At 39.5% G+C, this 72,089-nt stretch overlaps 2 protein-coding genes across 2 annotated transcripts; one reads left to right on the plus strand and one right to left on the minus strand.

Moving 5' to 3' along the window:
* Nucleotides 1-313: 313 nt before the first annotated feature.
* LOC308648152 (sperm motility kinase 2B-like) lies at nucleotides 314-1,708 on the minus strand (the record flags this gene model as incomplete). Its single annotated transcript, XM_081292842.1, has 1 exon — nucleotides 314-1,708. The coding sequence occupies one exon, from the start codon at nucleotides 1,706-1,708 to the stop codon at nucleotides 314-316; it is 1,395 nt and encodes a 464-aa protein (XP_081148968.1).
* Nucleotides 1,709-9,687: 7,979 nt separating this feature from the next.
* LOC308648153 (sperm motility kinase 2B-like) lies at nucleotides 9,688-11,082 on the plus strand (the record flags this gene model as incomplete). Its single annotated transcript, XM_081292843.1, has 1 exon — nucleotides 9,688-11,082. The coding sequence occupies one exon, from the start codon at nucleotides 9,688-9,690 to the stop codon at nucleotides 11,080-11,082; it is 1,395 nt and encodes a 464-aa protein (XP_081148969.1).
* Nucleotides 11,083-72,089: the final 61,007 nt, after the last annotated feature.

A 72,089-nucleotide genomic window follows, 5' to 3' on the forward strand; every position in this document is an offset into this window, starting at 1 on the left:
AGGCTCACTCTGATACTCCCTCCCCCCGAAATTCTAGGAGAGATTTTATGCAAAATCCCCCTATGTATGGGGGCTGAGCTGAGTGACACACACCTGTTTTGTTGTTGCAATCTGTCGGAGAGTGGCGGTGGATACTTCAGCTCTCCAAGATGGTGGCCGCTGATTGCCTTAGTGGAGTGCCCCTTGTGGGGGGATGGGACTGTACCGCTTCCTTCCCCGTCTGAAATCCCAAACTCTATCCCCTGGTTTTGCCTGGGTCATCTCTTCCCTTCACTGGAGCCACACTTAATGAACCTGCCACCTTTCTGCCCTCTTACATGGGAGCCAACTTATTGCTGACCCCTGGTGTGCAACAGCACAGTTCTCGGACACAGGTAGCAATCCTCCTGCCAACCCACCTCAAGAGCCTTCTGTGGGCCTGGGGTTGCCCAGAGTCCAGCTGAGGGCCTGCATCAGGTGTGGAGGCCCCTGCTGGCTGCAAGTGGAGATGGAGAGCAGGCTCACTGGCACTCCTGATGTGCTTCTGCCCTGCCTGTGCGGAGCCCTCAGGCAGCTGAGGCTCACAGGGCAAGGGGAAGGTGCTCAGGGCAGGCTCGCTGGGGCTCCTCTTTGGGAGCACAGGGGAATGGGAAAGATCCACAGGGCGTGGGCGAGGCTTCACCCTCGGAAGCACAGGCTTCCCCTGGAACATGCAGCCTGCCCCCTGGCTTCTCTGGTGCTGGAGCAGGAGGTAGGTAGCCATGGCCGCATTGAACTTTCTCTTGACCAGGGACACCCAGGTCTTACGCGGATCATAACCCATATCAAACATGGTGGTCAGTATTTCAGGGTCTGGGCGTATGGGGATTGGTTCACTATAATCCTGGGGTAAATCCTGCTTACCCTGTGTCAGCCATGGGTGCTGAAGGATCTGCTTGGCTGTGGGTCGCTTTTGGGGGTCCAGGGTCAGCATTTGGCGGATGAGCATTCTTGCTGCCAGGGAAACACAAGGAGGGTCGCGGTAGGTTGCCAGCATGATCTGACTCAGCATCTCCTTAGAGGTGTTGCCACCAAATGGGCACCTCCCTGTCAACATAAAATGCAGAATGACACCCAGGCTCCAGATGTCCACTGGGGGCCCCTCATACTCTTGCCTCAGGATAATTTCGGGGGCAAAGTATGAGAGAGTGCCCCAGAACTGGCACAGCCTCTGCCCAGGCGTGAACCTGGCACTGAAGCCAAAGTCGATAAGTTTAGCATGGCTTCTGGCATCCACCATGATGTTCTCTGGCTTCAGGTCTCGGTGCACGATGCCCTTGTCGTGGCAGTAGCTCACGGCACTCACTACCTGCCGGAAAAGTCTGCGGGCCTCTTCCTCCTGCATGCCACCCTGTGGGACGTGATCCAGTAGCTGACCCCCAGCTGCGTGTTCCATCACCATGTAGATATTTCTGTGGGTCTCAGCAACCTGCAATAACTGGATCACATTGGGATGCTCCAGGCTCCTCATCATCTCTGGTTCGGAGAGGAGCAAGAGGTTCTGCCCTTTCTTCCGCAGGACTTTGATGGCCACTTCTACCCCAGTCAGGCGATGGCGGGCTAGTTTGATCTTGCCAAACCCGCCAAACGCAATGTCCCTCAGGACCTCATACTGGTCCCTCAGGCCTGTCTTCTGCCAGGAGCTGGGCCCCTGCAACACAACACTACTCTCACTACTCTGGCTATGCATCCTAAGCAGGAACACCCACCAAGAACGCTACCAATAAATAAATAAATAAATAAAAAACAACAGACCAAAACAATGAATCAAAATCAAAAACAGAAACAAGACAAACAACAAACCCAAATCAAAGAACTAATAGCCAAGGACCACCAGCAACAACTGCCAACCACCAACCACCAAAAGTACTAACTATCATGGAGTCCAACAAGTCACCTCCAAGGGCTTCCTGTACTTGTGGACAAAATCCCAGCTGTGGCCACTCTCTCATATACCTTTGAAACTTACTCACAATGGCTCCTTGTGACATCAGAGCAAGTAATCGCTCTGCCATGCCTGGCCATAACTCCCAGGGGTCATCTCCCTTTGGGGCCTCCAGAACTTCTTCCATTTTCAGAATAGGAATAAAGAAGGACTACAGACATTTTTTGCTTTAGTGGGTCACAGAGACTGATGTGTACTTGCTTAGGAATTAATATTCTGTGGAACTTCAATGTAATTTTCACTTTCCATCTAAAAACCTGTAACAACTTTTGGTCATTTCCTTAAACACAGCACACAAAAATAGCATTTATCCTGGTTCCTAAATTTTGGGTGTCTTCTCACATTTTACACATCTACCTCATCCTTGTCCCTTGTCCCTTGTCCATGCAGTGGCAGCAGTTTCAGGAAGTCTGGGAAGAGTTTGGGAAATGACGGATCTGGAGAGGCAGGCAGAGTGGACTGCCAGATGACAAGCCAGGAGATACAGACCATCTAGAAAGATGGGCCAGAAGCTTAACTAAGGTACTAGAAGCTAATGATGTGGTCAGAATGCTTTTAAAAATGGATGCTTAAGGACATAGTGGGAGGAAAGCAGTAGTGAACATGGTGGACTAGGTGGAATTTTTGGGCAGGGGGCTTGGGTGTGGCATCAGCAAGGGAATCACCACACATGGCCATCCACATGGGGAAGACATGTGGAGAACAGGACGTTTGAGAGGAATTACAAGGACTAACAGAATCTACTCATCATTTCAGTAAGGGGCATAGGAAGAGGGATAGGTGCAACAAAGACCAGGGGAATCCAAAAACCACTGAATGGATCAATGGATGAACCTGGAGGACTCTGTGCTAAGTGAAAGAAGCCTGACACAGGGAGAGGATACTGTATGATCTCTCCAGTGGAATTTGAAAGACATGTACTTGTAGATGCAAGGTGTAGAATGGTCTATGGGCAACAAAGAGGTGATGGTTAAGGAGTTGTAGCATTTCAACTATGCAAGTTGATTCAGTTCTGGAAATCTACTATGTGGTATCATGTCTAGAGCTGACAGTACTGTATTGTATACTTAAAATTTCTAAGAGGGCAGAATGTATGTTAAATTTTCTTACTAACAAAGCCCCCGGCCCCAGCCATAATAATAAAGAGAATGGGAAGAACCTTGGGGAGGTCTATTTGTCATCTTGGTGCTGGTGATGAATTCATGGGTGTATACTTTACCCAAACTCATTGAGATGCATACACAAAATATTGAAGGCTTTTTTTTTTTGGGTCAACCACTTCTCAGTAAGTGATTTTAAATAAATGAATAGATATTTTTCATAAATGGTTTTAATGACTCCAATTATGGGCTATTCTTTGAACGTATACCTAAGCCAAGGCAAGAGAACATCATCATTCACCAAGTCTGATTGGCTCTATCAGTTGCAGCAGTAGTTTTTCAAGTGTGATCTCCAGACCAGCAGCATCTGCAATATCTGGAGGATGGCAGAAATGCAAATTCTCCAGCTCCAGCCAGTCTTGCTGGATCCGAAGCTCAGGAGGTGGAGGTGGGGCCCAGGAATCTGTCATCACAAGCCCTCCAGGTGATTGTTGCATGTTCAAATGTAGAATCCTCTGAGCATGGTAAGAGGAAGGCTGTAGACATCGGGGCAGCAGGGATGTGAAGAACAGCTGTGATTTCAGGTGCACATTGTATGAGCAGGTGGAGCTCAGACAGTTCTTGGAGAAAGGAGATTGGGAAGGGAAAAATCCTTAAAAGACAAGTACTATTCCCCCCACTCCTTTGAATTTAGCCCACTGAGATTTCAACAATTCCATTGATGAGGAGTGTATCAAATAGCTACTATTTTATTACTGGTATTATGAATCCACTGTATTTTCAGGCTAGTCTGGAATAGCACAACATAGATGACAAAAAATACTTGATATGGTTACAGAAATAGTTTAGTAACTATGGTGTCCTTGACAAGTGTTGCTCTACTCTGGTTCTTTTTGATCTTTATCTGCATATCAGAACCACCTGGGGAGCTTTAACAAAACCCTCACATCTGGGTGCACCACAAAGTTCTGACTCCATTGCCCCTGTGTGTAATATGAACATTGGGATTTTAGAAAACTCCCCAGATAATTCTAGTGTGCAGCTAAGTTTGAGACCTATGAGGATATAAATTTATCATCAAGCCTGAGCTTAGGTACTTTTTTGCCAGTGGTGAGGAAGATGATTTGCTCCAGGTGAATTTTCCAAACAGAGGAAATAACAGGTGGGATTTAGCTTTGAGTCAGTACACGGTTCACCTTGATAAAGCAAGTGAAGCTGTGTGTTATTATTGTAGGGGATGGAGTTCTGTTCAATTTGACAAACATTTATTGAACTCTCTGGGTAAAGTAATCTGCTAGTTGATAGGGATTCGGTGAAACACAAGTCCCTGTGTTCAGCTCCTTTTTTAGAGCAGGGATCAGACAGAGTGTGATCTAGAATTTTGTGTTGTCTACACATTGATGGTTCTCAGTATTGGTGAAAGTGCATATTTGTGCATTGGAGTAATCAGGTATTACCATGCTATTTGTATTATGAACCAGAGCTAAATCACTGGTCTGCAAATAATTTACTATAAATAAATAAATTACGGTGCACTTGCAGATATGCAAAAATAGCATCACTCACTTAAGTTACAGCATTGAATGAGAATTAGAGATAGCATTATAGATGGAAATTGTTCATGTGAGGCACAAAAGATGATCTAAACAATCCTAAAATCACATATGAAAGATTGTCATATCTGTATTTTGATCAATGATATCAGTAAGTTCCACTTATTCAGCAGCAAATGGATCAATTTGTCTCATCTGTAACTATAGTGTATGTGGAAGAATCGCTACATTTGAAGATAGGGTAGGGAGAATTATGTGCAGACAGAGTTGAAATCAGAAATTCCATGTGGTTTAGTAACACCTAAGAGTTCTATGAAAGTAAGGATCTCAACTCTATGTTTCCAGTGAAGTCCAGCCCAGGAGGCCTTGTTCAGGTACTGAATTGAAGACTGTTTTGCTGCTAACTCTGTGACCTAGTGTTGTCATCACATCATACATCATAGTGTATCCAGGCACCAGTGATTGAAAACAACAGAGACCTTCTCAAATTGATGTGAGCACAGCTCAAATGTGCCATTAAGCGATAATCCCTGTCTTAGAATCTGCAATCCTGAGTGGGCTTCAAACTCTACCACCTGCTCTAGGCTTAAATTCTAATTAGCTTAGTACCTTTGTACAAAAAGAATTCCTGTTAGTTCAGCAAATTTCTGGGAGGTAGGTCCATATTGACCTGGCTTGTGTTATATGTCCCATGGGATTCAGTTATTTTCTGAGTCAAATAATTTAATTAACCCATGTAGTGCAAGGTGAGCTTTGACATATTGGCTGAGAGTAGGGGGTGATTCGCTTAGAAAGATAGGATGGTCATTTCCAGTTCTACAGTAGGTATTTGAAGAAATGGATGTGTGGGAAAATGAAGAGCTTATCCCAAGTCATATAGGCAGTAAATGAAAGACACTAACTTGTACATAGTCTGCTGGACTCTGTAAACTGGCCTAAAAAATGAGGATTTGTGCTAGCCACAGTGGTGCATGCTTATAATCCCAGCTACTTGGGAGGCTGAGGCAGGAGGATCTCAATTCTGAGGCCAGCCTCAGCAACTTAGCAAGGTAAGCATCCCTAAGTTCAATCCCCAGCACCAAAATAAATTTTTTTTGAGAGAATTTTAATATTTATTTTTTAGTTTTCAGCGGACACAACATCTTTGTTTGTATGTTGTGCTAAGGATCCAACCCGGGCCACACCCATGCCAGGCGGGCGCGATACCGCTTGAGCCACATCCCCAGCCCAATAAAAAGTTTTAAAAAGGAGAGCACCTGGGAGTCTATGGGAATGTAAGCTTCAGGGCCACTCACAGCCAGGGAAAGCCCCTCTCCATTAAAAACAACAACAACAAATGGTTTGATTTTCCTTTCAGAGTGCTGTAATAACCATATCAACTTTAGATCTCCCCAAACCTGTCTTTGATTCCTGCATATCTTGTTTCCCCTGCCTGGATGTCCCTTCCTGCCTGCAGTTCTAACAGCCTGTTTCAGGACACATCGCCCTCCAAATTCAGATACTCCAACTGATTTTGATTTGGCACTTTCTCTGGCTTCCCCAGTGAAACATGATTACTTCCTATTCATGGCACCTTCTTTGAAGATCTCCTGGGATATCTGTCACAGTCTCCCTTGTGTTATTTTAGCTGTTCATGTGCATATCTTATCTTTCTACTGAAATGTCAGTCACTCTCAGGTGACTTAGTTTTTCTGAGTCCCCATGGGACTCACTGTATGGTTGCCTAGGGGTTATGTACCCAATGCATGAATGTTGGGGGATGAGCACAGAATCCACAACTGCCAAGAGTGTCTTTGTTGATGATCCTGGAACTACTGACTTTTTTGTTTGTTTCATTTCTTTGTTTTTTTTTTTTCTCTTTTGTATTTTTGGACAACTCTTTATCTTGGTTTTCCCAAAACCAGGAAATTACTTGCTCTGTGCCAATGAATCTGGAAGATTTTTTAAGTAGAGGCTTTGAAAGACAAAGGTGTAAAAAATATTGCAGGCCAGATGTATTCATTTAATATTCCAGAGGTCATAAAAAATGCATTAAGGGGAGTCACTAGAAATGTTGTCTCATAATTTCCCTGTTTCTTCTCCTCTGGGACATTTTTGTCACTTATTTGGATGCTTAAGAGGTGGTTGGGTTGTTGTCAAGGCTTTACTAATAAATTTTTAATCAGTAAAAACCTTCTTCAAGTCTTTCTAATGGTGTCCATACCAAATACTTTCAGAAATAACAGACTTCTCTCAAATGTACCCCGGAATACCTACACATAGAAAATGCACATCTCTGCAGAACTAACAAGGCTATTTTCTACACCTAATACTCTTACTATTCCATTTAATGTTAGATAAATCTTTAAGCACTGTATGTTTTTCTAATTACTTTTATTTTTTTTAATTTTTTATTTTTTTAAAGAGAGAGTGAGAGAGGAGAGAGAGAGAGAGAATTTTTTAATATTTATTTTTTAGTTCTCGGCGGACACAACATCTTTGTTGGTATGTGGTGCTGAGGATCGAACCCGGGCCTCACGCATGCCAGGCGAGCACGCTACCGCTTGAGCCACATCCCCAGCCCCTCTAATTACTTTTAAAAGCAATTTATTTCTAGCTACTGAAAATGCAGTGCAAGTTCATGGTGAAAAACACAAAAAAAATATATACCAGGGAAAATGCCTGAGTTATTTTCTTTTGCAGACTTCTGAAATGCTTCAACTAAGGTTTTTAGTGCATTGGTAGAGTCGTTAAGAGTCTTTAATTTGTTTCTCACAGTATGTGTTTGCGTGTGCTCCCACTGAGACCTGAAGATGCTATTTTAGAACAATTGAAGAGGAACATCATTTTGCCAAACCATATAAAGAGCCTTACCAACCTGTTAATGAATATGATTAAGATGAAACGAGCAGGTTAGAGAAGTAGAAAAGCAGGTGTACCTTTGTCAAGGAAGATGAATCCAAGACCCTATGGGCCAGGACTGCAGGCGACATAATTTGCATACAGGATGCTGTTACATTTCAATTTCAGTGAGCACATTGAGTCAGAAAATATCTATTGTTCAGCTTCTGGAAATTTCATTATTATTCTGAATTTCCTTAAGTAAAAGTTGCTTTAGAAGCCTCCTAAATTCTTTTAGGCGAAACATGAAGAAAAGGAAGATTTCATATGAGGTACAAGTACAAGAAGCAATCAGGAACACTTATAGGCCAAGTGTGGTGTTTATGAGGCACAGACCTGCCCCTGAAGGCTGAAGAGCTGATATTGAGGTCTTCAAAAGGAATAATTTCTAACTGAGCACTCCCCTCAGCAGCTCTGCCTTGGCCCTCAGAGATCTTGCCCACCTCCAGTGTCCTTCACTAGCTTTGTGAAGATGCCACTCACACCTCCAGCCTCAACCTGGACAGGCACAGATCCTAGACTATGAAAACCACTTCCACATAGCCACTTCCTTCAAATTCAATGTGATTGGTAGTCTCTTACTAATCTTTTTTATCTGCCAGTCTCCTAATGTCTTAGCCGATAAATTGAAGTCATTTTTATGAAAAAATATTCATTTATTTAAAATCATTTTATTAAGAAATGGTTGACAAATAAAAAACCTTGAATATTTTGTGTATGCATCTCAATGAGTTTGGGGAAATTATACACCCATGAATTCATCACCAGCACCAAGATGACAAATAGACCTCCCCAAGGATCTTCCCATTCTCTTTATTATTATGGCTGGGGCCGGGGGCTTTGTTAGTAAGAAAATTTAACATACATTCTGCCCTCTTAGAAATTTTAAGTATACAATACAGTACTTTCAGCTCTAGACATGATACCAAATAGTAGATCTCCAGAACTGAATCAACTTGCATAGTTAAAATGTTACAATTCCTTAACCATCACCTCTTCATAGACCATTCTACTCCTTGCATCTACAAGTACATGTCTTTCAAATTCCACTGGAGAGATCATACAGTATCCTCTCCCTGTGTCAGGCTTCTTTCACTTAGCACAGGGTCCTCCAGGTTAATCCATTGATCCATTCAGTGGTTTTTGGATTCCCCTGGTCTTTGTTGCACCTATCCCTCTTCCTATGCCGCTTACTGAAATAGGGAGTAGAGCCTGTTAGTCCTTGTAATTCCTCTCAAATGTCCTGTTCTCCAACAATATTCACTGCTATGTCTTCCCCATGTGGATGGCCATGTGTGGTGATTCCCTTGTTGATGCCACACCTGCACCCCCTGCCCCAAAATTCCACCAAGTCCACCATGTTCACTACTGCTTTCCTCCCACTATGTCCTTAAGCATCCATTTTTAAAAGCATTCTGACCACATCATTAGCTTCTAGTACCTTAGTTAAGCATCTTTCTAGATGGTCTGTATCTCCTGGCTTGTCATCTGGCAGTCCACTCTGCCCGCCTCTCCAGATCCGTCATTTCCCAAACTCTTCCCAGACTTCCTGAAACTGCTGCCACTGCATGGACAAGGGACAAGGGACAAGGATGAGGTAGATGTGTAAAATGTGAGAAGACACCCAAAATTTAGGAACCAGGATAAATGCTATTTTTGTGTGCTGTGTTTAAGGAAATGACCAAAAGTTGTTACAGGTTTTTAGATGGAAAATGAAAATTACATTGAAGTTCCACAGAATATTAATTCCTAAGCAAGTACACATCAGTCTCTGTGACCCACTAAAGCAAAAAATGTCTGTAGTCCTTCTTTATTCCTATTCTGAAAATGGAAGAAGTTCTGGAGGCCCCAAAGGGAGATGACCCCTGGGAGTTATGGCCAGGCATGGCAGAGCGATTACTTGCTCTGATGTCACAAGGAGCCATTGTGAGTAAGTTTCAAAGGTATATGAGAGAGTGGCCACAGCTGGGATTTTGTCCACAAGTACAGGAAGCCCTTGGAGGTGACTTGTTGGACTCCGTGATAGTTAGTACTTTTGGTGGTTGGTGGTTGGCAGTTGTTGCTGGTGGTCCTTGGCTATTAGTTCTTTGATTTGGGTTTGTTGTTTTGTCTTGTTTCTGTTATTGATTTTGATTCGTTGTTCTGTTATTTTTATTTTTGCTAGCATCCTTGGTTGGTGTTCTTACTTAGGATGCATAGCCAGAGGAGTGAGAATAGTGTCGTGTTGCAGGGGCCCAGGTCCTGCCAGAAGGCAGTATTGAGGGACCAGTATGAAGTCCTGAGGGACATTGCGTTTGGCGGGTTTGGCAAGATCAAACTAGCCCGCCATCGCCTGACTGGGTCAGAGGTGATCATCAAAGTCCTGCGGAAGAAAGGGCAGAACCTCCTGGTCCTCTCCGAACCAGAGATTATGAGGAGCCTGGAGCATCCCAATGTGATCCAGTTATTGCAGGTTGCTGAGACCCACAGAAATATCTACATGGTGATGGAACACGCAGGTGGGGGTCGGCTACTGGATCACGTCCCACAGGGTGGCATGCAGGAGGAAGAGGCCCGCAGACTTTTCCGGCAGGTAGTGAGTGCCGTGAGCTACTGCCACGACAAGGGCATCGTGCACCGATACCTGAAGCCAGAGAACATCATGGTGGATGCCAGAAGCCATGCTAGACTTATCAACTTTGGCTTCAGTGCCAGGTTCACACCTGGGCAGAAGCTGCGCCAGTTCTGGGGCACTCTGTCACACTTTGCCCCCGAGATTATCCTGAGGCAAGAGTATGAGGGGCCCCCAGTGGACATCTGGAGCCTGGGTGTCATTCTGCATTATATCTTGACAGGGAGGTACCCATTTGGTGGCAACACCTCTAAGGAGATGCTGAGTCAGATCATGCTGGCAACCTACCGCGACCCTCCCTGTGTTTCCTTGGCAGCAGGAATGCTCATCCGCCAAATGCTGACCCTGGACCCCCAAAAGCGACCCACAGCCAAGCAGATCCTTCAGCACCCATGGCTGACACAGGGTAAGCAGGATTTACCCCAGGATTATAGTGAACCAATCCCCATACGCCCAGACCCTGAAATACTGACCACCATGTTTGATATGGGTTATGATCCGCGTAAGACCTGGGTGTCCCTGGTCAAGAGAAAGTTCAATGCGGCCATGGCTACCTACCTCCTGCTCCAGCACCAGAGAAGCCAGGGGGCAGGCTGCATGTTCCAGGGGAAGCCTGTGCTTCCGAGGGTGAAGCCTCGCCCACGCCCTGTGGATCTTTCCCATTCCCCTGTGCTCCCAAAGAGGAGCCCCAGCGAGCCTGCCCTGAGCACCTTCCCCTTGCCCTGTGAGCCTCAGCTGCCTGAGGGCTCCGCACAGGCAGGGCAGAAGCACATCAGGAGTGCCAGTGAGCCTGCTCTCCATCTCCACTTGCAGCCAGCAGGGGCCTCCACACCTGATGCAGGCCCTCAGCTGGACTCTGGGCAACCCCAGGCCCACAGAAGGCTCTTGAGGTGGGTTGGCAGGAGGATTGCTACCTGTGTCCGAGAACTGTGCTGTTGCACACCAGGGGTCAGCAATAAGTTGGCTCCCATGTAAGAGGGCAGAAAGGTGGCAGGTTCATTAAGTGTGGCTCCAGTGAAGGGAAGAGATAACCCAGGCAAAACCAGGGGATAGCCAGAGGACCCTGTGCTCCGTGGATCCTGACACCTTGTATGGGCATTGGATGTGTGGACTCCGAATCACTGCAGGAGCAAGATGTGCCAAGACCTCAGGTTTCTCTGCCCAAGCACCAAGCACCCTTCTGCATCCATCGGGACATCAGGACTCTCATCTGCCCCCACCTGCAGAAGACATCAGAGCCTGCTTCTTTGGGACCCTTCCTCTGCCCTGTTCCTCTGTCCTTTCTCCCATTCCCCAGGGATGATTCTCACTAAATTTCAGACAAATTTGCTAATAAAAAAAAAAAAAACTATAAACATTTTGAACAATCGTTTTATTAGCATAGTTTTTTATTTGTAATCACCTCACTCTGGAAACAATCCAAATGTCCCCTAGCAAACCATGATATGTCCATAGTGTAAAATGCTCTCAGCAATAAAATGAGAAGACTTCTGATATAAACAAACAGGGATGAAAATCGAACAATTTATGTTAACGGAAATAACATGGATGAAAATCAATTTGATAACAGAAATAAGCCACATTCAAAAGGCTTCAATAGTGCATGATTCCATTCATATGGCATTCTGGAAAAGGGAAAGAAAACCAACCATTGGATGCCAGGGGCTGGAGGGTAGAGTTCAGGGGTTGACTGCAGATATCACAAGGGAATTGTACCTTTGCAGTGCTGGTCCATTGAACACAGGACCTTGTGCATGCGGGGCAAGCTCTCTACCACTGAACTACAGCCCCAGCCCAACTGAGCTACAGCCCCAGCCCAACAGGGGAACTGCTCTGGTTAGGAAACTGTATCTTGATTGTGATAACATGACTACATTAAAAGTAGCAGAACCGATAGCTAGGTGCAGATTTGCACACCTGTAATCCCAGAAACTGGGGAGGTTGAGCAGGAGGATCACTAATTCAAGGCCAGTGTCAGCAACTTAGTGAGGCCCTAAACAACATAGTGAGAATTTGTCTCAATTTTTTAAAAAAAGGCCTTGGATATATGTCCCTTTTGAAGTAAAGAAACGCTTGGTTCAATTCCCAGGACAAAAAAAAAAAAAACAAAAAACAAAAAAACAACTAGAACTGTAGACTGGAAAGCGTGAATTTTGTAGTGTGTAAGACTATGTTGGAAAAATGTAAAGAGCCAAGAATAACCAAGACAATTTGTTAAAAAATGAAATTGGAAGTATTTCTTCAGTAGATATCAAGAATCATTATGAAAATGATGTGATTAAAGTAATTTATATTGGTTTGAAGAAGAGTAAACGGTTGATAAAAAATAAAGAACGTAGAAAAAGATCTCTGTATATATGATCTTGATAAATCATAGAAGGGGGTGGGGGCTTGTCTTTCCAGTAAGAGGATGTGAAATTATTGGTTCACCAGGTTTTTTAAAATGCAATTTATTTCTGCCTAACATCTACAGTGATGAACTCCCTTCTGAAATGTTGTCTAGAAAGTGGAACTTTTTATCAGGAAATCTGATAAACTCCTGGTGAGGGTATAACTCCATACAAGATGTGGGGAAACAGTTTAGCATTATTTACCTAAGTTGGAAACACTCATATCCCTTGATCCAAGCAATTCCACTCCATGGCAGGAACACACACAACAGAAATGTGATTCCATGTGCACCAAGACACTTGGGAGCATTTGTAAATGGAGCCCCAATGTAGAAAAGATCTAAATATTTATTAATAATGGAATTAATTTGTAAAAAGTAGGTTTTTTTTACAATAGTGGAGCACAAAACAAGGGGATGAGGAAAGTGTACAATGGATGCTTTGGTTACATGGTGGCAAACCTGTCCCTTTCTCTGGGTCATCTTTTCCCTCTTCATGGTGTCTGAAGGAAATTGCCTTAAGGGCCCCAATTGTTCACTGTTTCCAGCAGTCAAGCTCTTGGTCATGTGACTTGGAGTTCCCCTTAAATAAAAGGTGCAATGGATCTCTTCCTGTAGAACCTGGGCTTGGCTCTGTGACTGTCTCTGGTCAGTAGAAAGAGATGCAAATGAGAAGGGGCCAGTTGTGTGTGCAGGCCTCCTGAGGCATCCTGTGTCTTTCCTTTCCTTCTTACCCCACCTATCCTACCCCTTTGGCCTCTTATGTTTCTAACATCACTATGAGAAAGACATGCCTGGGTGCCCAATGTGTCTAAGGTATCCCAGCCCCACCAGAGCAGCTCTAGTTGTCCCAGGGATGCATGAGTAAGCCCTCCTTATCCCCCCACCTCAGCTGCATAGCTGCATGTCCCACACAGGGAGGAAGACATGTTCATGGGGATGTGCCCTGTGGTTTGGGGGGTGGTTCATTTGCTATGCAACAGAAGCCATCTGTGAGGTGGGGCACTGATGAGGGGCAGGGAAGGGTGGATTGTGCCAAGCAGAGGCAGGGGAGAGGAAGAAGGGCTGCTGGAAAGAAATGAACAGCAAAGGCCACCAGTAGCCCCACGTGTGGGCCAGGAGCGAGGAGTCCTGGACCCAGGTAGGGTGATGGACCTGCTCTCCCTTCCCACCCGGTTGGCTATTTTTTATTTTTATTTTTTTGTAACAGCAGTGCTCACTGTATGAAATTCATAAAGAGGGATGTAGTTCCCCAACCTGGAAGCTCCCCCAAACCCTGCTCTCAACCAGAGCCCATTCCCAGCAGCAACCACAAGTTATGTGCACACCCCTCCTGACATTTGCCTGTGTCCACATGCACACCCATTCATACCTCCTTCCTTCAAGGTTTTAAAAAATTAAGCCATGAGCTATTTATTTTATTGGGGTTTGAGCTTTGTCACTTCACAGCACATCTTTGAAACCTTCTCAGCTTGTGCACAGAGACCTACAATCTTTGTTAAATTGCCTCATTTGTATCCCATGTGGAGGTACCAGCATTTACCTCAGGGTTCCTCCAGGCATGGACACTTGAGTTCCTCTGGCTTTTCTCTAATGTCTATGCGCCTTTGGACACACTGGCAATCATTAGTGCAGGACCCATTCCTATCAGAGATTTGGTGGGGTCAAAGGGTAGGTCCTGAAAAACACAGACATATTGTTCCACTGTGATCTGAAAAAGTCCTCTGGATGTGCACTGCCAGAAGGTGTGTGGGAAACGCAACATCATTACATTCTTGTTGATGTCGAAAAGCTTTGGTCTTCAGAAATGTTTCTGAGTCCTGGGGAGGTGGCTCCCTGCTGGAGCACTTGACCTGCACCCATGCTGGAGGCCCTGTGTTCACCCCAGTGCCAAAAAGCAGTAGCAAACTCTCCCAGTCTGCTAGAAACAGATGTGAGTTCACTGGTATTTTGAATGTGAAACTTCTTGGATTAGTGTTAAAATGTACAATTTTTTTTCATGTTTATTGCCTACTAGTGTTTCCCCTAAAATATCCTTTGTCCATTTCTCTTTTATTGATTTGTGAGGCGCTTTACCTGTGAACTCTATTGTGGTGAATATTGGCACTGTGTCCCCCAGCCTGCCAGATCAGTCTCTTTTAATGTTCTTCTGGGCTCTTTCTTCACAGAGAAGTTTCTACTCTGTGTGTCGTCCAGTCTGTTGTCTTCTCATTTCTGGCTGCTGGTTCCTGCTGGGGATGGCTGCGCCCTTGACTGTTTACAGTGCATTTTCCCTTTCCACTCTCTCATATGGGCCTGGGTCCCAGGGATTCGTCCAAGTGCACAGTATCTCCACTGGATAAATAAGGAAAGGAAGGTCAGGCAGGATCAGTGACATATCTGGGTCACACAGTTTCTTGTTACTTGACTTAGAGCCAGAAGCAGATCGCCAGGGCCTCAGGCCCAGGTAGGGGGTCTCTACTTCCTACCACTGAGATGATCTGGTCAATGACATGTCCTGCAGTGCACAAGCATCCTGATGTCCCTTGCATGCCTACTGTTGCTGGAAAGCTGTTAACATGTTTCCTCAACAGAGGCAAGACCTCCCTCTCCATGGCCCTGCCTGTCCTTCCAGAGCCACACAGTGGACCTTCAGTAGCCCTGTTCCCTGTCTCCATCAGGCCCTCAGCAGATTTAGGCAGGATGAGAAGCAGCGATCCCAGATTGACACAACCCCTTCCTGTGGCATAAGCACTTTGAGAAAGATTTGCAAGGTAGCCCAAGGATACGGAAACTCTGACCCAAGTGTGTTGGCCATGTCAGGCTTCTCTACATATGGACAGCACATTCCTCCTATCCCTGTCTGGCTCCTGGTACCTCCAGACCCATGTAATGGACAACTTAGCACCTACCCGCATGCCCATGACCTGGGATCCTCAAGGGTTTGCTTCTTCCACCCCGAGAGTGGAGGAGACCCAAGCCAGAAGCCTGATGCCCAAGGCCCTCCTGGTCGTCTTCTACTTGTGGCCCTGCCTGGCACATGGAAGCTCAGTGATTGTCAGGTAAACGAATCAATGCCTAAACTGGTGAATGAGTGACGAGAGAGTAGAAGGAGACCTCCACAGTCCAATACCAATCCATTTGGTAAATACTCTATACATTGGGCCTTGATCTGATCCCAGGAAAGTCCAGGCTCAGAGCTCTTCCCTGCATGCAGAGCCTGAAAATGTCCCATGGATGACTGGAATGGCAGGAGTAGCTGGGCATCTCTATCTTCACAGGTGATGCCTGAGTTTCTGGAAGATCTCCACCCATTCTCCAGAGAGATGTGAATACTCATCTTCCTATGAGGCTATTCCTCTGCCCCATTATTCCTATCCTATGAAGAATCATATCCTCCATCCTTCTGGACTGGAGAAATTATTTGTGAGCAAAGCTCCCTCTTCTCTATTCTTTGGCCACAGAATAAAGTTGTTCCTTCCTCAAACTCATGTTTCTCATTGACATTTCTATGGCATGAGCCTCTAAACCTGGGTTAGGTCACTTTTCGTGTGACCCTGCCTAGTGGATACACTCTTGGTGCCAGGCTCTAGACTGAGCTCTTAACACAAGTCATCTTATTGATGCTCACAGCTACCCTAAGGGAGAAATATAATTATCCCATTTAAAGATGAAAAACGTAGGCTCAAAGGTGGTAAATGACCTTCACCAAGTCATACAGCTGGCAAATAGCAAAGCTGAGATTTTGAAATGTTTTAATTTGTTCTAATTAGTTATACATGACAGTAGAATGCATTTCAACACATTTTATACAAACGATGCACAACTTCTCATTCCTCTGGCTGTACATGGTACATAGTCACACCAGTTGTGTAGTCATAACTCTGTATAGGGTAAAAATGTCCATCTCATTCCACTTTCTTCCTGATACTCCCTCCCCTTCCTTCACTCCCTCTGCCCAATACAAAATTCCTTCATTCTTAGCAGTCCCTCCCTATTATGGATTAGCCTCTGATAAGCAGAGAAATCATTAGGCCTTTTGTTTTTTGGAAGTTTGACTTATTTCACTTAGCATGATATTTTCCAGCTATATCCATTTACCAGTAGATGCCATAATTTCATTCTTCTATAATCCTTAAAGATCATGGGAGATATTTCCATCTTCTCAGGTCTTCTTTCATTGCTTTCTTTAGTGTTGTTCTGTAGTTTTCATTACAGAGGTCTTTCATTTGTTTTCTTTTTAGATTGATTCCCAAGTATTTTATTTTATTTCTTGTATTCCATTGAAAAGGGGGATGTTTTTCTAATTTCTCTTACAGCAGATTCAACAATGATATATAGAAATGCACTGATTTATGGGTATTGATTTTAAATGCTGCTACTTTACTGAATTCATTAATTAGTTCTAGAAGTTTTTGGTGGAATTTTTGAAATCTTCTAAATGTAGAATCGTGTGCAAATAGTGATTGAATTCTTTTCGTATTTGTATCGCTTTAATTTCCTTGGCCTATCTAATTGCTCTGGCTAGTGTTTCAAGGACTATGTTGAATAGAAGTGGTGAAAGAGACATACCTGTCTTGTTCCAGTTTTTAGAGGGAATGATTTCAATTTTTCTCCATGTAGCATGGTCTTGGCCTTGGACTTAGCATAGATAGTTTTTGTTGGGATATGTTCTTACTATTCCTAGTTTTTTTAGTGTTTTGATCATTAAGGGGTGCTATATTCTGTCAAATGCTTTTTTGCATCTTTTGAGATGTATGAGTCTTGTCTTTAAGTCTATGGATGTGATGAATTATGTTTATTGATTTCCATATGTTGAACCAAACTTGCATCCCTGGAATGAATCCCACTTGATTGTGGTGCACTTTCTTTAAATATGTTTTTGTATGCAATTTGCCAGAATTTTATTGACACTTTTGTGTATAGGTTCATTAGGGATATTTGTCTGAAGATTTTTTTCCTTGGTGTGTCTTTGTCTAGTTTTGATATCAGGGTGATACTAGCTTCATAGAATGAGTTTGGAAGTGTTCCCTCCTTTTCTATTTCATGGAATAATTAGAAGAATGTTGGTGCTAATTCTTCCTTGTAAGTCTTGTAAAGGTCAGCTGAGAATTCAGCTGTTCCTGGGCATTTTTTGGTTGGTAAGTTTTTGATGGCCTCTTCTATTTCACTAATTTATCTGTTTAAATTGTGTATGTCTTCCTGATACAGTTTGAGTAGGTCATATATATCTCTAGAAATTTGTTAATGTCTTTGAAATTTTCTATTTTATTGGAGTATAAATTTTCAAAATAGTTTCTAATTATATTCTATATTTCCATAGTGTCTATCTTGATATTTCCTTTTTTGTCACTAATTTTAGTAATTTGAGTTTTCTTTCTCTTTCTGTTCTTTAGCATAGCTAATTATTTATCAATTTTATTTATTTTTTCAAAGAACCAACTTTTTGTTTTGTCAATTTTTTTGAATTGTTTCTTTTGTTTCAATTTCATTGATTTCAGCTCTAATTTTAATTATTTCCTATATTCTACTGCTTTTGGTGTTGATCTATTCATCCTTTTTTAGGGCTTCGAGATGTAATGTTAGGCCATTTATTTGTTGACTTTTTATTCTTTTTAATGAAATAGCTTAATGCAATGAACTTTCTTCTTAGCACTGCCTTCATAGTATCCCAGAGATTATTTTTTTAATATTTTGGGTTTTTTAGTTGTAACTGGACACAATACCTTTATTTTATTTTTATGTGGTTCTGAGGATTGAAGCCAGTGCCCTGCATGTGCCAGGCGAGCACTGTACAGCTGAGCCACGATCCCAGCCCTTATCCCAGAGATTTTGATATGTCCTGCTGGTGTTCTCATTTACCACTAAGTATTTTTATATTTCCTCCCTGAGTTCTTCTGCTACCCATTTTTCATTCAATAGAATGTTTTTTAGCTTCCAGGTGTTAATGTAGCTTCTTTTTTTATTTTATCATTGATTTCTCATTTCATTTCATTAAAATCTGATAGAATGCAGGGTAGTATTTCCCACCCATTGTACCTGGCCCCTTTCTCTCTGTGCACTTCACGACTCACTGAGCTGAAGAGAGCCTATTCTCTACAGTTTCTCCAACCTGTGCTCTCCCCTGGGAAATGCCCCCAGTCTCTGGCTTTCCACAGGCCTACCAGGCCCAGACTGGCCCATGCAGACCCAGCTGCAATCTGATGGATCTGGGCCTAAGGTTCCCCATGCTCTGCCTTATTGCAGTTCCAATAGCTCAATGACATTTCTGCTTGCAGGGAGATCACCAGGGATATGCTCACACAAAAGAGTGATCCTCTGCTGCAGTCTGGCTGGGCACAAATCACGAGCCACTGAAGCAGGAACAAACTTTATTTCTGAACTCCACCAGCACACTCCACACACGCTCCCCGGGACTCTCCCGAATGCCATGTGGCTCCTCCAAGAACCACCAACCGGAAAAATCCCTCCTCCGGCACTTCCCCAACCAATGGGAACTCTCTGGGAATCCCTGCAAGAACTCCAAAGTAGCAGGCCGAGGCAGACAGCAGGGATCTAATATACAAAGCTTAACATAACCATTATCATCTCAATGGCTTGCTGGCATCACCTCTCAACCACTCCATTCTGGCAAAAATGTCATGCGTCATTCGGACTCGGCTATGGCTCTCAGCAATCCTCCAAAGAAGCAGCCAGAGGGCAGCCACCAGCATACCCAGGAGGAAGACCTCAGATGCAACAAGACCTAACAATAGATCTCCAGATCCTGGCAGTTGTCCCCAGACTGAGGTGGCTGCGCCATGAGTTGGCAGTGGTGGCGTGGTAGCAAACCTGCAAGCCCAAGGCCCTAGACTCCCAGGAGTTGGCCGGGGTCCCAAGATTGTGGCAGTCACATGTAACCAAATCTGTGGGTACCCTGATAATGGACTTCCAGGTGGCAGTGAGCAATGGGCCGGTGAAAGGTCCCCAAGTGGACAAACATCCAGCAATTGAACAGTGATTTTTGATATTGGGCTTCCAGGCCGTGACCAGTATCCCAAGATGGAGGCTGCCGCTTGAGATGGCTATGGCATCGGGTGCCAGTTGGTTCACTTTTGAAGACATCACTTCTCTCCAAGTCATCTCAGTAGTGGCTATGCTCTCATATGTCACATGTTTCATTGCCATAAAGTGGGCCTGGCTGGAGTTAGTCTACAGTTGGTAGATGGAGATTAACAGGCAGAGAACCCTGGGGTGAGGCTGACAAGCTGGAAATCTCCAATTGGAGTACTGCCAGGCTAAGAGTGGCCGGTAGTGTGCTAGAAAAACTTTTTGGAAAGCAGCTCATGATGAATGCTACTGACTTCACTGGGAACTGACTGGGGCATCAGAAGGACTCACTAGAAAGCTGCCAGGAAGCTACCTGTGGGGTAAGCTGCTGGATATTCTGGGAAACTGGCTAAGGTTTCCGTGGAACTTGCCAAGAAGGGTTCCTTGAGGGTGCCTCTGAAAACTTCCAGGCACGAGCTCCACTGGATATGTCTTATGCCAAATGTGTAGTGTGAGATAAAGATATAGAGAGATCACACCAGAACCGGAAAGAAGCTATTTTTTCTTGGCAGCATCTGTCCTGAAACCCTCACTAGCAAAGGAAAAATGTACACAAAACCTGTCTCCAGTGTCCTGAGCAGGGCAAGGAGCCAGGAGACTAAAAGTTGGTATCCGCAACAGCGTCCATGTTAAAACTCTCCCCCTTCTCATTTTTATTGTTCCTAGGCTAAAGTCTTAAGTGTTTCATACATGTTTGTTGAATAAATGTATAAACAGATAAATACTTGGACCCTTGCATTATCCTGTAGCTGCCATTAGTGTTGTCTTGGCAGCCTACTTCCCACAAGGCAATGGTATGGTTGAACTTTTTGGTCCCTTTGTATTTGGGTTCAGTCAATAAATTATGAATGAAAGTGAGGCGAGCTCAGAAATGTATTGGTAAATGTATAATAACTGGGTGATTCGGGGGAGTGAGGGGTGAGGGGATCTTTATTTGTAGTACTTACTTATTTCTACAATGCAAATACTACCCCCATGGTTTCTTTCAAATTACCAATATAACCCAGAGTTGGGAAGAGATGCACACATTTGGCTTTTGCAAGCTAGTATTACCTATCTGTACTTTACCACACCACGTAAGTGCCAAAACATTTAATTACTGGTGCAGATCCTCTAGAACTTTCTTTCCTTTGTCACACAAATTGTCAAAATTTAAGATAGTAGCACCTCCATCAGGCTGGATCTCTGTGTGAACATAGCGAGCAGAATTTCCTTCCTCCTGGTAATGAACAAATCATATGAATGAGAAATAAGCATTTGTTTTAGTAATAAGAATTCTGGGGTCATTTGTCTCTTTAGCATACCCTAGTCTAACCTGACTGATAACTTTCTTAACTGGTTTGATTGAAGTATTTTACACTCTTTCTAAATAGTCTTTTATGCCACTCACAGATCTGTAATCATGTTTTCTTCTTATTTCACGCCTAATGAAAATATTTAATGATCTGTCTCCTCCCCTATGACAAAATATAAAGTTCCAACTTTTTAGCAGAGCAAAATTCTCCAAATGTGTTCTTATACTGTGTTTTATTTTACTGCTCACCATTTCTTTGTATAAACCTGTCATTCCTCAGCCTTTCTGCTATTCTTCTCATGCTTCACCTCATCTCTACCAGCACTTTGCATAGTCATTTGAACATGAAATGTTCGTTGAATATTCTGCTTATCTCTACTTATCTCAATCCAATGATTCTGATTTCAAAGGCAATATACATACATAATTACACAAGCATCTAGAGAGAAAATGTTCTCTTTAATCTCAAATAAGTGCAGGGTACAAAGGTGTTTGCTAAGTAGGAAAAATCCTTTCCCTTATGAACCATGAATATATCTTAAACACATACACACACACACACACACACACACACACACACACATTGTAAAACTTAGAGATAAGAAAGGCACAGTTGAGATAGAACTGACAAAAGAGAAAGGAATGAAAAGGAAAGAGACAAGATAGAGCAGGACCATTAGTCAAAGAAAACTCAAAGACTAGGAACAGTGATAATCAGCAAGAAGCAAATTCACAGAAAGTACCAAAAACCAGTGCCTGACAACAGTCTGTTTCACCAGGCAGTAGACTGAAGAAGCATTGACAGGGAGGTACAGTGCAGGCTTGAGTCAAGCAAAACAAGCCAATAGCAGCTCTCTGGGAAAAGGTCGCCTTGTCTAGTTCTCATTCTTTTATGAGGGGTAGGTATTATTTCCATTCTTCTATTTAGAAATTAAAACTTACAGGCATTAAGGAGTATGCTTCACAGCTAAGGAGCTACAGTTCTTCGCTTCCCATCACTCTTCCTTCTTTGGAGTGTAGTCCATCAAGCGCACCCTCCTCCACAATGCCCTCCCACAGGATGAATCCTGATTGGTTAGACCAATCCAGACCAGCCCATCCCATGGCCAGTGATTGGTTAAGAGCTAAACACGTCACCCATTTCTAAAGGAAACACAGGAGTCCTTTGCTTTGAAGCTCCTGGGAAGGTGGTTCTTTACAAAAAAACAGACTGTGGAAGAAGAGATGAGCTCTCCTTCTAGTGAGTGATATTCTGGGTAGCTTTACATGTACAACTGCTGTAATGTCTGGCTTTGGTCTGAAAACATTGAAAGCACTAAAGATGTCAAAGATAAAGATCAGAGAGACTGGGAATCTGTAATGACTTCTTGAAAGTGAAAAATTGACCACAAAACCACCATTTCTCCCAGCATCTTACTGTGAAATAATAATATTTTCCTGTGTGAAGCATTTGAGTTAAGGATTTTGCCTCTTGTATAACCTCAATCGCCCTAAATAGTAAAGCAAGAATTTAAGTCCACATTTATGGGGGTTCCAAAGCTTATACTTTATACATGTTTTACCCACTAAGGCATTACTGGATGTCTACATGAAGACAAGGGTAAATTTTCTTACAAGCTGCTTCATTTTATTAGACAAAGATATATGTTTAGAAATGGATACTTAAAGAGAAAAAGATCTCATAACTTAAAAGAATGACCTTTAAGATTCTCGCATTGAAAATGAATTTCTCTTCAGTCTTTAAGATACCTGTTATTATACATTATCTTCAAGTCAAATGCAGTCCTTCTTGGAAGACTTCTCGTTCTCCATACAATGGCGTTAGTGAATTTCAGGTATTTAGTAAATACTGTGAAGTATGTCAGCTACATGAAAGATAATTGTGATAGGATGTCAGGGTAATTGACTAACCTATTATAATGATTTGCAGTGATAATTTATTTTCTGCATTCCCTCAATTACTCTCTGCCCTTAGTAATAATTCAGATGACAGAATTAGAGTGTAATGATGTAATATATACGTCCACGTGGTTGACTTGAGGTATCTGAATGATTATGAAAGAAAGAGATAATGAATGTAATAAGCAATGTGAAATTGAGTTTATAACTGTTTCAGGGCTCTAAAATACACAGGTGGTTTTAAAAAAAAAAGTCTCAGAATTCAGAATTTAAAAGATCCAGTCCTCTTAGACAACAAGATCTCTAATCTTAAATTTGAACCCTGGAGGTTCTCTTTGTCAAAAACGTGGTCACACTATAGGAAAGAAGCACTAATCATGGAACATAAACTTATTTCTCAAAAGCAATACACAGTTAAAGGTATGCAAGATGCAGAAGATAAAATAATCAGGAGATGATAACTAATTAGTGATAAAGCAGAAGCATTATAAATGGATTCTGAAGTCAACTGGGCTCATTCTGTAGTCCTTTAAAACTCATGACTTATGGTAATATCGCCATTTTGATAATGTTAGTTCTGCGTATCCATGAACAGGGTATATTTTTCCATCTTCTAAGATCTTCTTCTACTTCTCTCTTTAGGGTTATGTAGTTTTCATTGTATAAATCTTTCACCTCTTTTGTTAGGTTGATTCCCAAGTATTTTATTTATTTTTTTTTTGAGGATATTGTGAATGGAGTGTTTTTCCTCATTTCCGTTTCAGAAGTTTTGTCGCTGATATACAGAAATGCCTTTGATTTATGCGTGTTGATTTTATATCCTGCCACTTTGCTGAATTCATTTATTAGTTCTAGTAGTTTCTTTGTAGACCCTTTTGGGTCTTCTAGGTATAGAATCATGTCGTCTGCAAATAGTGATAATTTAAGTTCTTCTTTTCCTATTTTTATGCCTTTAATTTCTTTTGTCTGTCTAATTGCTCTGGCTAGTATTTCAAGGACTAAATTAAATAGAAGTGGTGAGAGAGGGCATCCCTGTCTTGTTCCAGATTTTAGAGGGAATGCCTTCAACTTTTCTCCATTCAGAATGATGCTAGCCTGAGGCTTAGCATAGATAGCTTTTACAATGTCAAGGTAAGTTCCTGTTATCCCTAGTTTTTCTAATGTTTTGAACATAAAGGGATGCTGTACTTTGTTGAATGCTTTCTCTGCGTCTATTGAGATGATCATATGGTTCTTATCTTTAAGTCTATTGATGTGGTGAATAACATTTATTGATTTCTGTATATTGAACCATCCTTGCATCCCAGGGATGAATCCTACTTGATCATGGTGCACAATTTTTTTGATGTGTTTTTGTATTCGATTTGCAAGAATTTTATTGAGGATTTTTGCATCTAGGTTCATTAGAGATATTGGTCTGTAGTTTTCTTTCTTTGAGGTGTCTTTGTCTGGTTTCGGAATCAGGGTGATGTTGGCCTCATAGAATGAATTTGGAAGAGCTCCGACATGATTCTGCAATCTGCATTTGGGGTAAAATTGGGAGTTCATAACCCACTTCAATCTAATGTATGAAATATGATATGTCAAGAGCTTTGTAATGTTGTGAACAACCAATTAAAAAAAAATAAAACTCATGACTTGTGGGCATACTCCAGATGGCTTTCTTAAGGTGACACAGTGACTGAAATGATCTTGGAAGTAATAAGTTCATACTGTATTATGAGGCAGAGGAGAACACATTTTTAGGTAGAAATGACAAGCAAAATTAGGAAGAAAGAATGACCAATTTATATATTGGTAGCATTTCAGTAGGACTATTACTGAACACAATTTGGGGGCATTAAGACGAATGAAGCTGGTAACATGTTGATGAGATACAGTGAGATGCCCTGGGAATCTAGGAATAGAACATTCACATTTAAAATGTTATACTACCTTTCACCTAAGAAGTAACTAAATGTGAGTGGAAAGAGCCCTCGAATTAGACTCTGAAGACGTGGGGTTAAATTAAGCCTACTGCACACTTTACCAGATCCTCTTCATTTAAAAATCAAGAGAATGTTATCACTCAATTTGCATTCCAAATTAAATGAGGTAAGTTATGTTGAAAGACCTAACTTAGTTCTTTGCACAGAGAAGGCTCCATGAGTGTTCCTTCTTGAAAGTTATCCAAAATTAAAGCATGAACAGCCCCAAAGCAACTATTTCTGACTTATTTCTTGTTAAGTTACTATAAATAAAGGTCAGAACCAACTAGAAAGTTAGCCAGTCAGCAATATATCAGTGTGGATTTATTGCAGGGCCAGAAAGCATATTGCCCATTCAGGTGAATGTCTTTCCTCTTAAATCAGTTCTTTTGAGTGTGCAGATGAATAAATCTCAACTGTCCTGAATTGAGGGAGTCCTCCAAGGCAAACACTCTCTATAGGGTCCTTCCCCTAGCACCAAGCTATCCACAAATTCTCCCACATAGCTTCCTTTGCTATGCCCTTGGTGGGTAACAGGTGGCACTGTTGTCGATGGTCTATAAAAATCCTATAAAAGGATTTCCTGTGGAAAGGCTCTCTATCTCAAAGTTTGGACTGAGCAGGATCCAGCACTATAATCAAGCTGACATCACAATTTGTCTTCTTCCAACCACTGTAATTCCTCTCCTTGCCCACAAAGCGTTGTGGCCCAATTGCTTTCAAAGATCTCAGGAAATGCCCTGTGAACAAATTAAAGAGAAGGCATGAATAACTGGTAATTAGCTATGCACCACACAGCACATTGCCAAGTTCTTCTGTGGCCACAAAGAGGAAATATTGGAAATGATTAAGGGAGACTGAGTGTACACCCCCTAACCCCAGTGGCTGCAGCAATGGAAAGAGGCATTTGGCAGTGCGGAGCAGGATATCAAAGGATCATGAATGTGAACATGCTAGGAAAAAAGCTCCCAACCCCAATTTCTTCATCTATGAAATCAGCATACTCACTTATCCCAATTTTCTCAAGAACAGAGAGAATTTAACATGTCTTGGGTTAGTGTATACTCTGGAGAAATTATGTTTTTAAAAACTACCTAAAACTAGTGGCTAGTACCACGTCTGGAATCCCCATTTACCAGATCGATGACAGAAGACAAGTTATTAATCAAAATCCCCAATTATGGTCTTCCTCATCTGTAAGACCATAGAGGAACAGAAAGAATTAAATAATACTGACTGGTAAGTCTACTAGTGGAGTGCAAGGCTCATTATAGACGGTTCAGAAATGTTAGCGCCTTGTTATTGGTCTCCACTGGGTGCTCTCTCATTTATCAATGTCCTTGTAAAACAAAGTGTCCAGAACCATGGAGGATGTGTGATCAGGTGCTTTATGAACTAAAGGGCCATAAAATACATGGAAATGTATGGTATATATTTTTGTTCTTATTGTGTGGTCACCAGGGCTTCTCTCACTTCTTTTCTTCACTTATACTGGTCATTGTGGTATTTTGAGTTTCTTCTGTATCCTAAGTAGTAATTTTTATTGGTTCAAGCCTGACTCAGAGAGAAGCTTCTACAAACATCAGTAAGTCAAAATATTACCATATTTCCCAGTGTCTGTTTATGAGCTGTTTATTCATTTCCATCAGGCTGTATGCCAGAGAGAGAGTTGGAGGAGAGATAAGTGAAAGGGTATAGCTACCAGACTTTCTCTTCTTTCATGGCAAAATTTATACACACACATCAGCCAAGAAGCAATTTATATACATTTTACATATCAATGGGACTATAAAAATAATTATGGGCAATCAAAAACATATCACAAAGCAATAACAAAACAATAGTACTGTGCAATCATCCAAAGCCATCAATCATTCATCAAAGCCATGTCTTTTGGTGGTAATTCACAGACAAGAGGACAAGCAGAGCCAGGGCTATATTGGAACCTAGTTTAAGAGCTTGAAGCTTGAAAGAATGAATTGTAAAATTTTAAGAAATTTGGCAAGTTGGTTGACTTCATGGTAGTGCCTTGAAATTGGCCATAGTGGGGTATTTATAATACGGAAAATGGTAAATGCTACTCCCCGCACCTTTGTAACTTTTTCTTGTTTATCTTAAACCCCCTTGTTTCCTGTATATATCTTTTCTATCTTCCATCCAGAGACAAAATTTGCCTAACTATTGAGTTTGGTATGGCATTTGGAAGTTTTGCTATCTCCATATCGTCTTGGAATAATTGAAATAATCAATAATCTCGGGAAGAAATCTTTAGATATTGTTTTGAACATATCTATGCTCACATATCTTGTGGCCAAAAACTAAGTTCTAATGCAGACTGTAATAGACAGCTCATACTAGATGTTATGATTTAGATATGAGGTGTCTTCCCAAAACTCATGTGTGAGACAATGCAAAATTTTCCAGAGGTTAAATGATTAGATTATGGGAGTTGTGACATAATCAGTAGATTAATACACTGATATTAACTGGGTGGTAACTGTAGGGAGGTAAGGTGTGACTGGGGGAAGTGTGACAGTAAGGTGTGCCTTTGGAGTTTATATTTTGTCCTCCCCCACCCCCCACTTCCTGTTTGTCATGTCCTGAGAAACTTTCCTCTGCTTGCCCTTCTCTCTCACCACAGGTGCCTAAGGAGTGAGTCGACCAGAATGGAACTTCTGAAACCATGAGCCAAAATAAATTTTACTCCTTCAAGTTGTTCTTTTCAGGTCTTTGGGTCACAGCAACAACAACAACAGCAACAACAACAAAAACTGACTAAAATGGTGTGATACTATGGTAATTGTGTAGGCTTTGAATAATTGCAATCTCAATTATTGGAGTGGCAATCTCTTCAAGTCTTCTCTGGCATAAATTTTAGGTAGGTTAACCAGAGACTAAGGCATATATTATAGTGGAAAATATAAAGTAAAATTTCCTGAAGGCCCATGGAAGAATCTTCAACTTCCTGGTTGGGGAAGTGTAAGGGTAGATGTGAGGAATGGAGTGATATTGAAGTTAGGTCCATGAGGGCTCCACCACCCTCCATCCAAGGCAGGAGGAAGATGTCTATGGATGACATACTGCTGATCAAAGAGAAAAACAAGCAAGGCAGTTCTGAACTAGCATCAAAATGGATGGCTCATAGATAAACTTTGGGGGAAAGAAAATCAAGCATTTTCTAACTGCAAAAATAGTGCAGAGTAGAAATTGAACTCAGCCACAGCTGGCATCTTGCACTGGCTGTAACAGGTCGATTCTGTCACTATTTTCATAGGTACCACACAACTGGTTAGACTCTGGTCTGTTGTCCTGTTTACAGGAGCTAAACCAGGAACTAAGCTCTAGATATCATGAGAGCTACTCCCAAACCCCAAACTAACTTTGACATCTAGCAAAGTCACTGTAGCACCCAGAACCACAAAAACTCTGTTGCCACAACACCAAGATATTCAGTTTTCCTTTGCTGAACTCATTCCATACTTCTAAAGTGTGAAAAGATCGTGCCTATGGCCAGTCATGGTGGTGCATGCCTGTAATCCCAGCTACTCAGGAGGCTGTCAGGAGGAGCTCAAGTACAGCTCTCAATGTAGAGAGACCCTATCTCAAAATAAATAAAAAATAAATAAATTTTTAGAAATTATAAAGCTTTTCCTTGAAGAATTGTATCCTTATTTACCTTTTTTTGGTAAAATTTTTAAAATATATATATTTTGTAATTTTTGTACTTACCCCTTTTCCTTATCACCAGGAGAATTCATTTTGGTGCTATCTAATCAAGTTCATGCAAACGTTACATTGAGGAGCATTTTTCTTAGTTGTGGCACTGCTTTCTTAATGACAGAAGGTCAGATTCAAGAATACCAAAGTATCAAGAACCAGAAAAGCAGAAGAAAAATGTGTGGTGCAAAGAAAAACCTAGGGGAAGCGGGTTTCCTGCTTTACAAGTGGAGATTTAAGAACACATTATTGGGCTAGATAACTGGAAGTAATAAGAAGATTCAAAGGAACCACGGATCATTGAAGTGCTTTATCATTTTGCTAAAATACACTTTTTATGATGAATACTTGACCCTGGAAATCCTAAATAGAATTGCATTTAATAACAGCAAATGACATATTGTTAGTTGGGCTCTGGAAGACAGTAATTTCAAAGTAATTACAGAGTTATACAGAACAAGATGTCAGTGTAACCCTTTATTCCAGCTCCTAATATCTCTTCATGTTTCAAGAAGACAAGTACTGTCTGTCCGAGACAGGAATATAGCCTTCATATCTTGTGAGTTCTAGTTTGTGATTCTGTGAGCTGTTACACAGAGCTTCATGTTTGCAAACCCCTTTATAATCAATTATTAATCTCTTCCAGGATCACTCCTTGGTTATATGAATTCTTTTTCCTCTTTTTGGTTTCCATCAAAAAATCAGTACAACAGCAATATTAATTTTGCAAAATAAAAATCACCCATAATCTCCAAACCTAACTTTTCATATTTGCATAAACTTTCAGCCTGAGCCTTTATTAATACATATTTACTATAGCAACAGAACTTATTAAATATTTAATATTTTTACATTAACATTGTCTCATACAAATGGCCTTCTTTTTCTTATGTAATATTGGAATATAATTTTAATATTTTGTCAGATTTCTGCAAGTTGATGTTCCAGAACAATAGCTGTACATTACCGAACATTGCTTCCTGTTTCCCCTTTACAATGAAGGCTGAGAGGAAGACTTGTGTAATGAGTTGCTAGTTCCCAGGTACTAGCACTGAATTTGGCAGGTAATACGCACAAATAAATATTTGAGAAGTTGATTAATAAATGATACTGTTGTTCCCTTCTGATGTACTATATCTTTAGGATGAGTTTCCAAATATAAGAGATTACTGGGTCAAAAGGAATAAAAGTTCTGAGTTCTCACTATGTATTTGCATATTGCTTTTTAAAAAGAATTACATCCATTTATTTAAGCTTTAATTATTATTATTATTTCAAAAATTGTTCTGGCCATCAAAATGTTGTCCATGTGGTTTTTTTAAATTTTCATAGTGGAATATACATAGCATCACAGGGTTAGTGATAATTTTACTTGTCCTTTTCCCCAGCTGAGCATCTGGACAGTATCTCAATTCCTTCTGAGTCCCAGGCCCCCGTATAGGACTTGGTATATTGTAGATGCTCAAAGAATTTTAAGTCAATGAACTGTAAGTCAATTTTAAGTCAATTGACCATGCTGTTTCGTGTGATGTTTTAGAATATTTGAAAGACAAGACAAAAATAATGATTGAAGCATAAGTCCCAGAGGCAGGCTTCAGATTCTAACCCTGACTCTGCTTTCTATGTCTGTGGGAACAGGTGGGTTAATGACTGCAAAATGGAGATATTAATATCTCCTGTGTCATACAGTTGTGGTGAGGATCCATGAGCTGACATAAGTAAGTGCTTGGCTCAGTGGAAACACTCAACAAATAGCACCTATTTTTATCTGGCTCGTTTATCTGTACAGTCTTCCTGGTTCTTTATAAAATTGAATGGCCTCTTAATGTGCTGCATTAATTCCTTAATTGTTTTATCAAATTTAATGCAGCTGCTTTCATATCATGTACTTTTAAATTTAGAATTTCTTTTCTTATTACCAGATGAATGAATTTAAAAGATATTATATATTTAAAATGATCAATCTTTCATCTCCTGAGTTTTTTTCAGACTCTTGCTGAAAAAGTCCTATAACCCCAGGTACCTAGTTATCATTTTAACTTACTTTGAGTATGTTTTTAAAGATAAAATTTGAGAACTATTTAACTGTTAATGTAGCCAGAGTTTATTTTAGTGAATAGCAAAATGTACAAACCTAAATTCTCCCTTCCTGTCCTCAACCTGTTATCTCATCATTAGTAATTAATGTTTTTTTTAACCTTTGTTTTTCCATATTTTTATTGGTAAATTGTAATTATACATGATGGTGGGATTCATTGGCTTTCTTACCTTCTGGATTTGAACATGTTAGTTAGGTACTTCTGCAATGTTCCATATATGGATCTATTTTAGTTTTTTGTTGTTGTTGTTTGTTTGTTTGTTTTTTAGTTTTTGGTGCCAGTAACTATGCTAAAACCTTCACTGTGGATTTCATAACACATTCTAATATTTAGTAGACTGCTTTCCACCATATTGACCTTACTTTGAATTATCTTTTGAATATTTTGCCCCATCACCTGAAGATTAGCTTGGCTGTTAGATTGGAATTGTTTTAACTGTATGAATTAATGTGGTTTGCCCCCTTAAAAAACATGACCCTTTGTTTGGCAAGGTGACCAGCCTTTCAAGAAGGTTTTGTCACTTTTAAACACATATCTTACCTATCAGCAAATTTCCTTCTAAGTATTTTGTGGTTTTTCATTTTGTGAATGGTAGTCCATTTTGTCACTATGCTATCCAGCTGATGTCTTTCATATGCCATGATTCTATTGATCTCCGAGCATTTCTTTTGTGCCTGGCCATTTTAATAGGTGCTTATTTATAATTTCAGCATATTGTAGACTTTTCATGTATTGGGGGTGGCTGAAGCTGCAGAAGCCTAGCACCCTGTTCACCACATCAATCACTTCTATGATGTGCTGCTCGTAGAGAGCAAAATTCTTCTTACTCCACTGGCAATAGCTGCATCCCATTCTCAGAACTGATTGATTTACTTTGGTGACTTGGTGAGCAGTTTGTTTTCAAAATTTTTGAGTCAACATTTAAAAATTTGGTGGACTTTAACATGGTCATCCAAAATGTGATCCCTTTTTTTAGCCATTGGTAGATATTCTATAGCCCAGCCAGCTCTTTCCAGTTAGCCATATCCCTCTGATAGAGCATCTACCTCCCATGCTTCTGTAGGCTCAGTCACCCCAGTACTCAAAGGTTAGGGTCAGTAGCCAGCAGTTCACACTGGCATTTTTCTTTAGAATGGAGATGTATATCTTTGCAAATAAGTCCTCAAAAAGATTGGGAAAATAAAATGATAGACTTGGAGAGAGGATGACAGCGTATTTTTGTTGAAGCAAAGTCGACAAAATGCATCTAGTATAGCTGATCTTCTGATGGGTTTAGAAATGCTGCAACATTTGAACAACTTACTTGATTCTTGCAGAAGTCTGTTGCTATGCATAACCCAATTTTCTTTCTACTAGAGAATTTTTTAAAACATTTGCATACCAAGACTTGTAAAGTTTATTAAGTGAGCATAAAAAATGCTTTGTGCTTTAGAGTTTCAGCTTGGCAATGCAACATTATTTTTTCTTCACAAATATTAAAAGTAAAGGTATTTTTATAGCTATACAAGAACAACAATAAAAACTTGACATCCCTGAATAACATAGCTTTCATCAAATGGAGCTTTCATCAAATGTGGAGGTAATGACCTTTCCTTTTATATTCTTATTGACACTATTATTGCCTCAGACTCCCTCTCATTTTCCCATCTTTATTACCTGATGAACAAAGCTCAGAGCCACTCAAATAGTATTGTCTTATAGATTACCCAGTGGCTTTCCTAGCCTGAATTATTGGTTCCAGATGCTGCTTACAACCTTCCCAATACAGCTCCCAGGATTTCAAGTCATTCTCCTGAACCAATCAATTAAGTTATTGACACACAATATAGTGGAAACCCTCTGTATAAGTAGCACATGCTTTCTAAACGTTTCCAATGTCCTCCAGCAAGATTCAGAAGAAAAGCAAGGAAGGGAAATAGAGGTAAGAAGGATGGATGGAAAAAATGGAAGGAGGAAAGTCTAAATGTCTCCCCCATTGGCTTGTAGATGACCAGCTTCTCCATGTTGTCTTCACATCTTCTTCCTTTTCTAAGTGTCTGTGTCAGGATTTCTTCTTCTTATAAGGACACCAAGTTATACTGGGTTGGGGCTAAGCCTAGTGACCTCATTTTACCCTAATCTCCTCTTTGAAGGCGCTGTCTGGAAATGCAGTCATATCCTGAGGTACTAGAGCTTGGGATTTCAACATATGATCTTGAGGAGACACAATTCACCCTATAACTAACTTTTACTAATCCATGGACTAATCCATGGAGGCACTTTGGATACCTTCCAAGAATAGAAGAAATAAAACTACTCCCTCAAATCCAGAGTGAACCACCCTCAATATTTTGACATTTTTCTTCTCTATTTCATTTCTTATAATGTGTAGTTTGGGATTTTTTTTAATGTAACTAAAATTACTTTGTATATGTGATCTCTATTCCTGCTTCTTTCAATTAACATTATAAAGTGAGAAGTTTGTAAATATTGCGTGCTTAAAATTATGTTATTTCCTCCAAATTTAGAGATCTCAGGGGAATTTATTTTATAAGACAAATTGTATCGTGTAATTCTATGTTTGCCATGAATTCCATCAATTGGTTTATGTAATAAAAAGATTATTTATTGAATGTCTGAAATAATCTAAGGATGAGATTTCAATTCTCTCTAAAATAGGAAACTGTAACTCTAAACTCTAAACTCATTTTCTTCAGTCATACGTCTCCTTAGGCTTTTTATTTCATTCATGAATGTTCACATTTAAGTTTTTTTAAATAGCAAGATTCATTGCTGTTTTCAGATTTAATATCATGTATTATCATGGTTTTCATCTTTTATATTTCTAAGCTTTAAATGTTTCATTTTTTAATTTTCTCTACTTTTCCATTATTACATTTATCAAGAATCTTTTTTATTAGGATTTTCAAGGATGTAGTTATAATATTGACTTGTCATATCCACCATGTTGAAATTTGCTTCTTCTTTCATCTTTATTTTTTTCATGAAATGTTTATCCTTTTATTCTCTTAATATTCTAACTGAATTCACAAATTGTTGATTTTTCTCTAAGAAATATATCTTAAGTACTACACTGTCAACCACCCATGAATTTTATAGTGGTATGCAGGGTTTCTATTTATTTATTTATTTATTGACAGTGTCTTTCTGTGTTACACAACTCCTGGGTTTCTGCAGCCTCCCAAATAGCTGGCACTACAGGCACAAAACCACCATGCCTGCCTTTGTAATGTGTTATTGTTATTAAAATTCTGTCCTAATATCCCTAATTAATTCCTTTTCAAGAACTCAAACAAGAGAGTGCTGTTGTCCTTGGGATTTCCTGGGATAATCCAGGCGAAAGCAGTCTACCAGTAGGCTAACACATTAGAATGGATTACAGGGTGACCAGTGCAGGACAAGCTCTGCACTTGTTCTCTCACAACAGAAACTGGATGGGTGGGACATGATGAAGAGCACCTCTCAACTTGGCTGTGCACAAGCTGCAAGAAGCCATTGGGACACACAACAGATATGCTCATCCTTTTTTGCCTCAGGTATCTCAGACTCAAAATTTTTTTTCCTGAAAAAAATAACTCCACAAAAGAGGAAAAGAAAAAAATAAAAGAAGAAGAAGAAGAAGAAGAAAGAAAGCATTAATTCTTATGCATGGATGTATGGTAGTGAAAAAAAAATAATCATGTTTTGGTTTTTAGCATTCACAATTAGGAATGATGTTAACTTTCACCAACCTAGATAATATGTATCTCAAATAGAGGAGCTAGTCCACACTTATTAATAATGATGCTTATGTAAAAAGCAGAGCAAACATTTGGATGGAACAAAGAAAAACATTATTATTTTCATTCAGACTGTAATTTGTAATATCAATGTTTATGTATCCGGACAAAATTGAAACACAAAAATAATGATGAATTTTTTCTTTTGTAAAAACATTCTCGAATATTACAGCTACGTGTATTTTTTTCTAATGCAACCAAAAGAAAAAAGCCATAGCTCCTGAAAATTACCAACATTTGGTGCTTTTAAAAGTCAGGGCATTGTTCTTTTGACTGAAATGTGCTTTTTAAAGGGGGCATTTCAAGCATAAGTGCTCTCCCCTGACTTGCCATGGAACACAGGATTGTATTGTCCTTTGTTGCCAGTTTCCTGAGCTCCTTCCTGTCACTTTGCATCTTTTTACCCATATGAACTTTCCAAGATCCAGTGTGTGAAGGCTGCCTGACCAGTTAACCATAATCACTAAGTGCAGTGGCAATTTCGTCTCTCTTACCAGCAGCGACAATCCATGAGAAGACTGGGTTTCATACAGTGAAGTAGGAATTGGCAGCGGGTGGTTTTCAGTCATTTCGACAGCACCTCATTGAGCTGGTGCTGCTTTCCAAAGCTCAGCAGGAAAATTGCTCAGTTGTCAATCCATACGTGAGGACGTGTAGTTTTGAAGAATTTCCCTCAAATCCTGCCTAATTTATGATAGAGCCATTGGCTGCCTTTGACCGCAGCTAAGGCATTAAATCAATGTAATCAGAGTATTTGGTTTCACATAGATGTTGTTTGGGTTTGGTCATGTTTATTTAAAGAATCCAGATTATATGTGTTGTATATATATGCTATGTATGGATCTAGGAAATTATAAAGCAAATTTTCTAGATGGGATCTGAATAGATTCTTATTTCTGATCTCAAGATGAGTATCCTTGTAAATTTCAGGCCCTAAAAAGAAAGAAAATCCTAGGTATAAAATTTTTAAAAAATGTTTAATTCCATGCTGTCATATTGACATTGGTGATGGTAATAATGGAGAATGGATGTTCTTTAGACAGGACATACCTGAAGAGTAAATGTAAATATTTAGTTCTAGGCTGATTTATGCCTCTGGGTATAGGGGAGACATGACAAATAAAAAAATAATAGACATGATGTTTCGACTCCAGTAAAATCCCCAAACATGTCATTTAGAATGGATTGGGTGCTCTGTAAATGTTGGTTTCAAATGAGCTCAGAAAATAATCATTAGAAGAATAATTACTTTTTCAATTTATAAATTTGATGCAGTCAGTTGCTTCATGTAAACCCCAAGTTCTGTCTCTCCCATGGTTTTCATCAATTTCATACTCAATATCTGCTACCAAAATGGAAAAATTTGGCCAAATATAATCTAGAAACTTGACATTGCTTTCAATAATAAGAAGCATAACTCAAACCTGTGTAAATAATGCATTCAGAAGTTGCTTGAAGGTTTGAACTTTTTTCTTTCATTTCCCTGGCTCTATATCCAGTCCTCATGTCCTTCCTACAGGGGCTAGAGACACCTGGAATTAGGAGGAACACCTGGGTGTAGACCTCTCACATGGCTCTAACACCTGAATCTGAGAGGATGTTTCCACGAGTAGAAGAAGTAGGTGGGAGCCAGAGAGGAAGCTTAGAGTTGGAGTTGGTAACCCAAAGATGTGAGTTAGCCATGGGAAATCCAAAGGCTGATACTAGGGAAGAGAGACTCAAGTATGCCATTATTAAGACAAGGGGAGAGGGGCTAGAGGGGCTGCTTTCTCTTCTGTGGCTTGTCCACACCAGGAGCTGTTTAAGGAGGAGCTATAGAAAGCACATTGAGAATTGTTGTGAAAATGCTAAGAATTCCTTGACACTTTTTCTCACAGTTTGTGTCACTTGTAACTAACAGAGATGATGGTTTCCTGGGCTTGGTCAGCATAGGGCAGGGGATTCAGCTTCTGCCTTGCTCACTGCATCCCTAGTGCTGGGACCCTGAGCTACCACATAGGCAGTTTTTCCTAGGAGCAGCCATGCTATGAGAGAGCCCAAGCCAATGGAGAAGACACATGGACATGCTCTGGTCAGCACTCCTGTTGGCATCAACCACCAGGTATGTGAGAGAATGTTCCTTAAAGTAACTCCTGTGTCTAGCATTCAAGTCACCAATTGCCTTTGAATCTTTCCAGCTAATCTTTCCAGAACATAGATAGGCCCTTCCCACTGGGGCCCTGATTATACTAAAATAGTTGTTTTGTGTTGGTACTTACTGGAGACCTATTACAGTGTAAAAGTAGCTACTCAAAAATATAAAGTGAAGATAGCAAATTTTTTTTTGATCTAACAAGGATAAAAGCAAAAATACATTCACTAGATGGATAATTGTATCCAAAGTATGGGAGATAACATAGTTATCTGGCTTGTACATTCTGAAATTATCAAACATGTCTCCCTCTTGAGTGAGAGAGTTCCTCAGTTAAACACCTTTTCTAAATGTCAGAGAATTAGATTAAACTCAAAATCATGGAGAAGGCAAAAAGGAGAGTCCATTTATGTGATTGCTCACTGCATCACTTTATATCCCCTGCATGTATAAAATAGTTCACAATACATTTTTAAACTGAAGGACACTTTATAAAATGGGTGTGGATCATACACAACAAAGGTCTGTGTGCGTGTGTACGTATATGTATTGATGACTGGAAGCCCAACAACAAGGTGAGGCATAGGTAATCTGTAGGGACACTACAAGATTATAGGGTAGAAACTGTAATACCTCAGATCCACACTGCAAGAAAGAAAGACACATAGACAACATGAAAAGACAAGGGAACAAAGTGCCCCAAATAAACCAAGATACTACAATAACAGACATTGACAGCGTAGTGGATGAAATGTCAAGAAGGAGTTCAGAATATATATAATTAAAATGATCTTGTGAATTAAAGAATAACATAAGAGAGCAAATACAGGTGAAAATAGCTCACTCCGACAAAGAGATAAGAGAGCAAATACAGGCAACCATTGATCACACCGATGAAGAGATAAAGGAACAAATATAGGTAGCAAAAGATTACTTCAAGAAAGAGATTCTGGGAAAAAAATCAGAAATCCTTTAAATGAAGGAAACAATAAACCAAATTAAAAAACTCAATAGAAAGCATCACCAACAGACTATATCACTTGGAAGACAGAACCTCAGATAATGAAGATAAAATATAACCTTAGAAATAAAGTTGACCACACTGTGAATAGGATAAGAAAGCATGAGCAGAACATCCAAGAATTATGGGATAGCATCAAAACACCAAATCTAAGATTTATCAGGATAGAGGAAGGCACAGATTCAAACCAAAGGAATGCACAATCTCGTCATGAAATAATAACAGAACATTTCCCAAACGTGAAGAATGAATTGAAAAATCAAATACAAGAAACTTACAGGACACCAAGTGTACAAAATTACAATGGATCTACATCAAGACATATTATAATGAAAATGCCTAGCATACAGAATAAGGATGGAATCAAAGCCTCGCATGAAGGAATGCATCAGATCCCTCTATCACTTGAGCTTGGTAATCTGGAAGCTCTTCATTTTGTCTAAAGTGAGTTATGGTTAGTCATTTAATCAACAATTAAGCTAGATGACATATATGTAAAATATTACATATTTTAATTTACATGGTACAAATGTCAGGCTCCTTAGAACTCCCCCCCCCCCTCAAAAAAAAGCAGTTTCCTCCTTATCATAAAATTTGCAGAAGAAGAAAAGTAAAAGAATGAACATTTATTTAGTACTTTACCGTAGTCATAACCCTTAACACTTTATGGCACTGACCAAATCCCAGATACATCCTAAGAGCTTTGCGTATTTAAACCTCATGAAACCTTATGAAGACACAACAAATAATAAAACAGTAGTTTTATTATTTTTGAATTTTACAAATTAAGAGACTGAAATGCAGCAATGTTAGGCAGCTTTCCCAGTGTCACAGAGCTATTCACAGGGAAGTAGAATGTAGCCCAAACAGGATGGCTTCCTGGGCAGTCCAACACCTAGGGTGCCTCCTCCCCATGTCTAGTTATTTTTCCTAAGAGTGGTCAGGAAACTTGTCAGAGACACACAGATAATAAATAGTGGGATTTGCTTCATTCCAAGATCTACTTGAGTCTAACTAAACCTTTGACATTATGCTGTCTAAAATCATAATCAGATGATCCTTTATGTGATAAACAAGCTTTCTTCTTCTATCATTTGGTCTGTATTTTTTTCTGACAGATTTTCTTGAGAATCTTTTTGGTGGAAAAACTCCATATTCAATTTTATTGACTTCTATATTTACAAGTGGGCTTACTTTACAGAGAGTATGGTGTGGCTAATTTTCAGTATCTTTTGTTTCTCAACCCAGATTTTTGGATTTGCTAACCCTAAAACACAGAGAGGAGCTGGTACATTACTAAAACTAGTTTATAGGAGGTAAATTTGGGACAAATAAATATAAAAATGATATGGAGCTTGTTATCCCAAGATAGTAAAATTGTAAATAGGCTCAGAGATGGGTAAGATAAATTTGTAAAGACAGCCCTTTAAAGATGCTATTAAGGAAAATTATGTATAGAAAAAATACATTCTTATTTATGGAATTTTGTCTAGATTGTACATTTTTTCATTTTATCATTTTTGTATCAAATTTTGGCTCTTCTTGTTCTCATACCAGTTTCTTAATGAGAGAAAGAGACTCCTTTGGCCTTTTGGTTTTACTTGTAGGATTCTGAATGAGAGAAGAACAACATAAGTGCTAATGCCCTGCGTGCTGGCACAGTGGCTAGATCCCACGGTCTTGGTGGGTTCTGAGGCTCCATCTAGCCAAACATTCAGTTGTACAGAGAGCCCTCGGGGCTAAGGTAGCAGCTCAAAAGTGTGTTTCTTGCTGCAATTCGATGATGGAAAGACTAACATTAAACCACATTAGTACAAATTTACTCATCACTAAGATAAAACAGGCTCAAAGTACTTACGTGGGATTATTTGTTCAGGATTATAAGAACTCTTGGGGTACAAGGAGTCTAATTCTTTTATAAGACAGAGAGGGATGCTGAGGCCCAGCATCCCAGTTGTCTATGGATGTGTAACAAGTATCCTTCCACATTTAGATATTCAAAACAATAATCATTTTATTGTAGCTCACTATTTGTGAGGCATGAATTTGGACAGAACTCAGTTGGGTGATTTGTAGGTGGCTTGTTTGCTGCATGTGGTGATGACTCTGCTCACTGGTTGTTATTTGGCTAATAGGGGATCCTTCCAGCTCCCTAGATTTGAAGACATGTCACCTCTGTTTAACCACAGAACAATTCCCCAAGGCAAATGGGTCAATCTGGAGAATTTCAAGTTGCTCTCCAAACATATTTACCAATGACAAAAATACTAAGGCTATGTCACGGGGTAAGTGCTGACAGAGTGTTTAGGGCATTTTCTTGTCCTTAGGTCTGCATTCTCCTGGGTCTTGCATCAGGTTCATTTCTTTAAAGCAGGCCATCACCTGTTAGTATTAGCTGCTTTATTATTATTATTATTATTTTGCTTCCTTCCTGATGGATGAGTGGTTTAACCTTTGCTGGGGACCCAGGAGCATTTACTTTTGTTGGTACATGCACCTGTCAGAAGAAAATAAGGGGCCTTGAGGCTTGGGTCTGAGTGAGTTGGAGCTATGCCACTCAAGCCAAAGGTTCTGGTGTGTTCCGTTCCCGACACCACTGCTTCTATTTCTGTTATGCAGGGAAAAGAGCTACCGGGTGTTGACAGACGGCAGCGATATGGATTATCATTATTTCCGGATAAACCAGCTGTTCTCAAGAATGATACCTAATATGAATCTGAGGTTGGGTGCCTCTTGGTCCTTCTTGGATTCTTTCTCTTGCTTCCTGTCAATGATAAAATGTGGAAACACACCAACTTAAGAATTAATTTCCAGCGCAAACACCATAGCAAGCATGTCAATAAGCACCTGCTGTATCCCTCAGTTCCAAGTGTACATGAACTTCGTTTTCAATTTACTTTTCAATATCTACATTTTTATTTTCTATCCCCCTGGCACCCCTGAACCTACAGGGGATCAGAAAAAAGTATCTCTAAGGAGTACCTGTGTTAAGGATGTGTATTCAATAGGGTTATTTGCTTAAATTGTAAAGTAGATTAATTGAAATAGAGAATTACTGAATATAATAAAAGTGAAATATATACGCTCTGTTGTTAAATTGGTCTGAGTTCAAATTTTAGCTCTGCCATTTACTTACCATGGAAGTTTCAGGGACTTTAAAAACTTTGATCCCCAGTTTTCTCATCTGTGAAATGGGCAAACTCCCTAGCTCATATGGTAATTTTAGGGCTGAAACAAGATGATAGCTTTACTTGCTTGGCCTGGCAGGCCTTAAATTTATTGAAGTGCCCTTTGCTTAAGAAATAGGTCTCTGAGTAAACAAGACATGTGGATATTTAGGAGGACATACTTTTGTAAATAAAGGCCAAGAGCTGTGAGCTCAAAATAAATATTTTTTCAGCATTCCACACTGTTGCAGAGACAACAGAGAAACCCAAGCTCCTTATCCTGAAAAGGTGGGATGGGGTGGAAGTCTGCAAACAAACCTAACACAGGAAGAGAGTGACTTTAAGAGGGCTCCAGACATATTGAAGGAGACTAAAACCGCCCTGCTCATATGCAGGAAAATCCTTCCCTTATAAGTACAGGTAAGCTGTGTAGAGTCAGGATGGGGCTCACCTTAAATTCTGTGGGGTTTTCATCTGACTTTCAACTTTGGTCACTAAGCAGAGAAAATCAATACTCTAGAAGAATTTTTTATGACAAGAAAAGTAAAATTCACAGAAATTAAGAAACCATGAGAAATGTGTGTGTGTGTATATATATATATATTTTTTTTTTTTTAATTTGCTAATTTTGTGGGGGAGCAAAAAATTAGAAATCTTGGGAAATTTAGACTATATATAATGTGCTTTTAAAGTAATCTTTAAAAATTGGCTAATTTAGTAATGTATAAATATATGCATTTTTGTCAACAGTTTTTCCCCATTTTTAAATTTTGACATAATTTCAGAGAAAAAGTGTGAAAATAAATAGTGCTTAGAATTCCTATATGAACTTCCTTAAGAGTTAATATCAAAGCAAATAACCTGTTTTACTCCCTTTCTCTCTGTCTCTTTGTGTGTTGTATCTGTACCATCTATCTATTTTTTTCTATACTATTTTTTTTAAAGAGAGAGTGAGAGAGGAGAGAGAGAGAGAGAGAGAGAGAGAGAGAGAGAGAGAGAGAGTTTTTTTAATATTTATTTCTTAGTTCTCGGCGGACACAACATCTTTGTTGGTATGTGGTGCTGAGGATCAAACCCGGGCCCCACGCATGCCAGGCGAGCGCGCTACCGCTTGAGCCACATCCCCAGCCCCTTTCTATACTATTTAAGTAGGTAAAATGATACTCTGGACCTCAGAGTTCAGAGTATGTTTCCTTAAAACAGGATGTTGTCTAATGTAACCACAGTACAATTATTACAATCAAAAACTTGACTTTGATACATTAAAACTTCATTAATTGATTCATGGATGTTTATTTAGCACAAAAAAACAAAAACATTTCAAGCCCAGAATCCAATTCAGAATTACACACTCCATTTATGTATCATGTCTCTTTAGTCTTTTCAATTTTTTTATTTTGTATTTGTTTTAATTAGTTATACATGACATTAGAATGCACTTATATACTTTGATATATCATACATAGATGAGATATAATTTCTCATTTTTCTGAGTGTACATATTGTAGAATCACATTGGTCATACAGTCACATACATACATACAGTAATAATGTCTGTTTCATTCTACTATCTTTCTTATCCCCACATCCCCTGCCTTCTCCGCCTTTCACTTCCCTCTGCCTAATCTAAGGTAACGCTATTCTTCTTTTTTCTTTTTTCTTTTTGCATTGCAATTATTAATACACATATAAACCACAATTTTTGTATCTCTGCTTGTATATAAAGTATGTTGACACTCAATTAAAGTCTTCATACATGTACTTTGTATAATAATGTCTATCACATTTCACCATCCTTGCTAATCCCTTGCCCCCTCCCTTACCCTCCCACCCCTCTTCCCTATCTAGAATTTATATATTCCTCCCATGCTTTCCCTCCCAAACCCAGTATGAGTCAACCTCCTTATATCAGAGAAAACATTTGACATTTGTTTTTTGGGGATTGGCTGACTTCACTTAGCATTATCTTCTCCAACGCCATCCATTTACTTGCAAATGCCATGGTTCTGTTCTTTTTTATTGCTGAGTAAAATTCCATTGTGTATATATGCCACATTTTTTTTATCCATTCCTCCACTGAAGGGCATCTAGGTTGGCTCCACAGTTTAGCTATTGTGAATTGTGCTGCTATAAACATTGATGCGGCTGTGTCCCTGTTGTATGTTGTTTTTAAGTCCTTTGGGTATAATTCGAGAAGAGGAATAGCTGGGTCAAATGGTGGTTCCATAATAGCTGCCATTCTGACTAGAGTGAAATGATATCTTAGAGTGGTTTGGATTTGCATTTCTCTGATTGCTAGAGCTGATGAGCGTTTTTTCATAAATTTATTGATTGATTGTATATCCTCTTCTGAGAAGTGTCTGTTCAGGTCGTTAGTCCATTTGTTGATTGGGTTATTTATTTATTTATTTTTTAGTGTTTATTTTTTTGAGTTCTTTATATACCCTAGAGATTAGTGCTCTATCTGATGTAGGAGGAGTAAAAGTTTGTTCCCAGGATGTAGGCTCTCTGTTCACCTCACAGATTGTTCCTTTTGCTGAAAAGAAACTTTTTAGTTTGAGTCCATCCCATTTATTGATTCTTGGTTTTAATTCTTGTGCTATAGGAGTCTTATTAAGGAAGTTGGGGCCTAATCCCACATGATGAAGATTAGGGCCTACTTTTTCTTATATTAGACACAGTGTCTCTGGTTTAATTCCTAGGCCTTTGATCCATTTTGAGTTAAGTTTCGTGCATGGGGTTTAATTTCATTTTGTTGCGTGTGGATTTCCAGTTTTCCCAGCACAGTTTGTGAAGAGGCTATCTTTTCTCTAGTGCATGTTTTTGGCACTTTGTCTAATATAAGATAATTGTAATTTTATGTGTTAATCTCTGTGTCCCCTATTCTGTAACATTGGTCTACTGGCCTGTTTTGGTGCCAATACCATGCTGTTTTTGTTACTATTGCTCTGTAGTATAGTTTAAGGTATGATATAGCAATACCACCTGCTTCACTCTTCCTGCTTAGGATTGCTTTACTATTCTGGGTCTCTGATTTTTCCAGATAAATTTCATGATTGATTTTTCTATTTCTATGAGGAATGCCATTGGGATTTTGATTGGAATTTCATTAAATCTGTATAGTACTTTTGGTAGTATAGTCATTTTGATAATATTATTTCTGCCTATCCAAGAGCAAGGTAGATCCTTCCATCTTCTAAGGTCTTCTTTGATTTCTCTCTTTAGGATTCTGTAGTTTTTATTGTATATATCTTTCACCTCTTTTGTTAATTCAGAAGTATCTTTTTTTTTGAGGATATTGTGAATGGGGTAGTTTTCCTCATTTCCATATCAAAGGATTTGTCACTGATATACAGAAATGTCTTTGATTTATGGGTGTTTATTTTATATCCTCTACTTTTCTGAATTCATTAACTAGTTCTAGAAGTTTTCTGGTGGAGTTTTTTGCATCTTTTAGGTATGGAATCATATCATCAGCAAATAGTTCTAATTTAAGTTCTTCTTTTCCTATACATATCTCTTTAGTTTCTATTGTCTAATTGCTCTGGCCAGTGTTTCAAGAACTATGTTGAATATAAGTGGTGAAAGAGGGCATCCCTGCCTTGTTCCTAATTTTAGAGGGAATGCCTTCAATTTTTCACTGTTTAGAATGATGTTGGCCTGAGGCTTAGTGGAGATAGCCTTTATGATATTGAGATATGTTCCTGTTATACCTAGGTTTTTACTGTGTTTTGAACATAAAGGGTGCTGTATTTTGTCAAATGCTTTTTCTATGTCTATGGAGATGATCATATGATTCTTATCTTTAACTCTATTGATAAGATGAATTAAATTTGTTGATTTCCATATGTTGAACCAACCTTGCATGCCTGGTATGAATACCACTTGATCATGGTGTACAATATTTTTGATATGTTTTTGAATTTGATTTTTCCAGAATTTTATTGAGAATTTTTGCATCTATGTTCATTAGAGATTTCGATCTGAAGTTTTCTTTCTTTAAAGTGTCTTTGTCTGGTTTAGGAATCAGGGTGATATTGGCCTCATAGAATGAGTTTGGAAGTGCTCCCTCTTTTTCTATTTCCTGAAATAAATTGAAGAGTATTGGTATTAGTTCTTCTTTAAAGGTCTTGCAGAACTCAGCTGTATATCCATCTGGTCCTGGGCTTTTCTTCGTTGGTAATCTTTTGATGGTTTCTTCTATTTCCTCACTTGATATTGGTCTGATTAAGTTGTGTACATCTTTCTGACTCAATCTGGGAAGATCATATGACTTAAGAAATTTGTCAATGTCTTTAATGTCTTCTATTTTATTGGAGTATAAGGTTTCAAAATAATTTCTAATTATCTTCTGTATTTCTGTAGTGTCTGTTGTAATATTGCCTTTTTCATCACATATGCTGATAATTTGAGTTCTCTCTCTCCTTCTCTTCATTAGCATAGCTAAGGTCCTGTCAATTTTATTTATTTTTTCAAAGAACAAACTTTTAGTTTTATCAATTTTTTTCAATTGTTTCTTTTGTTTCGATTTCATTGATTTTCAGCTCTGATTTTCATTATTTCTTGTGTTCTACTGCTTTTGCTCCTGATTTGCTTTTCTTTTTCTAGGGCTTTGAGATGTAGTTTGAGGTCATTTATTTGTTGGCTTTTTCTTCTTTTAAGGAATGAACTCCATGCAATGAATTTTCCTCTTAGTACTGCTTGCATAGTTTCCCAGAGATTTTGATATGTTGTGTCTGTGCTCTCATTTACCTCTAAGAATTTTTTAATCTCCTCCTATTATGTCTTCTGTAACCCATTGTTCATTTAGTAGCATATTGTTCAATCTCCGTATGATGAATAAATTTTTATTTTTTATTTTGTTATTGATTTCCAATTTCATTCGATTATGATGTGATAAAATACATGATAGTGTCTATACTTTTTTGTATATGCTAAGAGTTACTTTATGGCATAGTATATGGTCTATTTCAGAGAATGATCCATGTGCTGCTGAGAAGAAAGTGTATCCACTTGATGTCAGTTGAAATATTCTATATATGTCAGTTAAGTCTAAGTTATTAATTGTGTTATTGATCTCTATAGTTTCTTTATTCAACTTTTGTTCGGATTATCTATCCAGGGGTGAGAGAGGTGTGTTAAAGTCACCCATAATTATTGTGTTGTGGTTGTGTTGAGTATTGAGCTTGAGAAGAGTTTGTTTGATGAACATAGCTGCACCATTGTTTGGGGCATATATATTTATGATTGTTATGTTTTGTTGGTGTATGCATCCCTTGAGAAGTATGTAATGTCCATCTTTATCCCTTTTGATTAGCTTTGGCTTGAAGTCTACTTTATTTTATATGAGTATAGAAACCCCTGCTTGCTTCCGTAGTCCATGTGAGTAGTACGATTTTTCCCAACCTTTCACCTTCAGTCTGTGTATGTCTTTTCCTAACAGATGAGTCTCTTTTAGGCAGCATATTGTTGGCTCTTTTTTAAAAATCCAATCTGCTAATCTGTCTTTTGATGGGTGAGTTTAAGCCATTAACATTTAGGGTCACTATTGAGACATGGTTTGTCCAGCCATATTTGTTTATTTTTGTTATTTAACTTGACTTGGTTTTCCTCTTTGATTAGTTTTTCCTTTAGTGTGCTACCTCCCTCTGCTGGTTTTCATTGTTGTTTTTCGTTTCTTCTCCATGAAATATTTTGCCAAGGATGTTTTGTAGTGCCAGTTTTCTAGCTATAAATTCTTTTAACTTTTGTTTATCGTGGAAGGTTTTTTATTTCATTTTCAAATTTTAAGCTTAAATTTTCTGGATACAAGATTCTGCTTGGTACCCATTATCTTTCAGAGCTTGAAATATGTTGCTCCAGGATCTTCTAGCTTTCAGGGTCTGTGTTGAAAAATCTGCCATTATCCTTATTGATTTATCCCTATGTGTAATCTGATTCCTTTCTCTTGTGGCTTTTAAAATTCCCTCCTTATTCTGTAGGTTGGACATTTTCATTATAATGTGTGTTGGTCTGGATCTGTTGTAATTTTGCATATACGGCATCCTATAGGCTTCTTGGATATGGATTTCTGTTTCATTCCTCATGTCTGGAAAGTTTTTTAATATTATTTCATTGAACAGATTGTTCATTTCTTTGGTTTGGACCTCTATGCCTTCTTTTATCCCAATAATTCTTAAATTTGGTCTTTTTATGCTATCCCATAATTTTTGGATATTCTGCTCCTGGTTTCTTATCATTTTCACTGTGCTGTCTATGTTCTTTTAAAGATGGTATACTTTATCCTATCTAGTAAGTGGTCTACTCTATTGGTGATGCTCTCATTTGAGTTTTTAATTTGGTTTATTGTTTCTGTTATTTCAAGAATTTCTGTTTGCTTGTTTGTTTGTTTGTTTTTGTATAACCTCTATCTCCCTGTTGAGTTGATCTTTTGCTTCTTAAATTTGTTTATGTAGCTTATTGTCAAAGTTATCTTTTCCTGCCTTTATTTGTTGTCTAATGTCTTCTTTGAGATCCTAAACATTTTATTCATGTATATCCTGAAATCTTTCTCTGTCATTCTTTCTGCTGTCAATTCTTCTAATGATGTGTTGCCTTGAATTATCTGTGGTACTTTCTTCCCTGTCTTTTCATGTTGCTCACGTTTTTGGGTTCTTTTCCAGCTCTATGTGATTGGTGTGTTATTGTTTTTACTCTATAGATTTGTAGTGCTCTTGTATGATTCCAAGGTCCCTCCTTTGTGGGGAAGGACAATGTTAACAGATCCTAATATCAACAGTACATCACCTAAGAACAAATTATTGTTATTAAGACATTTATAGTTAGTCTCAATGTCCAGAAATGTTGGATTCAATTGTTTTTTAAAATATAATGAGTAGTTTCATAAAAGGTGTATGGTTTCTGGTTGTGGCCAGTGAATTGGGGGTCAGGCGTAGGACAATATGTTAAGGGGGAAAGATGTGAGGGTATGGGGTTAATATAACTTAGGAAATTTGAAGGAGAACTCTAATGAAGAGGGTTATAAGCAGGGGAATAGATGGGAGGTAATTTAGGGTAGACAAGTATGTGGAGGACAGTAGAGTACATAAAAACAGAAAAACATGTATTTAGAAAATTACAGGATGTCAAAATAGTAAAATTTGGAGGGTGCAAGAAGAAGAAAGAAGGAAAAAAGGTAAAGAAAGAAAGAAAGAAGGATAAAAAAAGAAGAAAAAAGAAAGAAAAGAGAATAAAACAAACAAAAAACAACAAGAAAAGGGGATTGGGCCTTATGCTATTCCTCTCTATTATTCATGTGACTCAGTTCTCATTGTTCTATTTCATGTAAAGCTCTTGGTTTCACATATGTTGGGGTTGTGAGAGCCAGAGGATAGAGGGTAGAGGAAGAAGAATAAGGATAAGAAGGCAATACCACCAACAAAAAAAACCCAAACAATCAAACAAACAACAACAACAACAGATTCTCTTAGAATTCTGTTTCCTTTCTGCTTCTCTTCTCTTCCAGTAGGTGAGAGGACTCGAGGCCCCTGGTATTGTCTCCCTCTCCTGCCTGGAGCTTCCCAATCCTATTCTCTCTGATTTGCTTCAGGATTTTTGTTGTTTGTCACAAGACCCCTCTCCTCCTTTGCATATCAGGTCACAACTGTAGGATCTGTCACCCTCAGGCTCGCTCCAGGTGGGCGGTGCCCTGATCCCACTGTCCTCCCACTCCCATTCAGCTGAGATCGGTTTTTGTGCTGGGAGTCACTGTGCCGAGTTATCGCAGCTGGGGAGGGGGCAGGGGAGGAAATTGGAAACCAGGTACCTGTTCAAACAGAGGTTCTTGCTAATAGCCACATCCACCAAAAAATGGTGAGAGGTATTTCAAGATGGAGTTGGTCTGTTTCCAGCACTGGGGTGTCTGGTGAGGTGGGGGAAGCTGGGATGGCCTTGTGCTGTGGTTAGATTGCTGCCATGTGGCCTGCATGGGAGCAGGTGCAGCTGATTAGGTGATTCTGCTCCGCTGCTTGAGAGCTGTGTGCACTAGAACTGCAGGCTTTGGTCCAGAGTCCAGAGTCTTACTGGAACACAGAGCCTCTGATTTCTGCACAGGTGGTCGCACCTCTGATGGTTTTTGCGAAAATCCTCTGTATAGGGGTCCTGTCATATGCTCTGAGATGTTGTATTCTGTCTAGGTGAGACCTTGAGGAGACTGTTTTCTTGGTTTAATTCCAAAGAGCAGCCAGAAACAGAACCTTCTCTATCCTGCCATCTTAGATCTGCCTTCTTTATTTTTTAAAATATATATTTTTTAGTCGTCAATGGATCTTTATTTTATTTATTTATGTATATGTGGTGCTGAGAATCGAACCTAGTGCCTCACACATGCCAGGCAAGCACACTACCACTGAGCCACAATACCAGCCTTCTTTAGGCCTCTTTAATCCAAAATGTTCCTGTTCTTTCTGTCTTTCATGATTTACTTTTTTTATATGCTGGGAATTGAACTCAGGGCCTCAGGCATAGTAGGCAAGCTCTCTACAACTGAGCCACATTCACAGTCCATGATTGGCATTTTGAGCAATACATACAAATATTTTTGTGGGATGTGCCTCACTTTGGCTTTGTCTGTGTATCCTTGTGTTTAGAATCATGTTATACATTTCTGTCAAGAATACTAAAAATTGTGTTGTGTTCTTAGTGCATCACATCAAGAGGCATGTAATTTCCCTCAGTATTGGTACTATGGACTAAATATTTGTGCTCCCTCAATTAACATATTAACCTAATCCTCAATATGATAATATTAAGAGTTAGGGCCTTTGGGAAGTGTTTAGATCATGAGGATGGAGCCCTCTTTAATGAGATCAGTGCCCTTATAAAAGAGACTCATGAGAGTTCCCTTTCTCTTTCCACTAAGTGAGGAAACCATGAGCAGATGGCCACCGATGAAGCCCTAGCCAGACACATCTGACGTTGGACTTCCCAGCCTCCCTGAACTCTGAGATATATGTTTCCATTGTTTATAAGCCACCAAAACTGTGGTTATTTTGTTATGGCAACTCAAATTAAGATGATCTGTGATATTATCTTAATATCAACTCAAGTCCTATACATCAAATCGCACAGTATTTGCATATTAACCAATAGTTCACGGTGATATCTGATAGGTTTCTCCACTGTAAATGTATTTTTTCCTTTGTAATTATTAGGCATCTTGTGAGGAGACATTTTGAGACCCTCTCTCTCTCTCTCTCTCTCTCTCTCTCTCTCTATATATATATATATATATATATATATATATATATACTCTCTCTCTCTCTCTCTCTCTATATATATATATATATATATATATAGAGAGAGAGAGAGAGTATATATAGAGAGAATTATTGATACATATGTATATTGATATGTATGTGTATATGCATATGTATATAAATACATATATATATATATATATATATATATATAGAGAGAGAGAGAGAGAGAGAGAGAGAGAGAGAGAGAATTATTGAAACAATTATTACTATTAGTGGTTGCCAAAATATAGTGTCAATATTTTAATTCCATCTTTTTTACTACATGTAGTTGGAATTCTATAAGGAAGTGTTTTCTGCAAAATTAATTTATTCATTACACATTTATCTCAGTGAAGACTCATAGTTTCTAATTTTATTCTATGGATCACTGTATTTATTTATTTTGTTGCTCAAATTTTTTCATATTTGATTCATGGTAGACCCTTCAATTTAGCTTCTTTGTTTTTTTAATAAGACCTCCATTTTGTGTTATTTTTGGCCCAGTTCTGGAATCAGCCATTTCTCCAAAGAACCCTGGTTCTTTCATTTCAAATATTATTTTATTTAATATTTAAATGAATTTATTTCCATATATATGTATTTTTTGCACAGCTGATCATCTGTTATATTTAAGGCACTGAGTATGGTACTCCTAGAGATATGATTATTTTCCCTAAGAGTAAAAGGATCAATAAAGTAAACATCTAAATACCTACCCAAGGTAAAAATGACATATTCCAAGAGGGTTAAACCTGAGATGCTGCAGGACACAGAAAAGGGAAAATCCATTCAGTCTGTGAGCATTCAAAAAAAGATTAACAGAGAAATGGCATGGGATCAATAAAGGAGGATTTAAATAAAGAGTAATATGGGAAGAAAAGGAAAAGGTGCCAAGTTAAAAAAAATAATCTAGTCATTATCAAAACAACAGGTCCAAATTTACTAAATTGACCAGCAATAAGTTTTCATTAAAAATGAGATGTCAATTACTAAACATTAAGGAATTAAGTGTGTTGCAGATTTTATTATTTTTATGATGATCAGAGAAAATTTAGAGGCAAGGAAAAACTGACAATTTAATCAAGTTCTCGTATTTTCATATTCATATTTCATTGTCTCTACAGTGTAAATCAGTTGCAGGAAACAGTTATTTGCAATAATTTCCTGGGTTGGGTAGAGTGAATGGTGGGCAGAGACCCCTGCTAGTTCAATACAATTTTCCTCAGTGGGATTTCCTCTAAATGACCTTGTTCCTGAAGTTATATCTGTCAGCAGTTTGTGCTTCTTCTTGTGCTACTTCTAAGACATGGTTTTTCCCCCAAGTTCAGTAACACCAACTGAAGATTTGCCCAAATTGATATAATCTTCTCTATTCTTAATTAGTAGTTTCTCTCTTGCCATCTGGCAAGCATCCTCACACATGGACCACTTCTTCCCTGAGATGAAGAAAATGAGAGGTGCTGAAATCAGGCAGGCAGCAGGGACCATGGCCATCCTGGGTCCCATCACTATTGCAGAGGTTTCTGTGACTTCTGCCGTGAATGACATAGACACCTCTGAGTGCTGCTAAAGGAAATCGAGTTGGGATGCCTGATTTGGAGGACCTGTATACCATTATATAAAATTCTTACAACTCTGTTGTGGGTATTTTCCCACCAACATTTTATTATGATATTCCTTGATATTCTGGGAATATTTTTCCAGGACTCCCTCAGATAGCAAGATCCATGCATGCTCAAGTCCTGTACATCACATGGCACAGTATTTGCACATCACCTAGAATTATCCTCCTGTATACTTTAAATCATTTCTAGATGACCTTCAACACCTAATATAAGAAATATGTACAGTTATTATGTTATATTGTTTAAGGAATTATGACCAAAAAAATGTACATATATGGTAGATGTAACTTTTTTCAAATGTTTTTAGTCTTACAGATACAGAGGGCCAAATGTGTTTTTAAATATGCAGCACAGTTGAATAAATTTGACATTCAACCTAAATACCTACCACTTAAATTTTAACATTGCCATCTTAATATACTTGCTTTATCACATACTGATTCATTTATCTAACTCTCAGTCCCATGCATCAGATTGGGTTTTATAAGGTAATATCGCCAATATCCCTGTCGTTTGGTTCCATGCCCATTTATAGCTCTGAGTAGCTTCTTGCCCCATCTCAAATAAGCTTGTAACTTTGCTGTCTGATTCTTCACCATCATGGGCACCCACTACAACAGGAGGATAATCCAATGGAAGTCACTTACAGTCATACCAAATCTTGTCCTTTTAAATGATTTCCATTTTGATTTTAGTGCTATATATCCATTATGACTTTGAAATTCTTGGCACACACTCCCACTTCCTGTTTCAAAAAGTTTCTGACACCACAAAGCAGGTACAGATATTTATTTTTTCATAGTGTCTTAGAGATGGTGGGATAGGATCTTCTCCATGTGTTGACTTGTCTCTAGACCCAGCCCAGAAGGAAAGCCTAGTCTGGTCAGTTTCCACTGTAAGGGCAGAGTCAAAGGGCCTGGCCTTCCTATTCCACCCCAACCTCTCTTGGCTCCTTTGGGATATCCTGGCTGCTGTGCTGAACAGAGACGTGAACTCAGATACTGCAGGGAGGTGGCAGAACTTTCCCTGGATGCATTGATGTCTAAGGGCTTCCACCTCTTTCCTGATGAATCATACTGAATCCTGATTCATGGAACTGTTGCAAAGAGTAAAGGGATGCACAGGAAAGTACTTGGTAATTGTAAATACATTTTATTATGTGTCTCATGCAACATTTAGGACACATTCATACTACATTTCTTTATCTGAAATTCAAATTTAACTGGGAATCCTGTATTTCATGTGACTACCACACTCATGGGAAACAGAAGTCAGTTCTGACTTCCAGTCCCATGACACCTCCCGCATAGCACCTGGGGAGCGAGCATCCCCTCTAGAATGCCCTGAGGATCATGCCCTGCTTGCTCTGTATTTCTGAAGTGTGAGATTGGTGGGTAAATGGAACATTGTGGGAATTATTAATCAGATGTTGTATACAAACTCCATGAGATAAATTACCCATATTAGTTTTTATTTAAACTATAATTGAATATGTGAATAGAAAATTAGTGTAATGTATTGATACCATCTGGTGCTCTAATTTTATACCAGTTTTTTCATCTGTCTTAGTTTCAACAAGATTGAATTTTCCTCCTACATGTGATTCTGTTTTATTAATTACTTTGTTTTTAGTTGGATAACATGATGTTGACCATGAGCTTAAGTGGATTTAGTAATTTGTAAATATAGAGCAGGTGTGATGTCCTCAATGAGGCAGTGTTCTAGTGACACAGATGCTGAGAACTCAATAGTTGACCTGCAAATCAAGACTGAGCAATTTCCCATAGAACATCACACCCCTCAGGGGTGTATTTAAATACTTTCGAACCAGTTCACACATGCATTTCTTCCATATTCTGTGCACCAGGGATTTAGGGGGTACTAAGCAGATAAAAGAATATAAGACATAGTCTAACCTCTCAAGCTGGTGAGAGAGACAGACCTATAAACAGATAATAGCAATGTGATTCAGTAAGGCACAGTTACAGTGCTCTGAGAACATAGAGGAAGGAGTCCCTGATCTGATAGAGAGAAGTGAGCAAAGACAGGAGGCAGCCAGAGAAATGCACAATGAGGCAGCAGGAAAAGGTGTTCAACAAAATCCCATTTTCAAACTTGGATGTTTAGCTGAACATACTTTAGACTTACATAGGACTATGTGGTTTATGAAGCACATTCACAGATTTTTGAGCAAACACATACATACATATTGTGGAGAGGAGCAATGTGAGGTTGCCCTCAAGGGCAAAAGAAGCACAGAGTGGAAGAGACAGAAAACAGATACAATTGACATTTAGTGGCTCATCAATGATATCAGGGAAGTAGAATGTGGTTAATTTAACTAACTGAGGTCTGGGCTTATGGGTGATTTTGTTATATATATATATATATATATATATATATATATATATATATATTCCTAATATTTTGGTCTTCAACTGGTGCTGCAGCGAAATTGTTAAAAAGGCATGCTTACAAGACAAAGAAAAGCCGTGAAAATGTTCCAGATTAAGGGATGCTGAGGACATGCAATTTAGTGCAAAGTTCAGCTGTAAGCTGGATCCATAATGGAAGGAAAGACCATGAGATTCAGAACTGGGTCCACCAACAAAATTGGAATTTGGATAGTAAATTAGAGAAAATTCCCATATCCTGTTAAATTAATGAAGTTGGTGACTGCTGTAGTTGAGCAAAAGATATTCTTATCATAATGATAAACAGTGTTTAGGTATTATGGACCCTGGTACATGATCGATCTCTCTCTCTCTCTCTCTCTCTCTCTCTCTCTCTCTCTCCCTCCCTCCCTCCCTCCCTCCCTCCCTTATAAATCATTATTGTATGCACAGCCTCCCAGCTGATTTGACATCCTGGGTCTCTCCTCTGGGAGGTACCCTCTCTCTCTGTTAATTTTCTGGTCCATGGTGGACAAACTGTTCTAGACCTTTCTTTTCTCTCTACACATTCTTTTGAGCTCTTAGCCTTAACTGAAACCTGTGATTGCCAGGAGAGCACTGCTTCTCAAAATTTCTCCCACACATGACAAGGGCAAGGTTTTCTATCTGACTCTTCCTTGCTCTCTGGTACCTGATCCACATTCTCACTTTGTTACCTTGTATAAAATCACTGCTCCTCTGGGACTTTATGGATTTGGCTAAATTATTCTATGCTCCCTTCTCATTCTCTTCAACATGGCCAAATTATCCCTTCCCCTCATTTCTTGAAGAGTTGGGCACCTGTTTTACCACATTCTGCTTCTGCCAAATTTCTACCACCATCAGTTTTCCATGCATCTCATATCCAAAGCTTTGTACTCCTCTTTGACCACCTACCTTATCCCCAGTGATAAGCACCTTCACACATCCCCCACCCACTTCTAGGCTACACCGCAGACTTTCTCACTGTGTAAACACTTGTTCTATGCAATGATATTAGTGGTAAGCAACAAACATCAAACCTACTAAAGTTCATGGAAGGTCCACTGGAAGGAGCATTAATAATGTACAGAACAACAAGAGAACTGGAATGCTCAGTCAAAAAACAGCCAAGGGCCAACAGAGTCTGTTGCAGAAGAGAGAGAACATGGCCTGATCATTGGTACTGAAAGCCAAATCAAAGGCGCTGACACTGCAGCAGGCACTGCTGGCCTTAAATGCCCACCCACTGTGCCTTAGCTCTACCATTGCATCTACTGCAGATAACGACTAGCTATTCCTTTTTGGTCATATTCCTTTAGGATTAGGGGTTTGAGGTGATAGATGACGACTGCCCCAGCACAGTTTGTGAGTGGGCTCCTTCCTGTCCCTAGAGATCTGAGGAAAGGAATGTGTCTCTTATTTCAGTTTCCCTAATGAAGGTCAGCAAGGACTCTCCCTTGTGGGATTAGCCTAAGGGGGAAGGGTATTGGATGCTGGGAAGCCTAAATTGGTCAAGTCTCACAGGGTACACATAAGGCTTGGAAACCCCTCATCCTTATCCATTTTTCTTCACATAATCACCTTTCAAAATAAAGTTCCCACCTAGCCACTGCAATTCACACTTTTCTGCTGAAACTTCATTCACACCCCACCCACCTGTACCCCAATCAAAGATATATCACAAATCTTTCAGCTAAAGCAATTAGCTCTGGATGATATCTATTTCTCCCCTGGTTCTCTCTTGGTTCTGCCTCAATATTTTGAAAGTTTTGAATTAATATAACCTACATAAAAATAAATATCAGGGAGGCATGAACTGTGACAGGTACTCTGTATTTTTCTTTTTTCTTAGGCCTTTGGCCAGTTCCCAAAGTGATCAGGGATGTTGGCCTAATAAAGTGACTCAAACTATTGTTCCTGAAGAATGTGATCCCCAGGTGGCTCTGCCCCTTAGCATCTCATGTTCAGCATGGCTGAAATAAGAGGTGCCCAGGGCACTCCTGTGTTCCATTTAAAGTTCTTCTCACCTACTGCTTAGTTCAACACTATTTTCCCTAGGTAGGATTCAATGCCCCAGCCAAAAACCTAGCACCTTTTTTTCACTGGTTGGTTGAATAGCATGAGGAGCTCAAAGTGACCAGATGGCATCCTTAGCTTCTAATTCCATGGATTCATTGTTGAATTCTGGGTGGGAACAATTCTCTAATGATGCTCCAAAACTTCTAAATTAACAGTCTGTAATTGCAGGAAGAAAAGCAAAACTTTTACTAGCAGGTCATAGATTTAGTTATGTGAGATGCATCCCAACTTTACCCCTTGTGAGATGACCATAAGAGTCACTAAATGATATAGTAGAAAATAATTCTGAGCATCTTCTCTCTTTGGCAAGACTGAATTCCTTCAAAGGAAGGTATTGTTTGTCACTTGGGCTAGAGGTCTGGTGTTTCAACACATATACTCACAATATGCAATATACACATAGACTATGACATGTGCAGGTAAATAGCAGAAGTGTGACTAGCAAGGAAAACAAATTCTAAATTTAGATACTTCTGAAAAGGAATTGATAGTTCTCCATAATGGAAGAGAGCTATGAAATCAAACCTGCCACATACAGAGATGGTCCTCCAAGATACTATGCAAAAGACTTGAGATTAGTTGCCGTTAGAAAGCTGGTCACTTGGAAATGGGTAGCCAGATGAATGTTGGCCAAGAGAAATGAATTTTGCTGGATCGTTGTATGGTCTTCATTTCTACCACCTTGCACTTGCACATTGAGTGGACAGTGGGAGGATCAGGGAGGAAAAGGGAATTATATTCCCAGACTGGGCAGGCTTTCCCTCCTGATTAGTAGGAATTACCGTGGTGGAATTGCTTTTTTTGAGATCTCATGCAAAACACAGGAATCCTTACATTCTGAGACTGTTCCAGAAGTTCCACATACATCTCCAAGTCTTTGTCACTAGTACTTTGTACTGCTTCTTCCAAGTCCCTGACCATCTGACCACACTATTAACCACTGCCCAGGAATAAAGGCAAATTCTCAAGTCAAATTCCTTCTAAATAAAATGGCTGAGGGCATTGGCTGCTGTATCTTATTTGCTTAGCCAATTTGCCTTCTCTGTTTTCTTCCAAGGCCATCCATGAATAATCTCTAACATTGCATCAGTCTATTTGGCAAGGGACAGAATATCATGCAGAGGGATTTTAAAAACAAGCCTATTTTTTTTCTCCATTGTCAACTGGCATGGAGAGAAATTTATAGGTGTGGCTTGAGAGAGGGGCAACCCATATGCTAATATCTTTTTCTTCCTGTGCAGCTTAGGGCACTTGGACTTCCTGCATTGTAGGATTTGATAGGAGATGTGATATATATGTATATGTATCTATGTTCCTGTTTTGTACACATGTATGTATATAAATATTGAACACATGCATGTATTATCCAAAATATACAAGGGTCAAGACTTTTCCTGTGGTTTGTAACCACTCTATTCTCAACACACAACAAATGCCAAGATTACAGTAGTAGGCTTGTTAGACTTAACCAATAAAAATATAGTCCTGCCAGTTAAATTCTAATTTCAGACAAATAATAAATAATTTTAGTATAAATATATTCTGTGCAATATTTGGGGCATATTTATTCTAAAAAATGCTGCTCACCCACATTTCAAATTTAACTAGGCATCCTGTGTTTTTATATTGGACAATACTAATTCTCAATAAGCTTCATTCATAAAGGAATAGTTTTCTTAAATCAAGAGATTTATTTAGTGCTCACTCTATCCTTCTCAGTTCATTGAAATTTTCAACAACTATATAATATTTTGAAGTACTAGTAGCCCTTCTCCCTGTGGCTGCTAGAGATGGGGAGAGTCAGAGAACATAAAATGTAAAGGTTCAGGTATAAAATGGAAAAGTTGGAAAAAAATAGCTGCTAATCAACACTTTCTCTTTTTTCTAGCTAGACATGGACAAAAGGAATGAGGGGGTAGTCAGGGTTATTGGTGAAAAGATAGAAGTTATTTTTCCCATTGAATGAATATTGTATATGGAATACAAGAATTTTCAGATAGACAAGTAGATCCAAGAACAGAGGGAACCTCTGACCTGTTTTCTGACTTATTCCTAGAAAGCTGGATAAGTTAGCTATTGCTGCGCAACAAATCGCTACAGAATTTGGGGACACGTAGCGCTGGGCATGTAATTTTGCTCATAGGTGTGCAGGTTGTTTATGGAAACTCTGTTTCACACTATTGATCTCCTCCATTCATCCCATCTAGGGACCCAGGCTGGAGGGGCTGTGACTCCTGATACAGGAAGGAAACTCCCAGGGTGTTGATTGGAAATATGCAGGGTCCTTTCAGGCCTAGATTCTGGCCAATCACACTGTCACTCTGAACTTAATTGGCAAATTAAGTTCAGGACCAAGTTCAATATCAATGAGGTGAAGTATCACTTCCTGGTAAAGAGGTGAGAGGAGAAAGGGTGAAAATGAGTTGAATAAGAATTGCATCTACCACCAGACAGGAAACAGTCACAAAAGGTGTTGAAGCAGAAGGGCTTGAAGCAGCCTCACTAAGACCTCAAATCCTCTCCTTGAAGAAGGGGAACAGAACAATACTTTTTTTCTAATCAAAGGTTTAGAATGTGCCATTTTTTTGGTCTCTATTAGTTCTCCTATTCATTCTATAAAATAGATACTAAAATTCCTGTTTTGTACATAAGACCAAGGCTGACAAAGTTGGGTGATTAGCCCAGGAACCCTGGTAAGAGTTGAAGAGCTGGAATCAGAAACCCACATGTGGGGTACAGCGGGGCGGGGGGTGTCTGTAGCCTGTGCCTTTGCATTGCTCTACACTGTGGGTGGGAATCCTGGTCTCTTCCCTTTGATGGTTGTTATCTTCTGTCTTCCTCCAGAGACCTTGGAGAGCTCTCAAAGATAGCGGCCACTCACATCTATGCAAAACCAGGAGGAAAACTTTACTGGGTGAGTTAAGCCACTTTGCAAAATAGAAGTTTGGTAAATGTCTTACCCCCAAGACCAGCAGAGTCTAGAAAAGCACCTCTTCCATAAGGCTTTAAGAAAGCACAGGTTGTCTGCCTCCAGTCAGTCCCCTGGGGAGTCCTCCTTCAGGGAAGGGGGACTGGACTGTCCTTGGCACAGCACACTAGCAGGCGAGAAAACAGGACTGATAGGCTTCAGCAGCAGCCCTGAGGTGTGTCTACCTCCAGTTACACTCTATTTATCAGGCTCCTGGCTCTGCCCAAGGCCTTCTCAGCTGCTGCTGAGTCAGTAGGGTGGATATTTAATTAAAGTCGTGGTGCTGTAGAAATGAGAGATTGGGAAGACAGCCAGTCTCTGCAGCCCTTCTCCTCACAGGTTCTTCCATGCACAGCCCCACTGCCAGGCCTGGCAAACAGCACAATCAGTCCCATGAAAGGGCCCATCCAGATCAGAGCCTGCAATCTCAACAACATGGCATTGGAACCTTACAAAGGCATGCACATGAATAGAGAGGGTGCAACAAGTTCTGTTTTATTTAACAAGTCATTCTGCAGAGGCTGGTAGCCATGGCTTGAAGTTAAGTTGTAACATGAACAGACTGAATCATAGACCAAACCCTGCTTGGGAAGGAGTGACAGTCACAAGGGACAATGGTAAATAGAGAACTAAAGCACTCATGGTTATGATCATTAGCTGGGACTGTGGCCCAGATACCACTCTGGGAGGTTTTGGAGAATCTGGATCACAGCAGGTGACCAAAGCCAATGTGAAAGGGAGCTTGTCACTTCCTAATACCAAATCAGGAATCCGGGATGTGACGTTCCTTCAGCAGCAGGCCTCTACATTACCAGGTACAAACACGGGTGAGAGGCTGAGCATATGTGCCAAGGAGGAGAAAGAGCTGGAGGGTACTGTCTGGCCAACTAAGTACTAACTAAGTACCAACTAAGTTGGTACTCCAGCCAACTAAGGTGATTGAGTGTCAGATGGAGGAGACTCCCACCCACCCCGAGGGTGCCACTGTCTAAAGTCTGTACATGTGGACCAGCAGGACATCAATGCTTCCAGCCAGACAGACCCAAGCAGAAGGCAGGGGATGGCTAGGTGCAGGGAGCTCATGTGTCAGCTCCTCACTGCCAGCCCCCACTTTTCTGTGCTTCAGGCACTACTGTGGTCTTGAGTATCAAAATGTAAGTAACATACAATCCTTGCCTTCAAACATTTGATTTTCTAATGATGGTGACAAACTCTTTAATAAGTTGTGATGACACAAAGGAACGTCTCACTGCTCTTTAGAAACTTTCCCCGATTCCAGCTCTGTCCTGGATTCCTCCTTTCATGCCCTTACCTAACAGAGTGGTGATGGAACCTTCTGTGCCTTAGTTGCCTCACCTAAGAAATGGGCACGGTTCCAACTTGAAGTGTGGATATGAGGATCAAACTGAAATTATTTATAATCATCCTTTGATGTCTATTCAGTATTGGTTCCGGGACCCCCATGGATATTAATGTCTGAGAATACTAAAGTTCCTTATATCAGAGGCATAATATGTGTATACGCATCTGCCCATATGCTTTGCCATCTCTGGATGATTTGTAATACATAATACAATGCAAATGCTATATAAATAGCTGTTATTCTATATTATTTATATATAGAAAAGTCTGTATGCTTTATTATTGTCCATCCACCCACCCAAAGAGTGCATTTTTCTTACTATGTTCTTCCTGAGTGACAAAATTAGTTTTCCCACCATTTCAACTGGTTGAAAAATTTCCAGTATTTCATCAGATCATTTGTATTTCATCTGTTTAATGTCTGATTAAGACACTGACAAAGCACCTCTTTCTACTTTTTATTCATCATCAAAGAAAAAAAAAAGTCTCAGCAGTATTGTGAACTTAGCTTACCCTATTCATCCGGAACTGAAAGAAGTAAATAAAGTAGCAAATTTGGAACTAAACCACCAGTCAAATCATAGCAATTGCCTCTGGACATCCTGTGTTTAGACATATTGACATTTTATGTAAGTCTTAACTGATTCATCTCTTAAAGGAAATTACAAATAAATACCATACTTACCGAGCTTAAAATACACAATTGCTTTCAGTCATTCAATGCTGGATAAAACAGTGAGCAGCCAGAGTTCCTCAGGAGAAAATTAACTGCTCTTGAAAAGAAGAAAAATAGAAGTGTGCCGCTCCATACACAATCTTCAATCTTTGACTCAACATATTAATGCTTTTAATTTCTCTTGGAGGAGCAATGGAAACAAGGGCAATTAGTGATCCATTTTTCACATTCCGGGTCTTTGAGGTTCCATGGAAGGCTGAGCAAATGAGGGGTGTTACTCTGATTTCAGAAACACGGTTTCTGTAAAGGACAGCACTTGAGTAAAAGCCCAGAAGCACTTTGTTCTTGAGGCTTTTTATTCCTTGAAGTTTTAATAGAAGTAAAATGTATGGGTTAGAGCGTGAAAGGCTGAAAGGCATGCATTCATTGTTCATTTACTTTCGGGCAGTTAGCCCTGGCCAAGCCCTCTATCAGCAGAGAGACACCAGGTGACTGAGGCAATGTCTTGGGCCGTCAGTGCTGTTTGCAATGTGGGCATATTTTACAAGAATGTTTACCTGGACATGTGACTGTTTTGCCAGTTCTTTGGGGGATCATCTAAAGAAATCCTCTTCCTTTCTTGGCTTCCAGTTTCCTCAACTACAAAAATGAAAGTTGGGGCTTGATACTTTCTGTGTTTGCAAGATCTATTCTTCTGCAACCCTAAGAGGTGACCATTTCAGCTGGCCAAGCATATACACTCAACTATTTAGTTCATTATTGGTGAAAAACAAATCACATTTAGAACTTTTGACTTTGAAGTGTGGCTTGGAAAAGATATAAACCAGTGGCTATCAAATGTGGCTTTGCATTGATATTGATATTTAATAGCTCATTAAATGTCTATTAACATGTAATGCCACATTCGTACAGAAAAGTGCATCCATTGGTGAGTGTTCACAAAGCAAACACACTAATTATACTGAGAAATGGCATCTTGCCACCTCCTGGGAAGGCTTTAAAAATTCCCAAATTCCCATGTCTGACGTCAGACCCACTGAATTGGAATCCTAGGGTAGGAACCAGGGGACAGTTGTTTGCACAGGCTCCCTGGTGTATCTGATCCAGCCAGGCCAACAGTGCCATTTGCAAACCTCTGAAGTCAATAGTAGTTTTGTGTCATTGGAATAAACATGAAGATTCTGATCATCCACACACAAAAAAGGGCACAGGCATGCATTAGCTGTGTTAGCATGAGGCTGAGGAGCACAGAGTTACTATCCCACAGGGAACTGGATCAGCCCCAGGCCACACAATCTGCTACACTTATATGTGCATTAGGTACAATCCCCACTGTGTCCCTGAGGTGGTGATATCGTGCTTTTACTGAATAGATGAGAACACAAGCTCAGGAGGGTGAAATAGGTGCCAGAAATCACAAAGTCAGGGAGAATCTGTATTGAGTTCAAACTCAAGTCAGTCTGATACACAGATTCAGTATGTCCATCTCCCTAGTCCATAGGTTTCATCGTAAGATTAAAACCAGTTTCACTGGGTGCAGCAGTGCATGCCTGTAATCCCAATAGCTCAGGAGGCTGAGACAGGAGAATTGCAAGTTCAAAGCCAGCCTGAGCAACATAGTGAGGTCCCAAGCAACTCAGAGAGACTCTGTCTCTAGATAAAAAAAAATGGGCTTGGGATGTGCCTTAGTGGTTAAGTGCCCCTGGGTTCAATCCCCAGTACCAAAATAATCAAACAAACAAACAAAAAATCAGTTGCAACAAAACCCACAAAAATGCTGAACCAATACGGGGATGTCCCATGGCTTATGTTGATGTTAACACTCATCAGATTTTTTTAGGAAGTTGTATCAATTTTAGCATTAGTTCATTCTAGTCCATTCTAATTGTATTGTGGAGGTTCCGGGAAAATACATACACACACAGTTTCACTACTGCCATCTTTGTTGAGATCAGATCAAAACCTTTCCCCTAAATATAGTATAAATCTTTCTTCTACTACAAATGTAGTTTGGTCAAAATGTAGTTTTGTGAGAGGCTGCATATATTCTTTTATTGATTAAGAATTTTGTTATAGTAGATCTTGTTGGAAAAAAATACAAGTTGTTTTGTAGGGCTTAAAGATGTTACGCCGTTTACCCTACAGATGTGTTTAATTTTGTGGTTAATTATAGAAAAGAGTAGAATCACTGTTCTAAAAACGATGCTCTGTGAAACTCATAGTAGACACAGATTCTCCCATTATTTTATCTTATTTTAATTATGCTTTTAGTTTTAATGTTTTTGGCCTGAGAGATGCCTTATATCGATATAAATACTTTTATCCCAGTGGCTTGGGAGGCTGAGACAGGAGGATTTTGAATTCAAAGCCAGTCTCAGCAAAAGCAAGGCACTAAGCAACTCAGTGAGACCCTGTCTCTGAATAAAATACAAAATATAAAATACAAAATATGGCTCAGTGGTTGAGTGCCCCTGAGTTTAATCCCCAGAACCCCCTTCCAAAAAAATAAATATGGGCTATACTAAAAAATTGCTACTACAGAGATGATAAATGATGGAGGCCAGAAGATGGATCAATGCATTTCTTCTCACAGCTACATAAGACATTGTGATATCTCCTTAGGTATAAAAGAACTTCTAAAATTACATGTAAATATGGTATAGCATTCTGGGCATGGGCTTCCAAGTTTCGAAGCTAGGATTATCTGGTTTAAGAGGCTGAAAATGAGCACTGATAAAGAATAATGGCAGTGAATTATTCATAAGATTGCAGGATGGCTTTCTTTGGGACAGCAGATCTCAACTGGAGCCATTTTTCTTCCCAGGGGATGTTTGGCAATACCTTGAGAGTTAGGGTTGTCACACTGAGGGAAGGGACATTGCTAGATATCCTACAATATGCAAGGTAGTCCTCCATTAAAAAAAAAAAAAAGAATTATTCCAGAATGCCAGTGGTGCCAAGCTGGAGAAAACCTGGCTCAGGTAATGGCAATAAATCTCACAGAGAAACTAGTTTTTCTGTAAAATAATGGGAAAGAATAAGCTATTTCTACTTAGATTGAATATTACCATGCTGAAGGAGACCATGTATTTGCAGGGGCTTGCTTAGATGCTAAATTAGATCCCCTCAGGGCTGTATTGGAAAATGGAGCCCAGAGAAAACCACTTCCTCTTTGGAACTAGGGCTATTAAGCTTTTGTAATCTCCTCTACCCCATTATTCTCACCTCCATGCTAATACTTCTCTGAGGGCAGAATTTGTTATTCTAATGAGAAATCAGCACACAAACTAAAAAAAAAAATGATACCAATGTAAGATGTATTTCTTTTGAACAAAGTTAATTTCGGCGTATAAAATCTCAATTGAAATATTGTCATGATTTTTTTTTTCCTCCAGAATCCTAACTTGGAACAAATGTGGCTGCTATGGTGTCCCTAGGAGAGAGTTGCTAAGGAAACCAAAAGCCATCCCCACTGCCGATGCACTCCATCCCCATGGATTACCATTATGGCCCATCAGTCATTTTGAGAGTCAGAAACACCACAGTGAGCAAAATGACGACTTTATCTGTTTATCCCAGGGGAACAGTTTCAAGAAATAGATTTACCCAATGCCATCAGAAGATTATCGAATGACCCCTTCCTGGTAATGAGACAGAAAATGGATGTCGCTCACAGAAATGTTACCATGGAATACATTTCCAAGTCCTTAACACTGTGATCATAAAAATGCAAAATATAGTTTCCGATAGACTGAAAAAATACATTCATAATAACAACTACAGGAAGACCAATTATATGCTGCATATGGTTGTTATTGTTTGGAGCACAGTGTATTGACTTAAATATAACCTTTGTGTAGTTGCTACAAAAGCTGACCAAAAAAAAATTATGAAACTCTCCCACAGAGTGCCAGGCACAAAAAGTATTTTTTTAGTGAAATTTTTATGGGTGTGATTACATTTGGAATATTATACCAGACAATGGCTAAGGAGAGGTTTCAGTCAATGCAACCAGGCTGACAATGCTATAGAAGGAACAGCTGTGGAAAATGGATATCGTTCAACTAATAGAGATTATTATAGGAGAGTAAATGCTGCCTCTTCATACCTGCAGGGGTGACCTGCTAGAGAGCCTGGGGCCCTACCTGTAACTACACAGACCTGAATACAGAAATGTTCCAGAGAGAGGCCTCTCCAGCTCCAGTCTGGTGCTATCCTGATTAACTGATTCCCTTTGCCTACATGACCACCAGCCTAGGGGATCCATTTCCCACAGAGCTACTGACTTGGGCCCTCTGCACCTGCTAGGGTCCCTCAGCCTCCTCTGCCTGCCTGTTATCAACCTCAGCTTGCTTGCTTGTGCCCTAGAGTTTGTTTCTTGCCCCATGTGGATACCTTGCACTCCAGGCTTTGCACTGCCAGCGGGGACCTGACTTCCTCTGCCTGCCTGCCCACTGACCTCAGAACCATGCTCTTCCTGTTTTCCCATGACTGTGGACCAGCTGTGTCCCAGCAATCCAGCAAGCTTCTCTGCCACACAATGGGCTTCAACTTTACCTTCTTCAATGACGGAAATGCTTTCCAAGTTTGTCCTTCTTGGGGCATCCTCTCTCAGACCTAGGGTGACCCTGAAAGTCTTCTTTTCATTTTTATCATTACTGTCTATTCAAAAATTAAAGATTGCTTATATACACTTCCCCTGTTTAAATGACTTCATGGCGTCTGACATGTGGTTAGACCCAGAATGATCCACCCATCTCCCTCCCTTCCCAACCATCCTGGAATTTATGTCAGATCATAAAAATAAATGCCTACATCATTTGTTTTGTTGTCATGGGCAAAAACTGAAACTGCGGACAGACTACTAGAAGCTGTTCCCTGTTCCCTGTTCTCTGGAAGGTCAAAGGTAGATAGCTCTGCAGAGACTAGAATTAAACCAAATACTGATTTTCTATTCTTCCTTCTCTCAGGAAATGCACACACTCTCCAGACAGGAAATTGCCCTTTGCTTCAACAAAGTACAGTGACCTATAATAATATTACATCAGAGCCCTAGTTCTGTATTCCACAGCAAGGTAGAGTTAGTCTCTCCTCTCTGCTACATAAATGTTAGTTCCCATGCCTACAGATACATCTATACATCTCTCTCTCTCTCTCTCTCTCTCTCTCTCTCTCTCTCTCTCTCTCTCTGTGTGTGTGTGTGTGTGTGTGTGTGTGTGTTTTCTGGAGTTACTATTGTATATTACTTACCACATGATGACAGGCATTGCTTTTATATCTTTCTGTATTAACTTTTTAAATTCTATTCGATGTCCCTTCTAGGCAGGTATAACTCATATTCCCATTTACAAATGAGTAAATCAGGGCCATGAGAACTTAATTTGCCTAAGGCAGAAAAGTCAGTTGGCATCTCTCAATTCACCTGTGCTGTTACTGAGGTTAAATTCACTTATATCTAAAATAAGAGAAGGTAGGAAGTTAATGAGCCGGTGACCCTAGGGAAGTGTCTTTTCATTATACATGATTAAGCATGGAAAAATGTAAATCATAAACATGATGAGTTCTGTTATCTCATTTGCTTTTAGCCTAATGTGTTGGAAGAATTAAAATAAAGGTCAGAATGAGCACTTCCGGTCCCTCCTCCCTTTCCAAAGCTGTGAGTCAATTCCTTCCAGATATCTAGCCTCTCATTTCCCAGGGAAGATTGTAAGAGACTGAGAAGACACTGGCCAGAGGCAAGGTCATCCAGTTTCAAATTCACAAGCACTGAGGACCATAGCCAGTGGAACCAGAGGACCAGAGTGGGATAACTTTTTAATTTTTCAAAATTAGGATGTTTTTGAGAGTAAATGGGGTTGTTACAATAATTACATTAGAACAAATCATATAAGTCAAAACCGTCCTGAGCATACCCACACAGAGGGTAATGCCATTAGCTTAGAGGATAAGACCACCAGGGTCCAGGCATGAATCAAGTGGGTGACTTGATTATAGAAAGCTAACAAAGGGCAGGAATGCAAGGACCCCAAAGGGGTGGTGACCACCAAGGACCTAGCACCCAGAAGGAGCTCCCAACTCTTGATCAGCATGAGTGGGAGCAGCAGAAGAGAGCTGTTTGTTTTACATATTGGCACATGCACACATTAAAACAACATAATTTTGCCAATATCACTCCCCAGCACTTCACCCCACTCCCTGTCCCTTGCTTCTAGTGATCTCCCTTTGATTTTTAGGAGATCCATCCCATCTGTGTTCTGTTTTCTTGTCTAGCTTCCACATGTGAGAGTAAATAGAAGTTTCTGATTTTGACTTATTTTACTTAACACAATTGTCTCTAGTTGTCCTCAAATGCCATAATTTCATTTTTATTTATGGCTGAATAAAACTCCATTGTGTGTATATATACCATATTTTGTTTATCCATGTATCATTGATGGACACCTAAGCTGGTTCCATAGTTTGGCTATTGTGACTTGTGATGGCATAAGTATGAGTATGTGTGTATCACTGTAGTAAGATAGTTTTAATTCTTCAGGATAAATACTTAGAAGTGGTATAGCTGGGTCATCTAGTGGTCCCCTGCCTACTCTTTTGGGAACCTCCATGATGAGTTACATAGTGTTTGTATTAATTTAGTCACACCAACAGTGTAAAGTGTTCCTTTTCCCCCCACATCCTCTCCAGCATTTATTATTATTTATATTCTTAATGACTGCCATTTTGAATGGTGTGAGATGAAATCTCAGTGAAGTTTTAATTTGAATTTCCCTAATCGCTAATGATGCTGAACATTTTTCATGTATTTGTCAGCCATTTGTATATCTTCTTTTGAGAAATATCTGGTTAACTCATTTTCCCATTTATTAATTGGGTCATTTGATTATTTGATGTAAAGGTTTTTGAGCTCATTATATATCCTAGATATCAATCCTCTATCAGAAGAGTAACTGGCCAAGATTTTTCTCCCTTTCTGTGGGTTCTCTCTTCACCTTCCTAATTGTTTTCTTTGCTGTGCAGAAGCTTTTTAAATTGATGCTGTGGTTTATTTACTCCTGACATTGTTTCCTGGGCTTTAGGGATCTTACTGAGAAAGTCAATGTCTGTGCCTAAAAGTTGGGGTGTTGCCCCTATATTTTCTTCTAGGAGTTGCATAGTTTCCATTCTAACTCTGAGGTCTTTGATTCAAGCAAAATCTTCTTTATCTTCTCAATGTGACCTTCATCATTTTGCTCCATCTAAAATCTAGTTCAGTGGACTGAGGATATTTGCCACTTCTTTTTCTTTCCTTCTCCCCAACAACCCATAACTTTGAAGCTGGAGCCTTCTGACTCTACCACCTCCCACCCCACCTTGGTGAAGTCACATCACTGTGCTCCTCATCCCCTAAAGATGTGAACACTGGGCTCACAGTCACTCCTTCAAAAGTTACTGTAGCTCTGAAGTCAAACATGTAAAATGTTTTAAAAAATATCATTTAAGCACTTTAAATACTTGACTGCTTACCTGAAATTAGTTTCAGTGCTATTGCTAATTTCACTAATCTTTTTACTTCCCCACTCTCCTGATTGATGATTACTTTCTTCTCAAGCCTTCGGTATCTCTTCTCCCATTTCCACTTTCCCTGGCCCCCTTTCTTCCTGTTTCACTGTACCTCCATGAAGCAATCCATGTTTGCCCACCATTACATCTACCTGCCAACATACATGCTTGCACCATTTTCTGTTTCTATGGCTCAAAGACTACCAGATATATATTTCCAGCCCACATCATCTTCCCCAAATCTATACACACAAATGCAGCTTGTTGTACAATATATGTACCAGGATACCTGATAAACATCCTGGCATTGAGGCATTTTATTTATTTATTTATTTTTATTTTTTTTAAATTATTTTATTGTTGGTTGTTCAAAACATTACATAGTTCTTAATATACCATATTTCACAGATTGATTCAAGTGGGTTATGAACTCCCATTTTTACCCCGTATACAGATTGCTGTGTCACATCAGTTACATTTCCGTTGATTTACAAATTGCCTTTCTGGTGACTGATGTATTCTGCTGTCTATCCCATTCTCCACTGTCCCCCCTCCCCTCCCCTCCCCTCCCCTCCCCTTCTCTCTCTCCATCCCCTCTACTATAAATCGTTTCTTCCACTTATATAATTTTTCTCCTACTCCTCCTTTCCTCTTATATGTAGTTGTGTATAACCCTGAGGCTCACCTTCCAATTCCATGCAATTTCCCTTACCTCTCACTTTCCCTCCCGCCTATCATCCCTGTTTAATGTTAATCTTCTTCTCCAGCTCTTCGTCTCTACCCTGTCCTTGGTTACTCCCCTTATATCAAAGAAGACATTTGACATTTGATTTTTAAGGATTGGCTAGCTTCACTTAGCATAATCTGCTCTAATGCCATCCATTTCCCTCCAAATTCTATGATTTTGTCATTTCTTATTGCAGAGTAATACTCCATTGTGTATAAATGCCACATTTTTTTAATCCATTCATCTATTGAAGGGCTTCTAGGTTGGTTCCACAATCTTGCTATCGTGAATTGTGCTGCTATGAACATCGATATAGCAGTGTCCCAGTAGCATGCTCTTGTTAGGTCTTTAGGGAATAGACCGAGAAGGGGAATAGCTGGGTCAAATGGTGGTTCCATTCCCAGCTTTCCAAGAAATCTCCATACTGCTTTCCAAATTGGCTGCACCATTTTGCAGTCCCACCAACAATGAACAAGTGTACCCATTTCCCCGCATCCTCGCCAGCACTTGTTGTTGTTGGACTTCTTAATGGCTGCCAATCTTACTGGAGTGAGATGGTATCTTAGGGTGGTTTTGATTTGCATTTCTCTGACTGCTAGCGATGTTGAGCATTTTTTCATGTACTTGTTGATTGATTGTATGTCCTCCTCTGAGAAGTGTCTGTTCAGGTCCTTGGCCCATTTGTTGATTGGGTTATTTGTTATCTTATTATCTAATTTTTTGAGTTCTTTGTATACTCTGGATATTAGGGCTCTATCTGAAGTGTGTGGGGTAAAGATTTGTTCCCAGGATGTAGGCTCCCTGTTTATCTCTCTTATTGTTTCTTTTGTTGAGAGAAAACTTTTTAGTTTGAGTAAGTCCCATTTGTTGATTCTGGTTGTTAACTCTTGCGCTAAGGGTGTCCTATTGAGGAATTTGGAGCCTGACCCCACAGTATGTAGATCATAGCCGACTTTTTCTTCTATCAGATGCCGTGTCTCTGATTTAATATCGAGCTCCCTGATCCATTTTGAGTTAACTTTTGTGCATGGCGAGAGAAAGGGATTCAGTTTCATTTTGATACAAATGGATTTCCAGTTTTCCCAGCACCATTTGTTGAAGATGCTATCCTTCCTCCATTGCATGCTTTTAGCCCCTTTATCAAATATAAGATAGTTGTAGTTTTGCGGATTGGTTACTGTGTCTTCTATTCTGTACCATTGGTCCACTCGCCTGTTTTGGTACCAGTACCATGCTGTTTTTGTTACTATTGCTCTGTAGTATAGTTTGAAGTCTGGTACCGCCTGATTCACACTTCCTGCTTAGCATTGTTTTTGCTATTCTGGGTCTTTTATTATTCCATATGAATTTCCTGATTGTTTTATCTATTTCTACAAGAAATGCTGTTGGGATTTTGATTGGGATAGCATTAAACTTATAGAGAACTTTTGGTAATATCGCCATTTTGATGATGTTAGTTCTGCCTATCCATGAACAGGGTATATTTTTCCATCTTCTGAGGTCTTCTTCTATGTCTCTTTTTAGGGTTCTGTAGTTTTCATTGTATAGGTCTTTCACCTCTTTTGTTAGGTTGATTCCCAGTATTTTATTTTTTGGGGGGATATTGTGAATGGAGTAGTTGTCCTCATTTCCGTTTCAGAGGATTTGTCGCTGATATACAGGAATGCATTTGATTTATGCATGTTGATTTTATATCCCGCCACTTTGCTGAATTCATTTATTAACTCTAATAGTTTCTTTGTAGACCCTTTTGGGTCTGTTAGGTATAGAATCATATCGTCTGCAAATAGTGATAATTTAAGTTCTTCTTTTCCTATTTTTATGCCTTTAATTTCTTTCGTCTGTCTAATTGCTCTGGCCAGTGTTTCAAGGACTATGTTGAACAGAAGTGGTGAGAGAGGGCATCCCTGTCTTGTACCAGATCTAAGAGGGAATGCCTTCAATTTTTCTCCATTCAGGATGATGCTGGCCTGTGGCTTATCATAGATTGCTTTAACAATGTTGAGGTATGATCCTGTTATCCCTAATTTTTCTAGAGTTTTGAACATAAAGGGATGCTGTACTTTGTCAAATGCCTTTTCTGCATCTATCGAGATGATCATATGGTTCTTATTTTTAAGTCTATTGATGTGGTGAATAACATTTATTGATTTCCGTATATTGAACTAGCCTTGCATCCCAGGGATGAATCCTACTTGATCATGGTGTATAATTTTTTTGATACGATTTTGAATCCGATTTGCCAGGATTTTATTGAGGATTTTTGCATCTAGGTTCATTAGAGATATTGGTCTGTAGTTTTCTTTCTTTGAAGTGTCTCTGTCTGGTTTAGGCATCAGGGTGATGTTGGCCTCGTAGAATGTCTTTGGAAGTTCTCCCTGTTTTTCTATTTCCTGAAATAGCTTGAAAAGTATTGGTGTTAGTTCCTCTTTAAAGGTTTTGTAAAACTCTGCTGTATACCCGTCCGGTCCTGGGCTTTTCTTAGTTGGTAGTCTTTTGATGGTTTCTTCTATTTCCTCTATTGTTATTGGTCTGTTTAGGCTGTCTATATCTTCCTGACTCAATCTGGGCAGATCATATGACTTAAGAAATTTATCGATGCCTTCACTATCTTCTATTTTATTGGAGTATAAGGATTCAAAGTAATTTCTGATTATCTTCTGTATTTCTGAAGTGTCTGTTGTGATATTGCCTTTTTCATCCCGTATGCTAGTAATTTGGGTTCTCTCTCTTCTTCTCTTCGTTAGCATGGCTAAGGGTCTGTCAATTTTATTTATTTTTTC

The sequence above is a fragment of the Spermophilus citellus genome (genome assembly GCF_964194105.1).
Source record: "Spermophilus citellus genome assembly, chromosome: 4".
NCBI lineage: Eukaryota > Metazoa > Chordata > Mammalia > Rodentia > Sciuridae > Spermophilus > Spermophilus citellus.